The 72089-nt window shown below is 35.9% G+C and overlaps 2 protein-coding genes and 1 long non-coding RNA gene across 4 annotated transcripts in view; all 3 read right to left on the minus strand.

Moving 5' to 3' along the window:
• Window positions 1-6093: 6093 nt before the first annotated feature.
• On the minus strand, window positions 6094-30872 carry KLRK1 (killer cell lectin like receptor K1). 2 transcript variants are annotated; one of them, XM_070371088.1, is made up of 8 exons: window positions 29600-30872; window positions 19783-19826; window positions 16255-16362; window positions 12503-12595; window positions 12272-12307; window positions 11521-11672; window positions 11119-11222; window positions 6094-9591 (listed from the first exon to the last, which is right to left on the minus strand). In XM_070371088.1, exons 3-8 carry the CDS (start codon window positions 16358-16360, stop codon window positions 9474-9476), a joined length of 609 nt encoding a protein of 202 aa, XP_070227189.1. In that variant the 5' UTR covers window positions 16361-16362; window positions 19783-19826; window positions 29600-30872; the 3' UTR covers window positions 6094-9473. The 2 variants fall into 2 exon arrangements, with proteins under 2 accessions (XP_070227189.1, XP_005898704.2); XM_005898642.3 differs by lacking the exon at window positions 29600-30872 and adding an exon at window positions 19933-20039.
• Window positions 30873-52103: 21231 nt separating this feature from the next.
• LOC138987961 (uncharacterized) lies at window positions 52104-54385 on the minus strand. The gene is made up of 3 exons (XR_011464268.1): window positions 54175-54385; window positions 52846-52963; window positions 52104-52347 (listed from the first exon to the last, which is right to left on the minus strand). It is a non-coding gene; the product is annotated as an uncharacterized lncRNA (long non-coding RNA).
• Window positions 54386-64867: 10482 nt separating this feature from the next.
• The window catches only part of LOC102286014 (NKG2-A/NKG2-B type II integral membrane protein), a 19058-nt gene continuing 11836 nt past the window's right edge, over window positions 64868-72089 (minus strand). The window contains exons 7-12 of the mRNA XM_014479089.2: window positions 70073-70150; window positions 69467-69565; window positions 68893-68946; window positions 68205-68356; window positions 66398-66498; window positions 64868-66078 (exon numbers count right to left, since the gene is read on the minus strand). Of these exons, the coding sequence (XP_014334575.2) occupies window positions 65961-66078; window positions 66398-66498; window positions 68205-68356; window positions 68893-68946; window positions 69467-69565; window positions 70073-70150 (602 nt within the window). The 3' untranslated portion in view covers window positions 64868-65960. The remainder of the gene's footprint in view (window positions 66079-66397; window positions 66499-68204; window positions 68357-68892; window positions 68947-69466; window positions 69566-70072; window positions 70151-72089) is intronic.

Consider the following 72089-nt stretch of genomic DNA (forward strand, 5'->3'; position numbering starts at 1 on the left):
GAAATTCCTCTATTTCTGTGACTGCTGCTGCTAAGTTGCTTCAGTTGTGTCTGACTCTGTGCGACCCCATAGATGGCAGCCCATCAAGCTCCACCATCCCTGGGATTCTCCAGGCAAGAACACTGGAGTGGGTTGCCATTTCCTTCTCCAATGCATGAAAGTGAAAAGTGAAAGTGAAGTCGCTCAGTCATGTCTGACTCTTAGCGACCCCATGGACTGCAGCCTACCAGGCTCCTCCATCCATGGGATTTTCCAGGCAAGAGTACTGGAGTGGGTGCCATTGCCTTCTCCGATTTCTGGGACAGAGGTATGAAATAAATCAAGTTTTATTCAGGTCTTCCAGAACTTTCAAAATAAATTTTATCACTTTAGCCTCATGCTTTTGTTTAATTTTATATAAAACATAATTCTTTGCCTTATTATGGTCATCTATCAAAGAAATAAATAGTTAAGTAAGAAGACCCTGATGCTGGGAAAAATTGAAGGTAGGAGGAGAAAGGGACAACAGAGGATGAGATGGATGAGATGGACAACAGAGGTTGGATGGCATCACTGACTCAATGGACATGGGTTTAGGTGGACTCCGGGAGTTGGTGATGGACAGGGAGGCTTGGCATGCTGCGGTTCATGGGGTCTCAAAGAGTTGGACACGACTGAGTGACTGAACTGAACTGAAGAAAATAAAATTGTCTCATAAAATGAACCTCAAAGAAAAATTGCATTTTTGATAAGCTAGAAAATAATGGTTTAAAAGTGGTTATAGAGAACCAGGAGATGTTAAAAGTTTGTTAGCCACAAAAATTATCAATACAATGAATGAAAATGGGTAGTCTCAGTTGGAGTGGAATCAATAGTATTTATTTCATTCAAAAATAAGAATTTTTTTCCTGTCACTGGTCAGGCACTGAGTTTTAAGGACAGGAGATCCACATTTGTACAAATCAAAGAACTATGTCTACTTTCATAGAGCTTTCAAACTAAATGAGAAGACAGACATTAGTAAAATAATCACATTGGTAGATGCATAATATAAATAAAATAAGTTCTTAGAAAGGGGGAAAAGATAGTGAAAAAGGGAAAAAGTAGTTATCAGATTATAACAAAGAACTTGATCTAGACTGAGAATTTAGTGAAGAACTTCCTGATATGGAGAGCTGAGAAATTAATAATTTTATTAAAAGAAAAGAAAAGGGATCTGGGAGTTAAGAGTATTTCAGAGACAAAAAAGAAACAACCAAACAGCAGGTGGAATGAAGATCAGGGTACTGAATGCCAGAGATGGAAGGGGAAAACAATTTGATGTAATCCTGGAGGAGGAAAAAACAAAAAAAAAACAACAGAAAACACAAATCTTTGAAAACTGTGAGAAAGTCTTGATTTTTTCAGGGTATTTTCAATCTTTAAACTCACGCAAGATTTGAGAGCCTACTGTATAGCGCAAGGAACTCTATTCAATGCTCTGTGGTAACCTAAATGGGAAGGAAGTCCAAAAAAGAGGGGATATATATTTATGTTTAGCTGAATCACTTTGCTGTACAGAGGAAACCAACATTGTAAGCAACTATACTCCAATAAAAATTGATTTTTTAAAAAAGATAGAACAGAGAATCCAAATCCATACACAATCACAAACAAGGTTGCTAAAACCACCAGATGACATGCTGCCACAGACAAAAATTATTAGATACCTAAGGAGCACAATTCCTCTAAAAAATATAGCAAAATAAAATTTCTAGTTCATACAAATATAGTGGCACAAATTTAATAATAATTTTAAAATGGTTATTCTAGGAAAGCCTCAATGAAATGAAGGAGGATGAAAGTAAAAGTGAAGTCACTCAGTCGTGTCCGACTCTTTGCGACCCCATGGACACCAGGCTCCTCTGTCCATGGGATTTTCTAGGCAAGAGTACGGGAGTGGGTTGTCATTTCCTTCTCCAGAGAATCTTCCCGACCCAGGGATCGAACCCAGGTCTCCTGAATTGTAGACAGATGCTTTACTGTCTGAGACACCAGGGAAGCCTCAGTGAAATGAAGGAGGATATGGTAATATAAAACAGACACTCAAAACACACATTTCTGCTTCCAGATATAATGTAGACAAAAAAAACAGGAAAAGAAATACTCTTTAAAAATTTTTTTAAATACATTTTTAAGACATTAAAGGTCTACAGAAGGATTACTGTGCTTAAGTCACTCAGTTTGTCCCACTCTTTGCAACCCCATGGACTGTAGCCCACCAGGTTCTTTTGTCTATGGGGATTTTCCAGGAAAGAATACTAGAGTGGGTTGCCATGCCCTCCTCCAGGGGATCTTCCTAACACAGGGATGGAACCCAGATCTCCCACATTAAATTAGTTTAAATTCCAGAATAGGGAGCATTAGTTATCAATTTGCCATTGTTGCTACTGTTTTTGTGTGTGTGGTTCAGATCTTGGCCAAAGCAGATAGCCTACGACCGAAGAAAGAGAATCTGAAAAGCTTTCAGTGGTTACATAGACTAAAATGACAATATTAGAGATTTGAAGATCCTCAAATTGTCACCTTTCCCACAAGCCATTTGTTAAAGTCTGAGATAAAACTGAGAGAAGACTTTGAAACAAAGTCAAAAGATTCTGAGGGGAAAAAAAAAGAGAAACCTCCCAAAGTTTTCCTAGCAAAGACTAACGAGAAGAAAGAGTTATAAACAAACAAAAAACAGTATATAGAAGCCATGGATGGAGCAGTGAACCAAGATTGGAGATCAGCACCAAGGTCACACCTGTGGCAATGAGTCTGGGAATAGCTAAAAAACAAGTTAAAAAGCAATTTTGTCCTTTAGTAGAAGGAAGGCATAGCTTCAGAACAAAAACAAAAAAAAGAATTGGAGATTTTACTGTTTAAAAGTCGGGGGTGGGATGACAAAGCTGAAGAATAGTAGACTCTTAAACATTTATTTTATTTTCTATTTTTGGTTGTACTGAGTCTTCACTGATGCACACAGGCTTTCTCTAGTTTCAGAGAGTGGGGCCTATTGTCTAGTTGCAGAGCACCGACTTCTCACTGTGGTAGCTTCTCTTGTGGTGGAGCACAGACTTTAGGCACACAAGCTTCAGTAGTTGTGGCTTGCAGGCTCTAGCGCGTGGGCTCAATAGTTGTAGTGCACAGACTCAGCTGCTCCATGGCATGTGGAATCTTCTTGGACCAGGGATCAAACCCGTGTCCCCTGCATTGGCAGGTGGATTCCTATCCACTGTACCACCAGGGAAGTCCAAGAATAGTAGGATCTTACATACATGATTGGTAAGACCCTCAAGATATCTGCCAAAATTTGATGCTGTGTGTAGTTAGATGGTTAGTAATTAAAATGAAAATAAGTCAAGAGAAAAACTGACTTTCTCATAGATTACAGAGATAAAATAACTGTGAAAATGAAAGTGTTAGTCACTTAGTCATATCTGACTCTTTGGGACCCAGTGGACTGTAGCCCACCAGGTTCCTCTGTCCATGGGATTCTCCAGGCAAGAATACTGGAGTGGGTTGCCATTCTCTTCTTTAGGGCATCTTCCCAACACAGGGATTGAACCAGGTTTTGCAGGCAGATTCTTTACCACCTGAGCCACCAGGGAAGCCCACAACTAGAGTGTTACTCAAACTTAATCCCTCTAATTCTCTAATTAAAGTGACACATTCCCACACTATCCACTTTAAAGAAAATTAAAAGATGAATCACTTTATGGTGAAAGATAACGTCATCTGGACCAATGTGGTTCTTTTATACATGGTATTTGACATACAATAAAAAAATCACAAGACTTCCAAAAAGGCAGGAAAATATCAATAATCAAGAACAATCTATACACACACACACACACACACGTCAGATACACAAATAGTTCATAAGTGATGTTACCAGACTAGAACTTTAAATAATTCTATACTGTGATAGTAGCCAGTAGCCAAGTCACTTAGTCATGTACAGTCCATGGAATTCCCCAGGCCAGAATACTGGAGTGGTTAGCCATTCCCTTCTCCAGGGGATCTTCCCAGTCCAGGGATTAAACCCAGGTCCCCACATTGCAAGTGGATTCTTTACCAGCTGAGCCAGAAGGGAAGCCCGTACTATGATAAATGTGTTTAAAAATTATAAAAAAAAAAAAAAAAAAAACACAGACAAGAATAAATGTAATTAAGATGTGTTAAGAACATCACCAGAAATTTTTTTCGTCTCCAAAAACAACATAATGGACATTCTAAAGCTGTAACATCTGAAAGTAAAAACTCAGGGGATAAATTAAATATCAGTTTGAAATGGAAAATACAGTATTTTTGAACTCAAAGACTGGTCAATATAAAAATACACAAACTCAAGCACAGAGACAAAATGAAGTATAAAAATAAAAACAGGTCTATGGAAGAACAAAATATGTCACATACTCAACAAAACAAATTTATATAGAACTAGAGTCGTGAGGCAAGAGTAGAAAAAGAATGGAACCAGTAGCACTGCCCTTGCCCCCCATCGTCCCAACAAAACAAAACGTAGCACACTCAGGTCAGTATAAACAAAAGCAAAACCATACCAAGGCACACGTGCTAAGTTCTTCAGCCATGTCTGACTCTTTGTGACCATGGACTGCTCCCCACCAACCTGTCCATGGGATTCTCCAGGCAAGAATACTGGAGTGGTTGCAATGCCCTCCTCCAGGGGATTTTCTGGACCCAGGGATGGAACCTGTGTTTCTTGCGACTCCTTCATTGCAGGCCGATTGTTTACCCCTGACCACCAGGGAAGCCCATATTATAGTCAAAATGCTGACAACAAAGATGAAGAGAAAAATACCAATAATAGCCAAAGAAAGAGAACATCAGTAATCCAAGCAGATAACAGAAATAATGGAAGGCAGAATTTAATGCTATTTCACTTTGAAAATGACAAAAAAAAAAAAAAAAACTACCAAAAATAATATTCCATATCCAGTAAAAATATCTTCCAAAGATTAAGGTAAAATAAAAATATTTAAGTAAAATCAATTTTTGGCAATTCATCAATAGCAGCAGGTCTGATAATAATGGAGGTGATAAGAAATGAAGGCTGATGTATATATGAGCAGTGTTCAGATTTACTGATATATTAGTTGTGTTATGAAAGAGAAAGAGGGACTTCAAGGATGACTGCAGGGGTTTTTTGTTTGTTTCTTTTAGCTTTGCATTTTGACACACAAAAAAACTGAAAAAGTGTATGCACACACTTACATATATATCCTTTATCCACACTACTTCTATGTTAAAATATTATCATATTTGTTCTCTCTCTTCCCCTCTTAGATCATTCCCCACTCCCCCTCCTCAATATTTGTCTTTGTCCAAGAAATCTGGAAGATTATTTTTCAAAATTTTTTGATAAGTGGATTGAAGCTGCTTTCTTTTGGAAGGTATTAGTGTTGCTAGTAGGTAGACCATTATTCACCTTGAACACTTTAAATAAATTTTTGAATACAATACTCTTGGGCTTCGCTGTCAGGCAGGCTTTGGGCTATAAACTAAAAAAGAGGGCTGATTTGTGATTAGAAATGCTCAATGGAGATTTTTACTTTCTCTTTTCATCAGAGGTCAAGACTAGTGCAGGGAAGACAAAACTTGCCTCTATCCATCTTAGGTTTTCACGTGGGTCTCTTGAATCAAACACTGACTAACAAGAGAAAAAGTTTGCTAACACATGCAGTGCACATCACTTGGGGGAAACCTAAATGGAAGAGTAGTTCAAAGTGAGGACTTAGAAGTGCAGGTTATTATGTAGCATCACAAAGGACAATAAATTTGTAGAGAGATATTAGAACAAAGATAAACAATTTTAAGCTCCCCAGGACAGCAAACTGTGGGAAGGTAAATATCTGGGAGGAAAGTAATGAAATAAGATTTAAGATTTGTCTGGTGCTGTCAGTGGGCGAAAGGGTCTGTTTCCAGTCAAATGAGAGTTTATAGCCTGACTTGATACGGAAAAAAGGAGGAGAGAGACCTTGTTTTCTGTATTTGCTGTTTCTGTTTGTTTTTTGCTTTGTTTAGGTGATAAAAGGAAACCACCAACAGTTTTTTTTTCCCCTCTCACAGGTTTTATTGAGATATAATTGACACATAATATTGTATACATTTAAGGTGTACAATGTGATGCTTTACACACATATTATGACATGAATACTATAATAAGCTTAGTTAACACATGTATCACTCCATATCATCATCATTTTTTTTTGTTATGGTGTGAAAATATTTCAGATTTACTCTCTTAGCAACCAACTTGTATAGCAAATCCCCAGAACTTATTCATCTTATATATTTTTATTTTACTTTTTAAAATTAATTTTATTAAAGTATAGTTGCTTTACAATGTTGTGTTAGTTTCTACTGGAGAGTAAAATGAACCAGCCACAGATATACATAAATCCCCTTCCTTTTAGACTTCTTTCCCATTCAGGTCACCACAGTATATTAAGTAGAGTTCCCTGTGCTATACAGTATATCTGTTTTATACATATTCACCTTATAATTGGAAATTTGTACCTGTGACCAACATCTTCCCGTTTTCCCTCCCCCTAGGCCTTGGAAGCCATGATTCAACTCTTTGTTTCTATGAATATGGCTTTTTTAGATTCTACATAGAACTGAGATCATACAGAGTTTGTCTGTGTCTGGCTTATTCCAGGTCCATTGATGTTGTTGCAAATGACAAGATTTTCTTTCTCTTTGTACCTGAATAGTATTCCTTTGTTTATGTATCACACTTTGTTTGTGCACTCATTTGTTTGATGGTTGACAGACACTTGGGTCATATCCATGTCTTGGTTTTTTGAATAACCATGCTATGAAAATAGGGTGCAGATATATTTGAGGTAGTGATTTCAAGTTCCTTCTTAATTATTTTTAGCTCAAAATGGTTTTCATGTCAAAGAGGCATATTTTGGGGTGACATATTCTGATTTGCTTCACTAGCAAGGGTCCTTGTTACTGTTTCCTGAAATACAAGTTTTATTTCTTATTCAGTATATGAGAATGGGCTTCCCTGGTGATTCGTGGTAAAGAACCTGCCTGCCAATGCAGGAGATATAAGAAACGTGGGTTTGATCCTGGGTCTGAAAGATCCCCTGAGAAGGAAATGGCAACCCATTCCAGTATTCTTGCTTGAGAAATCCCGTGGACAGAGCATGGCAGGCTATTGTCCATGGGGTTGCAAAAGAGTTGGAAATGATTTATTGACTAAACAACAACAACAATATGAGATTGCAGCCTTTGAAGGTTCCAGGTTTAGAAAGAAAACTTGTATTTAATCCTTTAGTTAGGTGGCCCCTGAACTTTATGGCTTGTTCCACAACCATTAAAACAGAAACTAAGGTTCCCCAAGATTACTAAAAACCCTCAGAATGAAAGCTAGTTTCTGTGGTTGCTTTGCTCTTAGGGTTTTCATTTTCACTAAATTCTGAGTTTCCACAGTGTTTTTACCATTGTTCGTTTAGCAGTGCTTTCTCTAAACCGTATACACTATATCATAAAACTTCTTTGTTGTTAGTTTCAGTGAAACTTAATAATGTCCCTTCCTTAGTTCCAGAAACAGAAGCCAAGCCCAATTTAAATTTCTTAATTTCTCCAAAGCTAACATATGTGCTTTTTTGCATGCTTTTTATGACTTAAAAATTTAATAATAAAATCTTAAAGCAAACATGACTGATTGTTGGTGGTGGCTTAGTCACTAAGTTGTGTCCAACTCTTGCGACCCCATGGACTGTAGCTAGCCAGGCTCCTTTGCCCACGGGATTCTCCAGGCAAGAATACTGGAGTGGGTTGCCATTTCCTTAATTCTGGGTGGTGCCTATTATGCAAATTCAGGCAATGATTTAAAAACTTAAGTTGATCTAAGACATTCCTCAGCCCTTGATTGGCTATGTAGAAAATAAATAGTTTTCTCCATGGTATTTTGTACTAATTTCCACCTAAAATGCTGTTCAACCCACTTCTTAATGCCCTTCACAAAACAAAGAGTAATTACCCTGAGAATAGAGAATAAAATAAAAAGTTATTACCAGTTATTACTCTGCTTCTCTCTCCACCACATCTTATATTCCTCGTTTTCTCTATCATTCTGCTTCCAGCAAACCGGCTTTCCCTAGTCACAGACTCTTCTAACATCTACATGTTTGTATGTAGCATTTCATTTGCCAAGAATTCTGGTACCCTAAATGATTTGCCCAGACAACTTCTAGTCATTCTACAGATTTCAGCTCAGGCGTAGAGTTCTTTTTCCCTAGAAGCCTTGTAAGTCTCCTTCAAATTCAACTTTATTTTCTAAGTTTTGTAGCAATTAGTGCCATATTCTTTTTGCAAGGAATAATTCAACTTCTGCCAAACATGTCATATGCTTTATTAAATTTGTAGAGGAATTTTTAAGATTTGAGGGTGTATTTATTGATTTTTCAACTTTCACTTTGAAAATTTCAAATATAGAAAATTAAATGAAATCTCATATTCCCTCCACCAAGCTTTAATTTTTAAAACAAATTTTTTAAATATAAATTTATTTATTTTAATTGGAGATTAATTACTTTACAATATTGCATTGGTTTTGCCATACATCAACATGAATCTGCCACAGGTATACACGTGTTCCCCATCCTAAACCCCCCTCCCTCCTCCCTCCCGGTACCATCCCTCTGGGTCATCTCAGTGCACCAACCCCAAGCATCCAGTATCATGCATTGAACCTGGACTGGTGATTCATTTCATATATCATATTATACATGTTTCAATGCCATTCTCCCAAATCATGGAAAATTTAAAACATACACAAAACTGGAAGAAACAGTATAGTAAAACCCCATGGAGTCACCAATTAGCTTGAAAAATTATCAACACATGGTCAATCACATCTCATTTATATCATTCTTTTGTCCCCTTCCCATTTTTTTTAACCAGTAGATTCTTGTTGGTTATTTATTTTAAATATAGCAGTGTGTACATGTTAATCCCAAGGTCCCTACGTATCCTTACGCTCCCAGGTAACCATAAATTCATTTTCTAGGTCTGTAATTCTGTTTCTAGTCTGTAGATAAGTTCATTTATATCATTTATTTTTTAGATTACAAAAATAAGCTATTTCATACAATAATTTTCTTTCTCTGTCTTCATTCACTATGAAAATCTCTAGGCCCATCTATATTGCCACAAATGGTATTATTTTGTTCTTTTTTTAATGGCTGAGTATTACTCCATTGTATATGTATACCTTTTTGTCTTTATCTATTAGTTTTTATTCCCTGAAAAAAAATTTTTATATGCTATACATGGAAAAATTAAGTAACTATATGGAATTTTCTTCTTAAGTTTTCTTCAAGAATTGTGTATGTTCTTCTTGAACACAAGAAGAACTGTTCTTGTTGTGAGCGTTCTCTGAGAACACGGCTCTCGAGTCTTTGAATACTTCATATTTTATTAACTATAAGCTTTTACACAATTCTCTGCATGCAGATGTATGTGTTTGGAGTTAAGCAATTTTCTGTATAAGCTTTAAAACTTGAGCCATAGACTGCACAGGTTCCATTCTGCATTTCAACCATTGTTAGTCTAGATTAGAGAGAAGGATAGATTATATTCACAGCTTTATTAATGCAGAAATACAAACATGAAATAATATTTAAATATAGACACTGAAATAATATCATTTCAGGAGATTTTAGGACCATGTGTGTTCTTTCTTAATTCATAGATATGCAAAATACAGTCAACTAAGATAATAACAGTAAAAATTGCATTCTATTATAAATTATATCACTATCTTTTGTACATTGGAAATTAGTCAATTGGAAAAGTCTGAAATCTTTTCATCTATGTATGTGAGTCAAAATGAAAGCAAAAAAATTAAAACAAATACTTAGAAATGAATTCAGAATTCAATTTAGAAGTTGGCAGATGTCTCGTTGTGTGCAAAACTAACAATCTTCTTCAGATATATGCAATTTTACTTGGTAAAAATATAAAAATCAACTGTGAAATCCTCTAATATACATATACAAGTGTGTGTGCATGCATGCTAAGTCATATTAGTCCTCTCTGACTCTTTACAAGCCCATGAACTATAGCCCTCCAGGCTCCTCTGTCCATGAGATTCTCTAGGCAAGAATACTGGAGTGGGTTGCCATGCTGTCCTCCTGCGGATCGTCCCAACTCAGGAATGAGTCTCTTAAATCTCCTGAATTGGCAGGCAGTTTTTTTTTACCAGTAGTGCTACCTGAGAAGCCTGGTAGTCCATGTAGAGATTGCTGTATCTGTGTATCTATTTTGTCCCAGCTTGAATATTTTGTAGTTATATAATTAATGTAATAAATGGTTTGTTTTCTACTAGGAACCAGCAGGAAATTGAAAGTTGAAGAAAGAGTAATAATGCTACATTAGTGTGAAATTGAGAAAATGAAAAGTACAAGGTTTGATAGTATATGTATTTAAAAAGACAAAAGAACAAACTTTGTTAATATAGCAAAAACTAGCCATTGTAGGGAAAAAATCAAGAGGTTTTTTAGTAACTGCTCTTAGTTGGTCTCAATCTATGTACATTAAAGCCTCAATTTTTCTCACTTTTTTTCATATGCTTCTTCAATTTCTGAGTTTGTTTTCCCAACCTATTCTCATCACATTTCACAAAGGTATTGATTACACTGGATTACACTTTATTTATTTATAACTATATCTCTGAAGTGTGAAGCTTTTGAAGACTCTAAGCCCTACTAATCTCTAGTTATTTCTGCGTAGTTCCTGGAAACTGAGTCACACTCAACAAATATTAATAATATGCAGAAACAGAACTTGGGTATGCTAGTTGTTTTACTTTTAGCAAAAATGAAATTTTGCACTTGCAGCCTGAAAAATATTGAAATGAGATGATATAAGATCTTAGTATTTCCAGAGAGTAAAATCTTTTTTGTTAAAAGTAAAACCTTGGGTAACACAGAAATGAGGCCATCCCAGATCAATTCTAAGATGTACGAGGGGCTTCAAATTCCAAGTATATAATGAAGTCGGAAGATAGGTAGTCTTTGTTGCAATATTACACTAAATACAATATTACATTTCCTTCCAATTGGTAAGAAAACTTACAGGTTGGGCAAGAGAATGGAGCCATCTTCCCATTGCCAGGAACCATTTGTGGAAACTTGTACTAGTCCCATCCAATGATATGACTTCACCAATTTAAGGAAATCCTGTTTGAAACAGCAAATAAAATCAGAGATCAGAATTTCATAAATGCAAGGCCATAGTCATTTAACCATTTCCCCCCACACTTGGGGGAATGCATTCTCTCCACTAGCATAATTCTGACTTAAACACCACATACAAAATACCTGGAATTTCTGTGCTTTCTTATTTCTAATGCAAAAAGATTTGGGTTTGTTATATCTGAGTCTTAGTGCCTCTCTTATGTTTCACATTCACATTCCAGTGAGTCAGTTCATATGTTAAGACTAAATATAGAAAGGGGATTTAAAACAAATACTCAACCTGGTCATCTTTGCTGTATATCTTCAGGAGACTGGAATTTTGAGACATACAAGAAGCTTGGCTCTGGTGCCAGCTTTTGCTCTCATTAAAAAATTGGTAGCAGTTATTTCTATAACATATCCAGTTTTTAGGACATGGACCACAGTAATTTTCTAGAAAGGTAGAATACATTGTTAATTCTGCATGTCTGAACATTATGTGTGTGTGCATGCTCAGTTTCTTCAGTTGTTTCTGACTCTTTGTGACTCCATGGACTGTAGCCTGTCAGGCTCCTCTTTCCATGGGATTCTCTAGGCAAGAATACTAGAGTGAGTTGCCATGCCCTCCTCCAGGGATCTTCCCACCCCAGGGATCTAACCTGCTTCTCTCTTATGTCTCCTACATTGGCAGGTGGGTTCTTTACTACTAGCGCCACCTGGGTAAAGAAGCCGGTCTGAACATAAGAGCAGATTTTATCTGGACAGGTTAAATACCTTTTTTATTTCAACTCTAGAATTCAAGTTAGTTAACTCAATATGGTCCTGCCCAAGAATGTATCTCTACAGATTTATATAGGGAGGGATGCCGAAATGATGTGCTTTACTTTTTGCAAGTACCTCCTCATTATAAATAAATATATCTACAGTGAATTATAGAGAAGAATTAATCATTTTCGTATTCTCTTTCTTGTTCATGCCATTAGATGTGTGCCTATAACCATGTATAGATGCATGCAGTTTGTGCATCAAAATATCAGAAAATTTTCACTTACCTTTCAAAGAAATTGGAGCTTCCTGGTTGAATAATGCTATTAAAATAATCATAGTTATTGAAAGAGTTTATATTGTTAGTAACTGATAGTCTAAGCAAAAGTATAAGCTCAATAAAAAATATACTCAATATTACTAGTTTATATTTCTGTGCCTCTGAATACTAGTTAAATTAATGCACTACAATGGTTAGATAAATATTGCTGCTAATTACTTTCTCTATTATCACTTACAAGTTATGATCATGGCACTGCATATTATTAACATTCCAATGAAACGAATCCCCATGGCTATAGCAATGGATCTGGCAAGGACAAATGGAGATGCTGTCAAAGACAAAAAGAAAAGAGTGAGAAATATGAGAAAAGGTTCTGTTATCTTTCTGTTTAACTTAAATATTAGAAGTGTTTTTAATTGAGGGGGGAGGGTTGATATCAGTTCCCTGTGACTATTTTTCTCAGTAAAAGGTAAAACAAGTATTTTGTAAATTATTTAAAAATAAGGGTATAAAAATGTAATATCCATTCTTACTCCTTTCTTCAAGTTCCCTAGTCCCATTCTTCCATTAGAATAAATCTGTTATCATTTTAAAAATTTAAAAATTTTCACACAGATATAATAAGAAATATAGACAGTTTCCTTCAACTTTCTTTTAAAAACACATGTTTAAGGAAGTACACAAAATATTCCGGAAACATTAAAAAAATATCCTGGTGATTACTCCATATTATGTCTTACAAATTTGTCAATTTTTTAAAAATTAGCTTCTTTTTAAAAAAAATTTATTATTATTATTTTGTTTTACTTTACGATATTGTATTGGTTTTGCTTCTTGCATTGTGTTTCATCAGTATATGGGAAAAATCTAATTATTGGCAGATGTTTATTTTTTTCCAGTACATACTTAAATGATTTCTTAGTTTTTGCTTTTAGGTATAACAATATGAGTAATATTTCACATATATCTGTGCATGTTTTTTGAGTACCTGTCTAGGAGAAATTAATCAAAGGGAACATACTTTTTCAATTTTTGTAATGATTGAAAGTTTCAGTCCAAAGAAGCCACACCAATTTATGTAGCACCAAACATAAATTCAAAAGCCTGTTTCCTCACACTTTCCTTCACACCAAATATTTTTATTTCTCTACATTTTAAGTGCATATATATTTATATATCTGATACACAGTATTATTTTTAAAATCGAACTTTCTTTTTCCTGTTATGAATAAGATTAAACATTTTTTCATGAGGTTAAACAATGCTTTTTTTTTTTTTTAATTTCTCTGCGACGTCTATGTCTGGTCTGTTTCTTTTCAGGTTAAAATTATTAGTTCACTTCATGCCACATGCTTTGCAAATACATGTCCCAGATACCATTTTGTTTTAACTTTACATATGATACTTTTGGGATATCAAAATGGGTAATGGTTGACTTAATCAAACATTTCTTTATGGCTTATGCTTTTTTGATATGAATAAAAGTATCTTCATTATTCTGAGTTTGTAAAATATGTTATGCCCATGTTCATTTGTGATATCTTGTGGTTTCCTTTTATATTTGGTTTATTTGGTAGGGCTGTGCGTGTGCGTGTGTGTGTGTATCTGTTTACTAAGTTATGTAGGAGCTAAACTTATAAAAAATTTATTTTCCAAGTGGACTTTTTCTAACATTTGCTCAATAAATCAATGTGTTCTCTTTGATATGAAACCCTACCTTTAGCATATAATATATTCCAATTTGTACCTGCATTTATTTCTATACTTTTTAGTCTATGTTTCCATTTAAACAATATGTAAACTTTTCTAATATGTAAAATACTTGAGTATTTGTTAGTGCATACAATATAATATTATATTTCATTTTCCAGATGATTTTCCCTATCATTACATTTCATATGTGCCTTGTGCTTAGTCTCTCAGTCGTGTCAGACTCTGCAACCCCGTGAACTGTAGCACATCATGCTCCTCAGACTGTGGGGATTCTCCAGGCAAGAATACTGGATTGAGTTGACATGCTTTCCTCCAGGAAATCTTCCCAACCCAGGGAGCGAACCCAGGTCTTCCACGTTAACAGGCTGATTCTTTACTGTCTGAGCCACTAGGGAAGACCTATATGTGCCTTAAGACTTTTAATATCAGCTTTCCAAGAACCTGTCAGTTTAAAAATATGATACAATGCTTTTTCCTTAGAATTACACTAATTGTATAAATTCAGTTCAGTTCATTCGCTCAGTCGTGTCTGTTTGTGATCCCATGGACTACATGCAGCATGCCAGGCTTCCCTGTCCATCACCAACACCCGGAGCTTGCTCAAACTCAAGTCCATCCAGTCAGTGATGCCATCCAACCATCTCATCCTCTGTCATCCCTTTCTCCTTTAATATGGAGAGATAAGTTACATTTTTAAACTATCTTTTATCCTTGAATAGTTTCTATTTATATTACATGTCTTATTTTATGTTCATCGGAACAATTTTAAAAGAGTAAGTTTATTTCTAGGTTTTTCAATTTAAAAGTGTGCTGCCAGTCTTTTCTGATATTGTTCTATGCATATGGCATTTGTTTTTCATCACATTTTCCTTGTTTTTGTAGTTAGTAAGGCAATTGATTTTTGTCTTATTTTCAATCAAGTCCACTTACTTGCTTGCTTCCTTGCTTGCTAAGTTGCTTCAGTCGTGTCCGACTCTGTGCGACCCCATAGGGGGCAGCCCACCAGGCTCCCCCGTCCCTGGGATTCTCCAGGCAAGAACACTGGAGTGGGTTGCCATTTCCCTCTCCACCACTTACTAGATACCCTTATTGTTTGTAATATTTTAGGTGAAGGCTTAAAAAATATTTTAAATCACATATTTTTTCAAATAATATTAATTTTGCCTTTTAACTCCAATTTTATACCACTTACCTCTTCCTTTTCTTGTTAATTCATGTTAACACTGCAAAACAATCAATGTTACTCAACTAATAATAATGAAAATTCTTCTCTTTTTCTAACTACAATGAAAATGCTGCTGCCATTTAGCAATAAGCATAATGGTAGCTTTTGAAAAAATATATTAAAAGCAGTACTTATATTTTAGAGGTTTCTAAAATTAAGTTCTTTGTAATTAAGATTTCATATTGCTTTTCATCTGAAACCTTTTCAGCATTATGTATATGATCATACAATCTTTCCACTTTGATTATTACATAGTGCACAGTTTCATTCCTATAATTAATCATTGTAAAATGATGTTATTTGATAACATTTAATCAAAATTTATAGGTGAGAGTAACCTGTTGTTTTTCCTTTTGTGTAAGCTATCTCAGGCTTTATTTTTCACCATATTCCAGATTGGTTAAGAGGAGAGCATAATTTATTCACCATCCAGGAACATTTCTGTGAATAGCAGTCAAGTCATCTCCTCCATAATGTTTAAGGACATAACTGAACTGAAGGAAATTTGATATTTCCCTTCTGTTTTCCATTTCTATTTACTTCTCCTTAAGGCTAGTTTTTCATGGCTTCCTAGGTGACTCAGTGATAAAGAATCTGTCTGCCAATGCAGGAGACCCAGGTTTGATCCCTGGCTTAGGAAGATCCCCTGGACCCCTGGAGCAACCCACTCCAGTATTCTTCCCTGGAAAATTCCATGGACACAGGTTCCTGGCAGGCTGCAGTCCATGGGGTTGCAAAGAGTACCTGAACACACACACACAAGTCTAGTTGTTCAGCAATCCCTTAGAAATTACTGTCTTCATTATTATGATGATTTCATCATTTTTAGGGCATGAAAAGATTCTAAACACAACAGTTTCTGCTAAATTTTATTATATATTCCAGTAGCATATGAGCTACCAGGCAAGATCATATAGCATATGAAAGAGAATCTCATTTCTGCTTTCTTCATGAAGGTAAAATAAACTGAATGCTCATCATCAATTTAGTCACAGTTTCTAAGATTCACCTCAGTACACTGAGAGACAAATGGAACATATAGGACTTACGGTTTTCTCCACGTTGGCTTGTGGTTAATGTACATGTTCTCTTTTGCCATTGTCTAGAAGCACAAGACTTTACTCGTTCACTGGCATAAGTATGAGATTCACTCATCTCTGGAGAAAAACAGTTCAAGCCATTATGTCACCAGCTTTCTGCCACTCAGCTCATAAATGTTTAAAATTTAAGTTGTCAATTCCATTCATATCCTTTTTAAAGCATAACATAAAATTACTTTTATTTTGTATTACCTTATGATTTTTATACTTTGTGATATAAACAAATGCTGGGCTGAATGAAGCACAAGCTGGACTCAAGATTGCCAGGAGAAATATCAATAACCTTAAGATGACACCACTCTTAAAGCAGAAAGTGAAGAAGAACTAAAGAGCTTCTTGATGAAAGTGAAAGAGGAGAGTGAAAACGTTAGCTTAAAGCTCAACATTCAGAAAACAAAGAACATGGCATCTGGTCCCATCACTTTATGGCAAATAGTTGGAGAAGCAGTGAAAACAGTGGCAGACTTTAATTTTAGGGGCTTCAAAATCATTGCAGATGGTGACTGCAGCCATGAAATTAAAAGACATTTACTCCTTGGAAGAAAAGTTATGACCATTCTAGACAGCATATTAAAAAGCAGAGACATTATTTTGCCAACAAAGTTCTGTCTAGTCAAGGTTATGGTTTTTCCAGTAGTCATGTATGGATGTGAGAGTTGGACTATAAGGAGAGCTGAGGGCCAAAGAATTGATGCTTTTGAACTATGCTTTTGAACTATGATGTTTGAGAGGACTCTTGAGAGTCCCTTGGACTGCAAGGAGATCCAACCAGTCCACCCTAAAGGAAATCAGTCCTGAATATTCATTGGAAAGACTGATGCTGAAACTGAAACTCCAATGCTTTGGCCACCTGATGAGAATAGCTGACTCATTGGAAAAGACCCTGATGCTGGGAAAGATTGAAGTCAGGAAGAGAAGGGGACACCAGAGGATGAGATGGTTGGATGGCATCACCAACTCAATGGGCATGAGTTTGAGTAAACTCTGGAAGTTGGTGATGGACAGGGAGGTTTGGCATGCTGCAGTCCATGGAGTCACAAAGAGTCCGACCCAACTGAGCAGCTGAACTGAACTAAACTGATAAACAAAGTATATTTATACTATGGCAAAATATCTCTAGCAAGATCCTATGTACTATTAAAGTACTAGTGTTGTAATGAAATATAACATTAAAATAAAGACAGTGTATCATGAAAAAGACTGGTTTCTATGGAGTTAGATATTTGTTTAATTCACAGAGCCACATTTACTAAGTTAATAACTTCACAAATTGCAAGAAGAAAGAAAGAGAAAGAAAAGGGGAGGGGTTTGGATGAAGGAAAACAAGGAATATTAACACAGTCTGATGTGGATCATTTAAAAAGTGAAAGTAAATAATATACATCTAGTGTCAATAATGTAAATCAGGTAGTAAAGAGTATATACTAGTGTATCTAATATTCTTTATAGTAAAGGACTTACAAAGAATAAAATAGGGTCTAAAATTTTAGGATAAAGATAAGCAAAGACTCTTACCTCTGAACAAAGTAAGTGAAAAATAATTTTTTCTTTCTTTTTGAATAGTAATCATTACTGAATATATAAAAGCCTCTTTATAAATGAAATGCTAATATGAATTACCTTTTACACCTAAAATTAAATTAAAACATTATTTTCTCAAATGGTAAAGAATCTGCCTGCAATGAGGGAGACCTGGGTTTGATCCCTGAGTCAGGAAGACCCCCCTGGAGAAGAAAATGGCAACCTGCCTGGAGAACTCCGTGGACAGAGGATTCTGGTGGGCTACAGTCCATAGGATCACAAAGAGTCAGACACAAATGAATGACAAAGACTTTCACATAATATGTAACATAGCAAACTTTATTATTAAATGTGTGAATAAGGTAAGAGTATTTTATGGTTGAAGAAATTAAATCTTAGAGGTGGCCAAAGTCATACTGCTTACTTAATATAATGCTACCACTTATAAGTAATTTATAATACTTTTAGTTTAAGAAGCATTTTCAAATTTATGTCACTTCAGTTGAATCACAGAGATCCACTAAGGTAAATATGACATATTTTTTGTCTCTATTTACTAGAAAAGGAAACTTAAGTCCATAGAAGCTGTGGAGTGTCCCAGATCTCAAAGCTAGAGACTAGTAAAAGCTTGATTAAAATTCCATTCTAACTCCAAATTCTAAAGCTATTATTATTTTAGGCTGCCTTAGATTGTGAGATACATTACTTTGTTAGTTAATGAAGGGGGAAAAAGCTTTCAAGTTTTTGAAGCCTTGATTTAAAATATAAAATGAACATAAGTGATTCAAAGTAAATTGCTTTTCTGTGACTTGTATGTTAGTATCAAATTCTGGATATTTTAAAATTATACAGAAAGAGTGAACTCCATTTATATGGAAAGTACATACCTATGCCATGATAAGCCCACCTATCTCAGACCAATCTCACTGTATAATTATGACTGCTTATCTATATCAAAGATGAATTCAGAGCCTTCATTTTTTAGAAAGGGTTCCTGAATAAAATAAAAATGGGATTTTTTTTCTAGTTTTCTCTCCTTGTGGTAAGTTGATATATTTACATTAGAAAAGTGAGAAATACAGAAAAGGTTCATGCATGCAGATATTAAAAAAAGGGAAGAATGTAAGTGAGACTTCATATAAAATCAAGTAAATTAACCTTTAAATTTTCCCTTACTAGAAAATAAAAAGTAATCATTTCAAACTGTTAAAAAATGTAATAGTTGCTTTTAATTCACCTACACTAGGATACACTGTGTAGTAACTGCATTCTTTGCAAGGTAAATCTGGGTAGGATATATAAACTTTTATTGAATGATTTTTCCTAGTACGCTTTTTTTGAGCTTCTGTCCATATCATTGCCATCACTTACAGGTTATCACCATCATCATCATTAACAAAACTAATCTCACATTTGTTTATATATTAATATCTTAACATTGTCTAGCACAGCTCTCAGACAAAATGTGTTGAATAAATATGTATAATGCTTAGATTTTTTAAAAAGTTGTTTTATATTTGATCATGGTTGTTGGAAACAATGAAAATAATTTGTTTCATTTTTGCAAGTAATGTTGTATGTCACATAGGGTAAGTGACTCGCACAAGAGTAGAAAACTCATGTGTGAAATTTTAAATTGAAATTCAGTTCTCTAGTCCCATAAAGATTTATTCTTTTAGCTTTATTTGAAGACTTCATCTTATAGAAACATCATAACTTCTGATTCTTCAATAAGTGTATCCTACTTATCCATCATTAAATAAAGTGAAAAAGAATATACCCCAGAAGTAATAAGTATTCCTTGCCTTCAGTAAGTCAATTCAAACACTTAAGAAACAACTAGAGTTACCTTACAGCATAAATATTTTTAGAAACTTTCTTGAGGTTAAAACCTCAAGAGTTCTTATATCTTGAACAATAGCTGTTAGTAACACACAGAGAGACACAGACACACACCTGATCAGAGAAAGAAGATCCTGATTCTTGTGGATAAGAGCCTCCTGAAAAAAAAAAAGACATGTCCTGAGTTTCCCATTTAGAAATGACACTAGCGATTTCCAGTCAATTTTGATCCCTGAAGAAAGATATGATAGATGTTTTGCTCACCTCATCTTTCTGTTGAAAAAGCACCTCACAAACCACAGTACTTCCGCCTCTCATTGCACAGAATATTTCCCTTTTTGATGGAATAAATGTTAGGTTCTAACATCATCTTATGACTTAAAAAATGGTAAATTCAGTGATAACAAATGGCCAGAGTTTTAAGAAACAAATGATGGGATAACAGAATCACTTTCTGAATTTTTTCCAAAAGTGAATAATTTGTTATAAAATATGGTTGTAAGTAGTGGGTAGAAGAAAAAAAGGAGAAAAAATAAAACTTCTTAATCATTTCATTTGAGTGGACTTAATTGTGCTGTATCATATAAACTGAAACCACAGAGAGATAGCTTTCATATATATACTATTAATACATACATACATATATAGGTATATATCTAAACACGTACATGTATATATACATATGTGTGTACATGTTGTTAGTGTTGTTCAGTCCCTGACTTATGTCTGACTCTTTGCAACCCCATGAACTGCAGCACACCACTCTCTTCTGTCCTCCACTATCCGCCAAGTTTGCTTAAATTCATGTCAATTGAGTCGATGATGCTATCGAACCATCTCATTGTCTGCCACCCAATTCTTTCGCCTTCCATCTTTCCCAGCATCAGATTCTTTTCCAATGAGTCAGTTCTTCACATCAGGTGTCCAAAGTATTGGAGTTTTAGCTTCAGTATCAGTCCTTCCAATGGATATTCAGGACTTATTTATTTATTTTTTTTGAATGGACTGGTTAGATCTTGCTGTCCAAGGGGCTCTCAAGAGTCTTCTCCAACACCACAATTCAAAAGCATCAATTCTTCAGTGCTCAGCTTTCTTCATAGTCCAACTCTCACATCCATACACGACTACTGGAAAAGCTATAGCCTTGACTATATGGACATTTGTTGGCAAAGTAATGTCTCTGCTTTTTAATATGCTGTCTAGCTTGGTCATAGCTTTTCTTCTGGAGCAAGCGTCTTTTAATTTTATGGCTGCGGTCACCATCTGCAGTGATTTTGGAGCCCAAAAATGTAAAGTCTGTCACTGTTTTCATTGTTTCCCCATCTATCTGCCATGAAGTGATAGGACTGGATGCCATGATCTTACTTTTCTAAATGTTGAGTTTTAAGCCGGCTTTTTTTATTCTCCTCTTTCACATTCATTGAGAGGCTCTTCGGTTTTTCTTTGCTTTCTGCCATAAGGGTGGTGTCATCTGCATATCTAAGGTTATTGATATTTCTCCCAGCAATTTTGATTCCAGCTTGTGCTTCATCCAGTCTAGCATTTCTCATGATGCACTCTGCATATAAATTAAATAAGCAGGGTGACAATGTATAGTGTTGACATAATTCTTTCCCAATTTGGAACCAGTCTGTTGTCTCACTGAACATGTGCCTGTAAAAACAGAACTTCAACCAGTAAATCCACAGTCTATTCAATAAATAAGAAATAATTATCAGGAGATAATTTTTAGTTAACTGTAACTATTTGCTATGTACAAAATGAGTGAGATAAAATTAACATAGGTAAAAGTAAGCTCTGCAAAATTTGATAAAGCTATAGCTATTTTTATGAAATCAATATATGATTTTAAAATTTTCTGTATGGATAGCACAAATGTCAAATAGTTTTATAGGAGAGAGAAATTAACTTTCAAGGACTTTCATTATAAATTATACAAAGTTTTCTAAACTATAGGGGGAAAAGGAGTTGTTGCTATTTTTTTCACTACAACTAGAGTTACCTTGATTTCCAAATTAGATGAAAATGTGTTAACAGGAAAAGGAAAAGTTAATCTTATTTATGAACATTGTTACAAGATTGTAAAACAGTCCCAAGTCATATCAAACACTGTATAAAACTGCTTAGCATATAGATGATCAAATTTAGTTCATTTCAGGATTGTAATAATTCTCTTTCAGAAGAATGTTAAATAAAATGCTACAAACAATAAATTACAGAAATAAAAGAACATGATTGCATCAAGATGGAATGCATACTTATTATAATTCAACAACTTTTTGTGATAAACAATCTTTAGTATATATACCAGAATCTATATAAACATTCTTTTTTTTTTTTTTTCAAAATTTAAACTTTTATTTTGTATTGGAGTATGGCCAATTAACAATGGTGTGGTAAGTGAACAGCAAAGGGACTCAATCATACATATACATGCACCCATTTTCTCCCACACCACCCCTCCTATCCAGGCTGGCAAAAAACATTGAGTAGAGTTTCATGTAATATACAATAGGTCATTGTTGGTTATCCATTTTGAATATAGTAGTGTGTATAATGATCTCTCCAAACTCCGTAACTATCCCTTCCCCCTGGCAGCCCTGAATTTGATAAACATCATTCTTAACCTCAATGTATTAGTAGATTTTTAGAAAATCATTACGACAAAATGATGATAATACCACTTCTTTTCAATATCATTGAGGAGATTCTCCAGCACACTTAAGACCACCACAGAAAATTAAAAAGATAAGGACTTAAAAAATTTTTTGCTGATGATATAGTTATCAACATAGAATATAAAAATAATTTAATGACTAGTTAATAGAAATAATATTAGTATAACTGAATATAACATTAATTTGTAAATTCTCTCATACTAAAGGTCAATAATAAACAGAAACAATTAACAGCCACAATAGAAACATTGTTAGATACTTATGAGCAAATTTAACAGAAATAGATGAGATCTATATAGAACTTATTCTATAATTTTATATAAATATTTTCAAACACAGCTAAATTTTAATAGGACCAGTGGATCTAATAAATATGCCAATTAATCCTAAAATATTTTAGGGGCTAAATTCACTTCCAATTAATATCCTCTTTTATGCTATGTTCATTAAAGAAAAATCCAAGAGTAGACCTATCACTATTGAAGAAGAAAAAAAAAATAGTGTTCTTTTTCTACTAAATATCAAGACTTTTGCTAAAGCTATGTTCAACAAAGTTTTGTTACAACAAAATGACATGAGAACATAAATCAGGCCAACTGAAAGAGAAAAGATACAAACAAGAAGAAGTCATGTGTATCAGTGAAAAAATAGATTACGTAGCATTGTAGATAAAGTAGAAAATGAGGTACTATTAATTACTGCTGTGAATTTTTAAACCAGTATAAAAACCCAAATGTGGGTATATACATTCTGCCATATATACATCATATGGAGAATTATGAACTTAAATCATAACCTGGTGTGCATAAAAATAAGTAAGTACATGAAGATAGATATCAATTCATAAGACTGATTCAGTATACATAATATATATTATATTATTGTATTATAATAAATAAATATATATTTATTTTCATTTATTTGAAACACTGAGATAAAATATAAAATAAGATAAGATAATAAAACACTGTAAAATTATAAGGAAGTGAAAGGTTATCAAATTCAAAATTTTTAACAATATACTGAGAAAAGAAGGAAAGCAAGTTTGGTAGTATGTTTCAACTTGAACAATAAACAATTTTATTCAATATATATATATATATTTTTAGTGACAACTACTTGCTAGATGCTTTTCTAAACCTTGAGAATGTTAAATAATCTAGGCAAAATTTCTTGCCTTGTAACAGATATTGCGTTTTAGTGTAGTTGATAGAAAAATGGAAAAGAAAGTGTGAAATAATTTCAAGAATAAACAAAACAAGTGACTGTAAAACACGTAGAGGGAAACAAATAGTTATCTTCTGATAGTCTTTGACCAATATTCTTTTCAGCTAATCCACATTTTCCATTGCCAATGCTACAGAATAAAGCTAGACCTTGACATAAGAAATACAGGCAGACATTTTCTTAAAACCACATTTAAAAATAATATTTGGTCTATAAAAGGAAATGAATGTGGGTTTTTTTATGGGGAAATCTAAATCACACTTACTTGAAGGGTTATTTTTTATGTTAGCAGCTTTAGGTTTAACCGATGTGTCTTTTAAATAAAAGACCAAGAAAAAGATAAAAATAAAGTAGAAACAGAACATCTGAATAGTCTACTCATTTTATTTATTTCAAAGAAGAACTTAGAGTCCTGTGGAAAACTCACAAAAACATATTTACAAGAACAGTTTCTGGAAAGAGACAAAGTAAGCATGAAGAGTATTGTGTCATATGTAAAGCTCCCTCTGTAAACTGAGAGTGAGAAAAGGAGTCTTTTTTTCTTTAAGATAGAGGGCAAACAATTTTTCATTAATTTATTAATTAAGGTTTGATTAGCATATAACATTATATTAGTTTCAAATGCATGATTCAATATTCACATATATTGCAAAATAATTACCACAAAAGTCCAGTCAACATCTGTCTTTAAGGATTCTTAAAGAGATATGCTGTGAGTCAGGAATGTGAGCTAAAAAAATGAAAAGGCAGGGGAGACATTTAAAAACTTACTTGTGTAAAAAGATAGTATGTATAATGAAATTCCAATATCTTTGTCAATGCTCAGCATACATTAATGCTGCACCAGTCACCATGGATCATTTATTGATGATGTGCTGAACAGTAGTGATATTTCAGTGACATGTGAAATTGCAGAAGTACATGACATTGCTTTCAGAAGACATACTTTCTAATAAACGGTATTTTATTGGACCAACAAAATTAATTTATGCAGATGGAGTAATTTGACTACAAAAATACATGTATAGGTTTTATAGGGACATATTTATCTGACATTTTAAAACTACTGGAGATAGAAATTTACAATGCTTTGCAAACAACCTGTGTTCAAGTCATCTGAGAATAACCACTGCCACCTCAACAAGCTCTTCAAAATTAAATTTGTTAAGTGAGAATAACCAGGGCAGCTAATCAACAGGTCTTCTTGGCCAGTAAGGTGCAGTCTGGCTTACATGACTGAGCCTGTGTTAAGCTCTTCCTGTGTACAATAAGGGGCGGAGGTGGTGAGGCCACAGTGCAACTTTGTGGTGGGAAGCTGTCCTCGGGGCACGATACTCATCTCAAGCTGTGATACTAAAAGTGGATGTGGTCAGGGGTGTTTGCAGGACAGTTGCCTGGAAATGCAAGCATAAGCTGTATGACCATGACCAACAGAAACTTTTCTAGTCTTGACTTTTCCATAAATGTGTTTGAATTGATGAGAGAGGGCAAGAAGATTCTAAAATTCATAACAGAGTTGAATCTGGATACTCATGGGCATGTTGGCCCAGAAGTGAAATGCCCAGTGACAAAGTGAAAGATTGGCAAACAAACTTGAAGAAATGATTATTCAGAACTTAATACAAATTCAGAATACAGCTAGGTGTTACATACTTGGCAAGGCACATATAAGGTCAACCAGTATATTGTAGTAGAATGAACACAAGGCAGGGATTTCATAAATCTTGAATGTATACTTCAGCAGGAAGAGGAAGAGACTAGATCACCAACTTGGCAAATACTATTGATTGGCATGGTTTCCTGAGTTAGTAACAGATAAATAATTCCTTAGCCCCATCTTAGCTGAAGCCTTCTGTAATTTAAAAAATAAACAATTCTACTGAGGGATCATTTCTTCAACAAAGAAGTGTTTTCATTACATTAACTTAGCCCATGCTAGAAGATTTCATATTTGTTTTGTTTAATATCAATCTATTTGATGTAGTGAAACATAAGAGCTTTTCCCTGCTGTAGTATTAACTTATAATTTGTGAATAAATGGCCATGTAAATAGTAACTCTTTTCAAAATCACTCTGAAGTGAAAAATATGCATGACTTACAAGTTCAGTTCAGTTCAGTCGCTCAGTCGTGTCCGACTCTTCGCGACCCCATAAATCGCAGCATGCCAGGCCTCCCTGTCCATCACAAACTCCCAGAGTTCACTCAGATTCACGTCCATCGAGTCAGTGATGCCATCCAGCCATCTCATCCTCTGTCATCCCCTTCTCTTCCTGCCCCCAATCCCTCCCAGCATCAGAGTCTTTTCCAATGAGTCAACTCTTCGCATGAGGTGGCCAAAGTACTGGAGTTTCAGCTTCAGCATCATTCCCTCCAAAGAAATCCCAGGAAAGATCTCCTTCAGAATGGACTGGTTGGATCTCCTTGCAGTCCAAGGGACTCTCAAGAGTCTTCTCCAACACCACAGTTCAAAAGCATCAATTCTTCTGTGCTCAGCCTTCTTCACAGTCCAACTCTCACATCCATACATGACCACAGGAAAAAACCATAGCCTTGACTAGACAGATCTTAGTTGGCAAAGTAATGTCTCTGCTTTTGAATATGCTATCTAGGTTGGTCATAACTTTCCTTCCAAGGAGTAAGCATCTTCTAATTTCTGCATGGATGCAGTCACCATCTGCAGTGATTTTGGAGCCCAGAAAAATAAAGTCTGACACTGTTTCCACTGTTTCCGCATCTATTTCCCATGAAGTGATGGGACCGGATGCCATGATCTTCGTTTTCTGAATGTTGAGCTTTAAGCTAACTTTTTCACTCTCCACTTTCACTTTCATCAAGGGGCTTTTTAGTTCCTCTTCACTTTGTGCCATAAGGGTAGTGTCATCTGCATATCTGAGGTTATTGATATTTCTCCCGGCACTCTTGATTCCAGCTTGTGTTTCTTCCAGTCCAGCGTTTCTCATGATGTACTCTGCATATAAGTTAAATAAGCAGGGTGATAATATACAGCCTTGACGTACTCCGTTTCCTATTTGGAACCAGTCTGTTGTTCTGTTCCAAAAAAACATCTATTTCTGCTTTATTGACTATGCCAAAGCCTTTGACAGTGTGGATCACCATAAACTGTTGAAAATTCTGAAAGAGATGGGAATACCAGACCACCTGACCTGCCTCTTGAGAAATCTGTATGCAGGTCAGGAAGCAACAGTTAGAACTGGACATGGAACAACAGATTTACAAGTTAGATGTCTTCAAATTACTATTAGCATTCTAGTTATTTTCCTTATTTGTTTGCTTTTTTGTTTGGCATTTAATCTTAACTTTTATGCCACAATGGTAATATCCACATTCATGGAAAAAAAGAAATATGCCATTTACAACTTCTGCATTTTGAATCCAAATGCAGTTTCAATATCAAAGAATAGTAGGATTTTGTCAGTATCATGAAATGTGGATATTACTTACCCCAGGTACACAAAGAAATAGATCTAGGAATAAGGCAGCACTTTTTCCAAGGAAAATGGGTCATTAGTTGCAGATGTAGTAGAATCAAAGTCTCTCAAATCACTTTTTAAGTGCAACTAATAGCAGTCTGTCAAATTCTAATTTATTTATTGTCTCTTCATTTATTGTTAGTAGATTCATGTACATACACAGGAATAAAAATGCATTGTTTAAACTCTACAATTCTTACATTATCCTCTTGAAGAGTTTGAAAATATCTACTGAAACCTTGCAATGTTCCTTCTATGGTAGTAGCCAACCTTCTGGAGCCTCTTTATACTGGCTTATTTTTTCTCCATTATAATATACAGAATTAATAACATCAAAGCACAATAGAATATATATAGGCACACACACAAATAGAAAACTACTTGTACTTTCATGACAACTCTATCCTATTTTTTGTCTGAGCTAGTCTTTCTGTGTGTCAAGTATATTGTTTGGCAATAGATACATATATTTGTTCAGTTCAGTTCAGTCATCAGTCATGTCTGACTCTTTGCGACCCCATGAATCACAGCACACCAGGTCCCCCCGTCCATCACCAACTCCCGGACTTCACTCAGACTCAGTCCATTGAGTCAGTGATGCCATCCAGCCATCTCATCCTCTGTCATCCCCTTCTCTTCCTGCCCCCAATCCCTCCCAGCATCAGAGTCTTTTCCAATGAGTCAACTCTTCGCATGAGGTGGCCAAAGTACTGGAGTTTCAACTTTAGCATCATTCCTTCCAAAGAAATCCCAGGGTTGATCTCCTTCAGAATGCATTGGTTGGATCTCCTTGCAGTCCAAGGGACTCTCAAGAGTCTTCTCCAACACCACAGTTCAAAAGCATCAATTCTTCTGTGCTCAGCCTTCTTCACAGTCCAACTCTCACATCCATACATGACCACAGGAAAAACCATAGCCTTGACTAGACAAACCTTTGTTGGCAAAGTAATGTCTCTGCTTTTGAATATGCGATCTAGGTTGGTCATAACTTTTCTTCCAAGGAGTAAGCATCTTTTAATTTCATGGCTGCAGTCACCGTCTGCAGTGATTTTGGAGCCCCCAAAAATAAAGTCTGACACTGTTTCCACTGTTTCCCCATCTATTTCCCATGAAGTGATGGGACCAGATTCCATGATCTTTGTTTTCTGAATGTTGAGCTTGAAGCCAACTTTTTCACTCTCCACTTTCACTTTCATCAAGAGGCTTTTTAGTTCCTCTTCACTTTCTGCCATAAGCGTGTGTCATCTGCATATCTGAGGTTATTGATATTTCTCCCAGCAATCTTGATTTCAGCTTGTGCTTCTTCCAGTCCAGCATTTCTCATGATGTACTCTGCATATAAGTTAAATAAAAAGGGTGACAATATACAGCCTTGACGTACTCCTTTTCCTATTTGGAACCAGTCTGTTGTTCCATGTCCAGTTCTAACTGTTGCTTCCTGATCTGCATACAAATTTCTCTTGAAGAACTTTCCTATCTCTTGAAGAGTTTTCCACAGTTTATTGTGATCCACACAGTCAAAGGCTTTGGCATAGTCAATAAAGCAGAAATAGATGTTTTTCTGGAACTCTCTTGCTTTTTCCATGATCCAGTGGATGTTGGCAATTTGATCTCTGGTTCCTCTGCCTTTTCTAAAACCAGCTTGAACATCTGGAAGTTCACAGTTCACGTATTGCTGAACTCTGGCTTGGAGAATTTTGAGCATTACTTTACTAGCATGTGAGATGAGTGCAAATGTGCAGTAGTTTGAGCATTCTTTGGCATTGCCTTTCTTTGGGATTGGAATGACAACTGACCTTTTCCAGTTTATATATATATATATATATATATATATATATATAGAGAGAGAGAGAGAGAGAGAGAGAGAGAGAGAGTTAAAAAAAATACAAAGCACAGTCCCTATTATCTAATTGTTCACAGTCTGTTTATAGACATAAGCATATGGTTTTAAATTAACATGTAATTTACAATGGTAAACACAATTACTAGGTATTATAGAAGAGAGAATTATATCTGACAATTTCATCATGGATTACCAGTATAAATTGTGAGGAAATGGTGTTAGGGAGATGTCCTGGATTAGGTGATTTGGAAGGAGTATATTTAAAACAATATGTCTCATATTGGCTTCCCTTGTGGCTCAGCTGGTAAAGAATCCACCTGCAATGTAGGAGACCTGGGTTCAATGCCTGGGTTGAGAAGATGCCCTGGAGAAGAGAAAGGCTGCCCACTCCAGGATTCTGGTCTAGAGAATTCCATGGACTACCTATTCCATGCGGTCTCAAAGAGTCAGACATGGCTGAGCAACTCTTATACATACATGTTAGATATCAAGTTGAATGGGGCTAAGATGCACCAAGAATTGATGTTAGAAATGATGAAGACTTAGAAGAAAGAGGCATTAAAATGAATAAAGAGAGCTATGTGTAGTCCCGTATTGTTCGTTTAAGTGAGGTTATGAATATCTGGAGATGGATAGAACATGGAACAGTCTAGAATGACAAGAATTGAGTGTGAGTCTTTGTCTCACTTACTTTACTGAGTGACAATCTCCAGGTCCATCCATGTTGCAGCAAATGGTATTATTTCATTCTTTTTCTGGCAGAGGAATACTCCATTGCATAAATGGACCACATCTTCTCTGTCCATTTATCTGTTAATTGACATTTAGGTTGTTTCCATGTCCTGGTTGTTGTTTTATTATAAATAGTGTTGCAATTAGCATTGCAGTGTATGTATTGCTTTGAATTAAATTGGAAGATTGAGATCAACATATAACACTACAATATAAAAAATAAATAATTAATAAAACTACTGTTTAGTACAGGTGGCTCTACTCAGGAATGACCTATAGGAGAAATTTATCCTGCCCTCAGTCTTTCCCAGCATCAGGGTCTTTTCCAGTGAGTCAGCTTTTCACATCAGGTGGCTTCCAAATGATATTCAGCATCAATCCTGATTCAGCTTCAGCATCAGTCCTTCCAATAAATATTCAGGGTTGGTTTCCTTAAGGATTGACAGGTTTGATTTCCTTGCTGTCCAAGGGACTCTCAAGAGTCTTCTCCAGCTCCACAATTCAAAAGCATCAATTCTTCAGCACTCAGCCTTCTTTGTGGTCCAGCTCTCACATCTGTACATGACCATTGGAAAAACTGTAGTTTGACTATATGTATCTTTGTTGGCAAAGTGATGTCTTTACTTTTTAATATGCTATCTAAGTTCATCATAGCTTTTCTTCCAAGGGGTAAGAGTCTTAATTTCAGGGCTGCAGTCACCATCGCAGTGATTTTGGAGCCCAAGAAAATAAAGTCTGTCATTGTTTCCATTTTTTCACATCTATTTGCCATGAATTGATAGGAGTGTGTGCCACGATCTTAGTTTTTTGGCTTTTGAATTTTAAGCCAGCTTTTTCACTCTCCTCTTTCACTTTCATCAAGAGTCTCTTTAGTTCCTACTCACTTTCTGCCATAACGGTGGTGTATCTTCATATCTCAAGTTACCGAAATTTCTCCCAGCAATATTGATTCCATCTTGAGTTTCATCCAGCCTGGCATTTCACATGATATACTCTGCATACAAGTTAAATAAACAGGGTGACAATATACACCCTTGACATACTCCATTTGGGACCAGTCTGTTGTTCCATGTCCAGTTCTAACTGTTGCTTCTTGACCTGCATACAGGATTCTCAGGAGGAAGGACAGGAGCTCTGATATTTCCATCTCTTGAAGAATTTTCCACAGTTCGTTGTGATCAACACCGTCAAATGCTTTAGTGTAGTCAATGAAGCAGGAGTAGATTTTTTTTGTTGTTGGAATTCCCTTGCTTTTACTATGATCCAGCGGGCTTTGGCAATTTGTTCTTTGGTTCCTCTGCCTTTTCTAAATCCAGCTTGAACATCTGGAAGTTTTCGGTTTACATACTGTTGAAGTCTAGCTTGAAGGATTTTAAGCATTACCTGCTAGCATATGAAAAGACTGCAATTGTGCGGTAGTTTGAATATTCTTTGGCATTGTTCTTTTTTGAGAATAGAATGAAAACTGACATTTTCCAGTTCTGTTGGCCACTGCTGAGTTTTCCAAATTTGCTGGTGTATCGAGTGCAGCACTTTCACAGCATCATCTTTTAGGATTTGAAATAGCTGAACTGGAATTTCATCACCTCCACTAGCTTTGTTTGTAGTAATGCTTCCTAAGGCCCACTTGACTTCACATTCCAGGATGTCTGGCTCTAGATGAGTGATCACATCATTGTAATTATCTGGGTCATGAAGATCTTTTTTGTACAGTTCTTCTGTGTATTCTTGCGCCGTCTAAGGCATATTAAATGATTAAGTTCCTGTAGAGGAAAGTAAAAAATATCTCTTGTGAAAGATGAGAAAAAGATAAAGCATAATGCAAAGAAACAATATATTACACTTATAATTAATTATATATGCTTATCTACAAATAACATATATAAAGTTTACAGTAATTTTGAAATTAGGTTAAATATATATGGAATAGCTTTCCACTTAAATTCTAAGAATGTTTATAATTTAAAACATTTTATTAAATATAGCTATATATATGTAAAAGAATTATTTTAATAACTGCTGTCTTAACGAGACTTTTTAAAACGAAAAAATAAAGAGGAAATTTAATAAGATGAAAAATGATATCATGCAGCACAAGCTGATAGAACTGCTAAAGTTAACTGTCAGTACACTAACTGTACTGTCAGTTCTGTCTGTACATTAACTGTCAGGATATAAGGCAAGAACCATGTTAGAAAAGATGAAGCATGTTTCATAACAATGTATTGAGGATCATACCATTAGCAATTAAAAAAAATCTGCATGTACTTAATAGTACAACTTCAAGAAAGATTTGAGAAAGGTATGTAGGTTAAACTCAAACCAGGGCTCTGTAACAACCTACAAGGGTGGGAAAGGGGGGGAAATGGGGGGAGGTTCAAGAGGGAGGGGACATATGTATAGGTATGGCTAATTCATGTTGATATACAGCAGAAATCAAAACCAATTTTGTAAAGCAATCATCAATAAGTTAAATATAATTTCAAAAATATTAAAAAAAAATCATAAATGGAGATCTAAAAAATTCCCAGTCACTCCTTATCTGGCAAGCAGATATACCAGTAAGGCTATAGACAGATCTAAACTATGCAATTAACCAACACATATGTGCATGCTCACACTTACATACTCATATAGAATACTCACATTTTTAATTACACTTTAATCTCCCAAAAATTCACTAGATATTCATAACCCTGATTATAATATATAATCTATAATATAGATTATATTATAGCTATAATAGCCTTCAATCAAGTTTGGCAGAGGGAACTTAAAGTGTGAGTATTCAAATTTAATTTTTAATTAATTATAAAGAAATAAAAAATTAATAATCCCTCCTCATTCACACCAGCCACATATAATAGAGATAGAGATTGCTTCCAGATTCATAGAAATACTCTACAATTTAAACTAGAAGCAATAACCAAAAATGTGAAAATCTTTATCTGATTTTAAGTTCAGTTACACATTTCTAAATAACATATGAACCCAAGAAAAATCCACAGTGAAAGTTCTCAATTTTTATATGATTTAAAAGGAAAATATAATAGCAAAAGGCTGTCTTGTGAAATATTGATTGCCTTAAATGCACGCATCACAAACAAAAAATAAGAAAGAATAAATTTGGTGAGGTTTCCCAAGAAACCAAATATTTAAAAGGGATTAGGTAAAATTAAATTAAAGTAGTCCAAATAAAGAAGTAAAAGGAAAATAAGTGATACAAAATCATGACAAAGAAAGCAACTACATTAGAAAGGAGTAAAATGGCCAGAGTCATTTTCATTTCAAAGGCATTATAATTGATAAAAGATATTTGAAGAAAAAAATGAGAAGACATAAATCTTTCAGTTCAGTACAGTTCAGTTGCTCAGTCCTGTCTGACTCTTTGCGACCCCATGAATCACAGCACGCCAGGCCTCCCTGTCCATCACCAACTCCCGGAGTTCACTCAAACTAACGCCCATCAAGTTGGTGATGCCATCCAGCCATCTCATCCTCTGTTGTCCCCTTCTCCTCCTGCCCCCAATCCCTCCCAGCATCAGAGTCTTTTCCAATGAGTCAACTCTTCGCATGAGGTGGCCAAAGTACTGGAGTGTCAGCTTTAGCATCATTCCTTCCAAAGAACACCCAGGGCTGATCTCCTTTAGAATGGACTGGTTGGATCTCCTTGCAGTCCAAGAGACTCTCAAGAGTCTTCTCCAACATCACCGTTCAAAAGCATCAACATAAATCTTTTACATCTATACTAAATATGACACACCATTATGGTTTTTACAGATGTTAAATACATAATAAGGCCATGCTATGAATTTATTTGAGTATCTGTATTAAGTAAAAAATGCCTAAAAAATAAAATTATCAATGTACTACAACTAGAACTCCAGCTGAGTTGTTCCAAATCCTAAAAGATGATGCTGTGAAAGTGCTGCACTCAATATGCCAGCAAATCTGGAAAACTTAGCAGTGGCCATAGGACTGAAAAAGGTCAGTTTTCATTTCAATTCCCAAGGAAAGGCAATACCAAAAAATGCTCAAGCTACCACACAATTGCACTCATCTCACACGCTAGTAAAGTACTGCTCAAAATTCTCCAAGCCAGGCTTCAGAAACACATGAACCACGAACTTCCAGATGTTCAAGCTGGCTTTAGAAATGGCATAAGAACCAGAGATCAAATTGCCAACATCCAATGGATCATCGAGAAAGCAAAAGAGTTTCAGAAAAACATCAATTTCTGCTTTATTGACTATGCCAATGACTGTGTGGATCACAACAAACTGTGGAAAATTTTGAAAGAGATGGGAATACCAGACCACCGGACCTGCCCCCTGAGAAATCTGTATGCAGGTCCAGAAGCAACAGTTAGACCTGGACATGGAACAACAGACTGGTTCCAGTTAGGAAAAGGAGTACGTCAAATCTGTATATTGTCACCCTGCTTATTTAACTTATATGCAGAGTACATCATGAGAAACGCTGGGCTGGAAGAAGCACAAGCTGGAAACAAGATTGCTGGTGAAATATCAATAACCTCAGATATGCAGATGACACCATCCTTATGGCAGAAAGTGAAGAAGAACTAAAGAGCCTCTTGATGAAAGTGAAAGAGGAGAGTGAAAATCTTGGCTCAAAGCTCAACATTCAAAAAACTAAGATGGCATCTGGTCCCATCACTTCATGGCAAATAGATGGGGAAACAGTGGAAAGAGTGTCAGACTTTATTTATTTATTTATTTTTGGCTCCAAAATCACTGCAGATGGTGACTGCAGCCATGAAATTAAAAGATGCTTACTCCTTGGAAGGAAAGTTATCACCAACCTAGATAGCATATTCAAAAGCAGAGACGTTACTTTGTCAACAAAATACCATCTAGTCAAGGCTTTGGTTATTCCAGTAGTCATGTATGTATATGAGAGTTGGACTATAAAGAAGCTGAGCACCGAAGAATTGATGCTTTTGAACTGTGGTGTTGGAGAAAACTCTTGAGAGTCCCTTGGATTGCAAGGACATCCAACCAGTCCCTCCTAAAGGAAATCAGTCCTGGGTGTTCATTGGAAGGACTGATGTTGACGCTGAAACTCCAATACTTTGGCCACCTGATGTGAAGAGGTGACTCATTTGAAAAGACCGTGATGCTGGGAAAGATTGAGGGCAGGAGGAGAAGGGGATGACAGAGGATGAGATGGTTGGATGGCATCACTGACTCAATGAACATGGGTTTGGGTAGACTCTGGGGGTTGATGATGGACAGAGAGGCCTGACATGCTGTGGTTCATGGGGTTGCAAAGTGTTGGACACCACTGAGAGACTGAACTGAACTGAATTACTTTACAATATTGTAGTGGTTTTGTCCGTACACTGACATGAATCAGCTGTGGGTGTACATGTGTCCCCCATCCTGATCCCCCCTCCATCTCCCTCCCCATCCCATCCCTCAGGGTTGTCCTAGTGCACTGGCTTTGTGTGCCCTATTATATGCATTGAACTTGAACTGGTGATCGATCTATTTCACATATAGTAACATATATGTTTCAATGCTATTCTCCCAAATCATCCCAACCCCGCCCTCTCCCACAGAGTCCAAAAGTCCGTTCTTTATATCTGTCTCTTTTGCTGTCTCGCATATAGTGTCATCATTACCATCTTTCTAAATTCCATATGTATGCCTTAATATACTGTATTGGTATTTTTCTTTCTGACTTACAATTTTGTAGTGGTGCCAAACGTCGACATGAATCAACCATGGGCACACATGTGTTACCCTCTCCCACATCCCTCCCCATCCCATCCCCAGGGTCATCCCAGTGCACCAGCCATGAGCACCCTGTCCCATTCGTCAAACCTGGACCTGCAATCCACTTCACAGATGATAATATACACGTTTCAATGCTACCCTCTCAAACTATCCCACCCTGGCCTTCTCCCAGAGTCCAAAAGACTATTCTTTACATCTGTGTCTCTTTTGCTGTCTCACATATAGGGTCATTATCACTATGTTTATAAATTCCATATACATGCATTAGTATACTGCATTGGTGTTTTTATTTCTGACTTACTTCACTCTGTATGATAGGCTCCAGTTTCATCCATCTCATTAGAACTGATTCAAATGCATTCTTTTTAATGGCTGAGTAATATTCCTTTGTGGATATGTACCACAGCTTTCTTATCCATTTGTCTACTGATGGAAATCTAGGTTGCTTCCATGTCCTAGCTATTGTAAACAGTGCTGCAATGAACATTGGGGTACACATGTCTCTTTCAATTCTGGTTTCCTCAGTGTGTATGCCCAGCAGTGGGATTGCTGTGTCAAATGGCACTTGTATTTCCAGTTTTTAAGGCATCTCCATGCTGTTCTCCATAGTGGCTGTACTAGTTTGCATCCCCAACAACAGTGTAAGAGGGTTCCTTTTTCTCCACACTCTTTCCAGCATTTATTGTTTGTAGACTTTTGGATAGCCTCCATTCTGACCGGCATGAGATGGTACCTCATTGTGGTTTTGATTTGCATTTCTTTGATAATTTCCACATTCACTCTTGCCATCTCTTTTTTGACCACTTCCAATTTGCCTTGATTCATGGACCTGACATTCCAGGTTCCTATGCAATATTGCTTTTTACAGCATCGGACCTTGCTTTTATCACCAGTCACATCCACAGCTGGGTATTGTTTTTGCTTTGGCTCCATCCCTTCATTCTTTCTGGAGTTATTTCTCCACTGATCTCCAGTAGCATATTGGGCACCTACTGACCTGGGGAGTTCCTCTTTCAGTATCCTATCATTTTGCCTTTTCATACTGTTCATGAGGTTCTCAAGGCAAGAATACTGAAGTGGTTTGCCATTCCCTTCTCCAGTGGACCACATTCTGTCAGATCTCTCTACCGTGACCTGCCCATCTTGGGTTGCTCCACGGGCATGGCTTATTTTCATTGAGTTAGACAAGGCTGTGGTCCTAGTGTGATTAGATTGACTAGTTTTCTGTGAGTATGGTTTCAGTGTGTCTGCCCTCTGATGCCCTCTTGCAACACCCACCGTCTTGGGTTTCTCTTACCTTGGGCGTGGGGTATCTCTTCATGGCTACTCCAGCAAAGTGAAGCCCCTGCTCCTTACCTTGGACTAGGGGTATCTCCTCACCGCCTCCCTTCCTGACCTTAAACGTGGGATAGCTCCTCTAGGCCCTCCTGTGCCCACGCAGCCACAGCTCCTTGGATGTGGGGTTCGTCCTCCCGGCCGCCGCCCCTGACCTCGGACGTGGGGTAACTCCTCTTGGCCGCGGCCCTTCGGGCATGTGGTCTTCCCGGCTTCTGCCCCTGACCTCAGACGTGGGGTAGCTCTGTTCGCAGCCGCCTGTGCTTAGTGCATTGGTCGCAGCCGCTAGGAATCAGGAACTCAAATGGACTGGAATAGGTGAATTTAACTCAGATGACCATTATGTCTACTACTGCAGGCAGGAATCCCTCAGAAGAAATGGAGTAGCCATCATGGTCAACAAAAGAGTCCGTAATGCAGTACTTGGATGCAATCTCAAAAATGACAGAATGATCTCTGTTCATTTCCAAGGCAAACCATTCAATATCATGGTTATCTAAGTCTATGCCCCAACCAGTAACGCTGAAGAAGTTGAAGTTGAATGGTTCGATGAAGACCTACAAAACCTTTTAGAACTAACACCCAAAAAAGATGTCCTTTTCATTATAGGGGGCTGGAATGCAAAAGTAGGAAGTCAAGAAACACCTGGAGTAACAGGCAAATTTGGCCTTGGAATATGGAATGAAGCAGGGCAAAGACTAATAGAGTTTTGCCAAGAAAATGCACTGGTCATAGCAAACACCCTCTTCCAACAACACAAAAGAAGACTCTACACATGGACATCACCAGGTGGTCAACACCGAAATCAGATTGATTATATTCTTTGCAGCCAAAGATGGAGAAGCTGTATACAGTCAACAAAAACAAGACCAGGAGCTGACTGTGGCCTAGATCATGAACTCCTTATTGCCAAATTCAGTCTGAAATTGAAGAAAGTAGGGAAAACCACTAGACCATTCAGGTATGACCTAAATCAAATCCCTTATGATTATACAGTGGAAGTGAGAAATAGATTTAAGGACCTAGATCTGATAGATAGAGTGCCTGATGAACTATGGAATGAGGTTCATGACATTGTAAAGGAGACAGGGATCAAGACCATCCCCATGGAAAAGAAATGCAAAAAAGCAAAATGGCTGTCTGGGGAGGCCTTACAAATAGCTGTGAAAGGAAGAGAAGCGAAAAGCAAAGGAGAAAAGGAAAGATATAAGCATCTGAATGCAGAGTTCCAAAGAATAGCAAGAAGAGATAAGAAAGCCTTCCTTAGCGATCAATGCAAAGAAATAGAGGAAAACAACAGAATGGGAAAGACTAGAGATCTCTTCAAGAAAATTAGAGATACCAAGGGAACATTTCATGCAAAGATGGGCTCGAAAAAGGACAGAAATGGTATGGACCCAAAAGAAGCAGAAGATATTAAGACGAGGTGGCAAGAATACACAGATGAACTGTACAAAAAAGATCTTCATGACCCAGATAATCACGATGGTGTGATCACTGACCTAGAGCCAGACATCCTGGAATGTGAAGTCAAGTGGGCCTTAGAAAGCATGACTACGAACAAAGCTAGTGGAGTTGATGGAATTCCAGTTGAGCTATTTCAAATCCTGAAAGATGATGCTGTGAAAGTGCTGCACTCGATATGCCAGCAAATCTGGAAAACTCAGCAGTGGCCACAGGACTAGAAAAGGTCAGTTTGCGTTCCAATCCCAAAGAAAGGCAATGCCAAAGAATGCTCAAATTACCACACAATTGCACTCATCTCACACACTAGTAAAGTAATGCTCAAAATTCTCCAAGCCAGGCTTCAGCAATATGTGAACCGTGAACTTCCAGGTGTTCAAGCTGGTTTTAGAAAAGGCAGAGGAACCAGAGATCTAATGGCCAACATCCCCCGGATCATGGAAAAAGCAAGAGAGTTCCAGAAAAAGATCTATTTCTGCTTTATTGACTATGCCAAAACCTTTGACTGTGTGGATCACAATAAGCTGTGGAAAATTCTGAAAGAGATGGGAATACCAGACCAGCTGACCTGCCTCTTGAGAAATTTGTATGCAAGTCAGGAAGAAACAGTAAAAACTGTACATGGAACAACAGACTGGTTCCAAATAGGAAAAGGAGTACATCAAGGCTGTGTATTGTCACCCTGCTTATTTAACTTATATGCAGAGTATATCATGAGAAACGCTGGACTGGAAGAAACACAAGCTGGACTCAAGATTGCCAGGAGAAATATCAATAACCTCAGATATGCAGATGACACAACCTAATGGCAGAAAGTGAAGAGGAAGTAAAAAGCCTTTTGATGAAAGTGAAAGTGGAGAGTGAAAAAACTGACTTAAAGTTCAACATTCAGAAAACGAAGATCATGGTATCTGGACCAATCACTTCATGGGAAATAGATGGGGAAACAGTGTCAGACTTTATTTGGGGGGCCTCCAAAATCACTGCAGCCATGAAATTAAAAGACGCTTACTCCTTGGAAGAAAAGTTATAACCAACTTAGATAGCATATTCAAAAGCAGAGACATTACTTTGCCAACAAGGTTCATCTAGTCAAGGCTATGGTTTTTCCTGTGGTCATGTATGGATGTGAGAGTTGCACTGTGAAGAAGGCTGAGCACCGAAGAATTGATGCTTTTGAACTGTGGTGTTGGAGAAGACTCTTGAGAGTCCCTTGGACTGCAAGGGCATCCAACCAGTCCATTCTGAAGGAGATCAGCCCTGGGATTTCTTTGGAAGGAATGATGCTAAAGCCGAAACTCCAGTACTTTGGCCACCTCATGCGAAGAGTTGACTCATTGGAAAAGACTCTGATGCTGGGAGGGATTGGGGGCAGGAGGAGAAGGGGACGACAGAGGATGAGATGGCTGGATGGCATCACTGACTCAATGAATGTGAGTCTGGGTAAACTTTGGGAGTTTGTGATGGACAGGGAGGCCTGGCATGCTGCCATTCATGGAGTTGCAAAGAGTCGGACATGACTGAGCGACTGAACTGAACTGAACTGATAATGAGTGATGTGGAGCATCTTTTCATGTGTTTGTTAGCCATCTGTATGTCTTCTTTGGAGAAATGTCTGTTTAGTTCTTTGGCCCATTTTTTGATTGGGTTGTTTATTTTTCTGGAATTGAGCTTCAGGCGTTGCTTAGATTAATTCTTTGTCAGTTGCTTCATTTGCTATTATTTTCTCCCATTCTGAAGGCTGTCTTTTCATCTTGCTTATAGTTTTCTTTGTTGCACAAAGCTTTTAATTTAATTAGGTCCAATTTGTTTATTTTTGCTTTTATTTGCATTACTCTGGGAGATGGGTGATAGAGATTCCTGCTATGATTTATGTCAGAGAGTGTTTTGCCTATGTTTTCCTCTAGGAGTTTTATAGTTTCTGGTCTTACGTTTAGATCTTTAATCCACTTTGTGTTTATTTTTGTGTATGGTGCTAGAAAATGTTCTGTTTTCATTCTTTTACAGGCGGCTGACCAGTATTCCCATCACTACTTGTTAAAGAGTTTGTCTTTTCTCCATTGTATATTCTTGCCTCCTTTGTCAAAGGAGGTGTCCGTATGTGTGTGGATTTATCTCTGGGCTTTCTATTTTGTTTCCTTGATCTATATTTCTGTCTTTGTGCCAGTACCATACTGTCTTGATGACTGTAGCTTTGTAGTATAGTCTGAAGTCAGGCAGGTTGATTCCTCTAGTTCCATTCTTCTTTCTTGAGATTGCTTTGGCTATTCAAGGTTTTTTGTATTTCCATACAAATTGTGAAATTATTTGTTTTAGTTCTCTGAAAAATACTGTTGATAGTTTGATAGGGATTGCATTGAATCTATAAATTGCTTACAGTAGTATACTTATTTTCACTATATTGATTCTTCCAATTCATGAACTTTGTATATTTTTCCATCTATTTGTGTCATCTTTGACTCATTTAATCAGTGTTTTATAGTTTTCTATATATAGATCTTTTGTTTCTTTAGGTAGATTTATTCCTAAGTATTTTATTCTTTTCATTGCAATAGTGAATTGAATTGTTTCCTTAATTTCTTAATGTTAGTGTATAGGAATGCAAGGGATTTCTGTGTGTTAACTTTATATCCTGCAACTTTATTATATTCATTGATTAGGTCTAGTAACTTTCCTGTGGAGTCTTTAGGATTTTCTATTTAGAGGACCATGTCATCTGCAAACAGTGAGAGTTTTACTTCTTTTCCAATCTGGATTACTTTTGTTTTATTTCTTCTCTGATTGCTGTGGCTCAAACCTCCAAAACTATGTTGAATAGTAGTGGTGAGAGTGAACACCCTTATCTTGTTCCTTACTTTAGGGGAAATGCTTTCAAGTTTTTTACCATTGAGGATAATGTTTGCTGTGGGTTTATCATATATGGCTTTTATTATGTTGAGGTATGTTCCTTCTATGCCTGCTTTCTGGAGGGTTTTTATCATAAATTGATGTTGAATTTTGTCAAACGCTTTCTCTGCATCTATTGACATAATTGTATGGTTTTTATCTTTCAATTTGTTAATGTGGTGTATCACATTGATTGATTTGTGGATATTGAAGTATCCTTGCATTCTCTGGGATAAAGCCTACTTGGTCTTGATGTATGATCTTTTAAATATATTGTTGGATTTTGTTTGCTAGAATTTTGTTAAGGATTTTTGCATCTATGTTCATCAGTGATATTGGTCTGTAGTTTTCTTTCTTTGTGGCATCTTTGTCTGGTTTTGGTATTAGTGTGATGGTGGCCTCATAGAATGAGTTTGGAAATTTACCTTCCCCTCAATTTTCTGGAAGAGTTTGAGTAGGATAGGTGTTAACTCTTCTTTAAATATTTTGTAGAATTCAGCTGTGAAGCCGTCTGGTCCTGGGCTTTTGTTTGATGGAATGTTTCTGATTACAATTTTGATTTCCGTACTTGTGATGGGTTTGTTAAGATTTTCTGTTTGTTTCTGGTTCAGTTTTGGAAAGTTATACTTTTCTAAGAATTTTCCCATTTCTTCCAAGTTAACCACTTTATTGGCATATAGTTGCTGATAGCCGTCTCTTATGATCCTTTGTATTTCTGTATTGTCTGTTGTGATCTCTCCATTTTCATTTCTAATTTTGTCGATTTGATTCTTTTCCCTTTGTTTCTTGATGAGTCTGGCTAATGGTTTGTCTATTTTATTTATCTTCTCAAGGAACCAGCTGTTAGCTTTGTTGATTTTTGCTATGATCTCCTTTCTCTTTTTCATTTATTTATGCCTTAATTTTTATGATATCTTTCCTTCTACTAACCGTGAGGTTCTTCATTTCTTCCTTTTCTAGTTGCTTTGGGTGTAGAGTTAGGTTATTTATTTGATTTTCTCTTGTTTCTTGAGGTAAGCTTGTATTGCTATGAACCTTCCCCTTAGCACTGCTTTTACTGAATCCCATAGGTTTTTGGTTGTTATGTTTTCATTTTCACTCATTTGTATGCATATTTTAATTTCATTTTTTATTTCTTCTGTGATTTGTTGGTTATTCAGAAGCATGTTGTTTAGCCTCCAGATTTTTGTATTTTTAATAGTTTTTTTCCTGTAGTTGATGTCTAATCTTACTGCATTGTGATCAGAAAAGATGCTTGGAATGATTTCAATTTTTTTGAATTTACCAAGGCTAGATTTATGGCACAGGATATGATCTATCCTGGAGAAGCTTCCATGTGCACTTGAGAAAAAGGTGAAATTCATTGTTTTGGAGTGAAATGTCCTATAGATATCAATTAGGTCTAACTGGCCCATTGTATCATTTAAAGTTTGTGTTTCCTTGCTAATTTTCTATTTAGTTGATAGGTGTGAGTGGGATATTAAAGCCTCCCACTATTATTGTGCTACTGTTAATTTCCCCTTTCATACTTGTTAACATTTGCCACATATTGTGGTGCTCCTCTGTTGGGTGCATACATATTTACAATTGTTATATCTTCTTCTTGGATTACCCTTTGGATTACCCTTTGATCATTATGTACTGTCCTTGTCTCTTTTCACGACCTTTATTTCAAAGTCTATTTTATCTGATTTGAGTATTGCTACTCCTGCTTTCTTTTGATCTCTGTTTGTGTGAAATATCTTTTTCCAGTTCTTCACTTCCAGTCTGTGTGTGTCCCTTGTTTTGAGGTGGGTCTCTTGTAGACAGTATATAGGGGTCTTGTTTTTGTATCCATTGTTTTGGATCCATTGGATCCATTGTATCCATTCAGACAGTCTTTGTCTTTTGGTTGGGGCATTCAACCCATTTACATTTAAGGTAATTATTGACAAGTATGATCCCATTGCCATTTACTTTGTTGTTTTGGATAGAGTTTATAAACCTTTTCTGTATTTCCTGTCTAGAGAAGATCCTTTAGCATTTGTTGAAGAGCTGGTTTGGTGGTGCTGAAATCTCTCAGCTTTTGCTTGTCTGTAAAGCTTTTCATTTTTCCTTCATATTTGAATGGGACTCTTGCCGGGTACAGTAATCTGGGCTGTAGGTTTTTCTGTTTCATCATTTTAAGTATGTCCTGCCATTCCCTTCCAGCCTGAAGAGTTTCTATTGAAAGATCAGCTGTTATCCTTATGGGAATCCCCTTGTGTTTTATTTGTTGTTTTTCCCTTGCTGCTTTTAATATTTGTTCTTTGTGTTTGATCTTTGTTAATTCGACTAATATGTGTCTTGGGGTGTTTCACCTTGTGTTTATCCTGTTTCGGACTCTCTGGGTTTCTTGGACTTGGGTGGCTGTTTCCTTCCTCATTTTAGGGAATTTTCAACTATTATCTCCTCAAGTATTTTCTCATGGCCTTTCTTTTTGTCTTATTCTTCTGGGACTCCTATGATTCGGATGTTGGGGTGTTTGAAATTGTTCCAGAGGTCTCTGAAGTTGTCCTCATTTCTTTTAATTCTTTTTTTCTTTTTTCCTCTCTGCTTCATTTATTTCCACCATCCTATTCCACCTCACTTATCCTATCTTTTGCCTCAGTTATTCTACTGTTGGTTGCCTCCAGAGTGTTTTTGATCTCAGTTATTGCGTTATTCATTATTGATTGACTCTTTTTTTATTTCTTCTAGGTCCTTGTTAAATATTTCTTGCATCTTCTCAATCTTTGTCTGCAGACTATTTATCTGTAACTCCATTTTGTTTTCAAGATTTTGGATCATTTTTACCATCATTATTCTGAATTCTTTTTCAGGTAGACTCCCTATATCCTCCTCTTTGGTTTGGTGGGCATTTATCATGTTCCTTTACCTGATGAGTATTTCTCTGCCTTTTCATCTTGTTTAGATTGCTGTGCTTGGGGTTGGCCTTTCTGTATGCTGGAAGTTTGTGGTTTCTCTTTATTGTGGGGGTTCCTCCTTGTGGTTGGGCTTGGACAAGTGGCTTGTCAAGGTTTCATGATTAGGGAAGCTTAGCATGGTATATCTTGCTCTGGAACTTGTTGGCTCTTGGGTGGAGCTTGGTTTCAGTGTAGGTATGGAGGCTTTTGGATGAGCTCTTGTCGATTAATGTTCCCTGGAGTCGGGACTTTTCTGGTGTTCTCAAGTTTTGGATTTAAGCCTCCTGCCTCTGGTTTTCAGTCTTACAGTAGCCTCAAGACTTCTCCATCCATACTGGACCAATGATAAAACATCTAGCTTAATGGAGAAAAGATTCTCCACAGTAAGGGACATCCAGAGAGGTTCTCAGAATTACATTAAGAAGAGAAGAGGGAAGAGGGAAATAGAGGTGACCAGGAAGAAAAAAGGGGGAATCAAAAGGGGAGAGAGCAATATAGCCAGTAATCAGTTCCCTATGTGCTTTCCACAGCCTGGAACACTCACAGAGGTTCACAGAGTTATGTAGAGAAGAGAAGAGGGAGAAAGGAGATAGAGGTGACCAGGAGGAGAGTAGAGGGAGTCAAAAGGAGAGAGACAGGTCTAGCCAGTAATCAGTTCCCTAAGTGTTCTCCACAGCCTGGAATACCCAAAGAGATTCACAGAGTTGGGTAGAGAAGAGAAGGGGGAGGGAGGAGATAGAGATGACCTGGGGAAGAAAAAGGAGAGTCAAAAGGGGGAGAGGGCAATCAAGCCAGTAATCTCATTCCTAAGTAAAAATGGGTACTGAAGATTGGATTCTTAAAGGTACAAAATTAATAACAAATACAAAAAAGCAAAGATTGAAAATCTAGAGTAGAGGTTATACTCCCAAAAATACAATATTAAAAAAAATCACAAAAATTATAAAAAATGTATATGAAATTTGCTTTAAAAATAGGGTTTTTTTTTTTTTGCAAGGTAATAGTAGGTTATAAAAATGAAAATTAAGGGACTAATAAAGGACTTAAAATTTAAAAAATTAAATTAAAAAAATAATAGTAAAATATATCTAGAAATTTCTCTGGAGCTGTTGCAGGCAGTGTGGGTGTGTGCAGTCAGTTCTGTTTCAGATAGTTCCTTGTTCCAGCTTATACTTCTTCTCAAGGTCTATAGGCCCCTTCCAATGTAGCTGGTGCTAACTACAGTGTTTTGATCTGTTGCACCTGTCACTTCCAAAGCAGTTCCCTCTGTTTATTTTGGCTTCTTCTGTTTGCAAGTCTCTTCAGTGTCTACTTTCCACCTTGACACAAGGGGGAGGAGGTGGTCACTTATTTAGGCTCATTTGTTCAGTTGTGCTGTGGGGAGGGAGGAACACTGCAAACAAATATCACTGACGTGTGTGGGGAGTGCTCACAGTGTCTAGGCCACACTGGGTTTGCCCCTACTCACAGCGTGTCCCAGTCTACACTGCTCAGGCTCCAGGTTGTTCTTCAGGGGATCTGTCTAAAGCAGACCTTGGGTTGGGTACACTTCCCAGGTCTAAGCTGCTCAGGTTCAGGTTCTTGGGTACTCCATAAAGGCACAGACTCGGTTGGGCCTGCGTTTTTTGCCCTTCCCAGGTCCAAGCAGCTCAGGTAAACAGGTGCTTGGTGAGCACACTCTCCCCAGGTGGAGCGGTGCATCTTATCACCTTCGTGGTCCCAGCTGCTTGGTTTCCTGGGTGTGCAGCAGGAGCACCATCTCAGATGTGCCATGTGTCTCTTCTGGGGAGCTGATCTCTGGCAGTGACCCTCCTGGTGGATGTCAACCATCCAGAATCCCAGGTAGACTTGATTAGCAACTTGGGGCCTGTTCACAGTTTGGTGGAGGATGCTGTCTCTGGGGCCAAGATTGCCCCTCTCCCTCCAGCTCTGGCTGTCGCCTGCCTGTCTCTCTGCCTCCAGTGGAGGATGGGCTGGTCAGCAGCCTGCTAGCTGTCCTCTGGTATCCGCTCAGTCCTTTGCTCTGTGTGCGCACCTGGCAGTGCCTTAGGTTAGAGCTTTTTGCAGGAAAGTTTTCTCTTTCTCTCTCTCTCTCTTTTCCTTTTTTTGTCTCTGGTTATCCCACAGTTTGGGTTGCTATCTCATGTTAGCTCCCTCAGATTGTCCTCAGGGCATTCAGGCCCAGTCCTTACCCTAAGCAATGCAGCCTGCACCTCCATGTTCAGTCCCTGGCTTGCTGGTGGCAGATGCGAGTGTCTGGGCTACTTCTCTGCTGGGAGTTAGGCGTGTAATCTGTGGGTTTTATTTATTTATTTATTCCTCCTGGTTATGTTACCCTCTGAGATTCCAAAATTCCCCACAGACCTGCCAGTGAGAGGGTTTCCTGTTGTTTGGAAACTTCTCTTTCACGACTCCCTTCCCAGGATGGGTCTCCATCCCTAAGTCTTTTGTCTCTTTTTATCTTTTATATTTTGTCCTAACTTCTTTCAAAGACAATGAGCTGCCTTTCTGGGTGCCTGGTGTCCTCTGCCAGCTTTCAGAAGTTGTTTTGTGGAATTTGCTCAGTGTTCAAGTGATAGTTCAAGGAATTTGTGGGGAAGAAAGTGGTCTCCCCATCCTATTCCTCTGCCATCTTAGGACCGCCTCCTATTTCCATTTTTTAAAGGAATCTCCACACGCTTCTCCATAGTGGCTGTACTAGTTTGCATTCCCACCAATAGTGTAAGAGGGTTCACTTTTCTCTGCATCCTCTCCAGCATTTATTGTTTGAGGACTTTTTGATAGCAGCCATTCTGACTGGTGTTTAATGGTACCTCATTGTGGTTTTGATTTGCATTTCTCTGCTAATGAGTGATGTGGAGCATCTTTTCATGTGTTTGTTAGCCATCTGTATGTCTTCTTTGGAGAAATGTCTGTTTAGTTCTTTGGCCCATTTTTTGATTGGGTCTTTTATTTTTCTGGAATTGAGCTGCATGAGCTGCTTGTATATTTTTGAGATTAATTCTGTGTCAGTTGCTTCATTTTTTATAATTTTCTCCCATTCTCATCTGTCTTTTCACCTTGCTTATAGTTTTCTTCGTTGCACAAAGCTTTTAAGTTTAATTAGGTCCCATTTGTTTATTTTTGCTTTTATTTGCATTACTCTGGGAGGTGGGTGATAGAGATTACTGCTATGATTTATGTCAGAGAGTGTTTTGCCTATGTTTTCCTCTAGGAGTTTTCTAGCTTCTGGTTTTACATTTAGATCTTTAATTTCATTTTGAGTTTATTTTTGTTTATGGTGTTAGAAAGTGTTCTAGTTTCACTCTTTTACAGGTGGTTGACCAGTTTTCCCAGCACCACTTGTTAAAGAGTTTGTCTTCTCTCCATTGTATATTCTTGCCTGCTTTGTCAAAGATAAGTTTTTCATAGGTGTGTGGATTTATCTCTGGGCTTTCTATTTTGTTCCTTTGATCTATATTTCTGTCTTTATGCCAGTATCATACTGTCTTCATGACTGTAGCTTTGTAGTATAGTCTGAAGTCAGGCAGGTTGATTCCTCCAGTTCAATTCTTCTTTCTCAAAATTGCTTTGACTATTCGAGATTTTTTTTGTATTTCTATACATATTGTGAAATTATTTGTTCTGTGAAAAATACTGTTGGTAGCTTGATAGGGATTGCATTGAATCTATAGATTGCTTTTGGTAGTATACTTATTTTCACTATATTTAAAATATGTATTTTAAATATTCATTATATTCTTCCAATCCATGAACTTGGTATATTTTCCCATCTATTTGTGTCATCTTTGACTTATCTCACATAAAATGGACAACTTGGAAGAAATGGACGGATTCTTAGAAAAGTATAAGCTTCCAAAACTGAACCAGGAACAAATAGAAAATCTTAACAGAGCTATCACATGCACAGAAATTGAAACTGTGATAAAAAAAATCTTCCAACAAACAAAAGCCCAGGACAAGATGACTTCACAGGTGAATTCTGCAAAAATTTAGAGACGAGCTAACACCTATCCTACTCAAACTCTTCCAGAAAATTGCAGAGGAAGGTAAACTTCCAAACTCATTCTATGAGGCCACCATCACCTTAATACCAAACCCAGACAAAGATGCCACAGAAAAGAAAACTACAGACCAATATCACTGATGAACATAGATGCAAAAATCCTCAACAAAAGTTTAGCAAACAAAATCCAACAATATATTAAAAAGATCTTTTGTCATGACCAAGTGGGCTTTATCCCAGGGATGCAAGGATTCTCAATACTCACAATTCAATCAATGTGATACACCACATTAACACATTGAAAGATAAAAACCATACAATTATGTCAATAGATGCAGAGAAAGCGTTTGACAAAATTCAACATCAATTTATGATAAAAACCCTCCAGAAAGCAGGCATAGAAGGAACATACCTCAACATAATAAAAGCCATATATGGTAAACCCACAGCAAACATTATCCTCAATGGTGAAAACTTGAAAGCATTTCCCCTAAAGTCAGGAACAAGACAAGCATGTTCACTCTCACCACTACTACTCAACATAGTTTTGAAAGTTTTAGCCACAGCAATCAGAGAAGAAAAAGAAATAAAAGGAATCCAGATTGGAAAAGAAGAAGTAAAACTCTCACTGTTTGCAGATGGCATGATCCTCTCCATAGAAAACTGTAAAGACACCACCAGAAAATTACTAGAGCTAATCAATGAATATAGTAAAGTTGCAGGATATAAAATTAATACACAGAAATCCCTTGAATTCCTATACACTAACAATGAGAAAACATAAAGAGAAATTAAGGAAGCAATTTCATTCACCATAGTGATGAAAAAAATAAAATACTTAGATTAAGTCTACCTAACATAACAAAAGATCTATATATAGAAAACTATAAAACACTGATGAAAGAAATCAAGGATTCTTAGTTTTCTGAACAAGATGAGAGTTCAGTCTAATCTAACACTAAAAGTACAAAGTTGAAAGTTAATATTTGTCAAAGCATTAACCAGTGTCTGTACTTTTGATTTAAAATAAACTCAAACATTTATGTTTAGCAGTTTCATTGCTTTCTTATGTTAATAAGGAAACGTCTGATTCATGTAGTTTAATTGTTACCCATGTTGTCAAATTGAATATAGCAAGATTTTAAATATTTTTAGATTCTGTGACATTCTTTTTTCCAGATACTATGATCATATCACCAGATTTCACTACTATGTTTCTCAGAATTTCAGTTTTAGAAAGAAATTAAGGGAATGAAATTGAGAAAATAAATGACATGAAAGACAAAGATTTGTTTTCCAGGTCCCACGCCATTCTTTGACTAGATAAACCCCAAAGCAATCTGTTTCTGTATTGGTGGAATCCAGTGGACCAGACAAGGGATCAGAGACTCATTTCTCTCTGTTCCTCCCTGCTAAGTTCAACTGTAAACAAGGGAACTAATGAAAGACACAAGAAAGTAGAATGCTGAAGGGTAGGAAGAGAAAAGTGAAATGGTTTGAGACCCTGAGGTAACAGAAAAATTAGGGCAATTTATATCCCTTCCCCAACAGAAGAAAGTGATGGAGGCCTGCTGCTTCCCAATACCCAACACCCAGCCTAGCTGTAGGAGGTGGCGCAGATAAGCCATTCCTCCTGCATTTTGAGGGGAATCCTGTGAGCAGCACCCAGTGAGCCTTACGAGGTGATCCATCAGAACATCTGCTAACAAGGAGCAGTCAGAGGAAGTGCTTGTCCTTTCTCCACCAATAGGCACTAGAATTAGCTCATGATTCCATGACTTAAAGTATTGAACTCAGGAAGCCTCTTTATCGCTGAAGGTGTAAGACCATCTCCAGTCAGAGACATTGCATAGAATGGATTTTACATAATGAGTAGTAGAAATTAACAAACTCCAGGTAAATGCAAGAATAGGGATGATTTTAAAAATAGCATATGGGAGTGAGCGGAGATAGAAAGAAAAATGCATACTGTATGATTCTGTGTATATGAAGTGCAAAAACATGCAAAGAGATTCTGTAATATCAAAAGTCATGATGGTGGGTAAATAAGGAGGACATAGATGTGATGAGAAATTACAGAGGATGGGGCCACTGGGCTTCTCTGGTGACTCAGCTGGTAAAGAATCTGCCTACAGTGCAAAGTGACAGGGTTCTAACCCCAGGTCAGGGAGATCCCCTGGAGAAGGAAATGGCCACTCATTCCAGTATCCTCGCCTGGGAAATTCCATTGACAGAGGAGCCTGGTGGTCTACGGTCCATTGGATGGCAAAGGGTCCCACATGACTGATCGACTAGCACTTTCACTTTTCAGGGCAGCTGGGAGTTGAAAATTTCTAATCCATGGTCTGATGTGCAATTACATGGTTCTATTTTTTATCAATATGCAAAATTATGATATGTATACTTTCCTTCATATATGGTAAAATTAAATAGCACAGTTTATTTTAGAATTTAATAGCATTTATAGAGGCATGGTTTTCAAAAAAAGCAGAAACTGGAAATTATAAAGCATGCATTAATGAGAGAAAAATATAAATAAAATATCATTAAGTTGTATTCCATTGTTTAATGAAATAACAAGCCTTAAACATACTACAAATATGTACAAAAACACAAGTGAATTCTAACAAATATAATATTGACTGAATCAAGCCTTTAGCAAAGTGTTGGAAACATTTAATATCTTACCATTTCCTCTTCATTATCTATATAAAGCAGAATAGAGTTCCTAGAAGCACAGGCTATCAAACTCCTATTCCATGTTTTTTTTTTTTCCAAACGTAATATAATAGCAGTTGTTGGAATATATAACCAGTCTCTTGGACAATGACCAGAATGTCATTCTGAAGAAAGGTTATGAATTATTATCCAAAAAAATTAATCTTAAAGAAATTAAAATTCATTTACATATTTGCTAAGTATAAAATATATGTACATAACATAGTTATGCATTCTCACAGGCTGGTACATACTCATATACACACTCACAGAGAAAGGTCAACCTCTCATTCCCCAATGTCCCCATAGGAAGCAAACAGACAAAAAAAATATGTACTCTCTACATAATCTGATAATCAATGACACTCCTTTTGTAGAATGTAAAATTATTTAATTGTATTATCACAGGAAGAAGTTTAAGCCAATTGGCAGCAGTAGGTATGGTGATTGTAACTGAATATTTCTATGTATTGTTGTCTAAGAAGGAACACTCTTCTATGATCATTTATGAATGTTCATAATTTGATTTTATAATTTATGCTTTCATGTCAAAGACTATTATTATCTTTGTCTAATCTAAGACAGAGACAAAACTAAGTGTATTTAATATCAGAACTTTGAAAATTATTATGTAACTTTTCAGAGCTTTGTTATCATACAGGAATTGTTCTGCTCTGGTATTTTAGTACCTAGAAAACATTGAAATGATCTTTTAAAATATTAACACTGATCTAAATAAATCATAATAATTTGTTTCTTAGTTTAAATGTGGTGTTTTTTAGAATTAGAATTATCTGGAATAAAATTGTTTTTACCAAGAAAAATTAATAAAGTAATGAAAATTGGGAGGAGGGGGGAATATTAACAAAAGCCTAGAGAAATAGATTCTCCACCTCTTACAGTATTTGGTTTAACCAATCTTAAGAACTAATTTGTATTTCTCAATCAAGTCTTTCAGCTTCCTAAAGCCTGTGTTTGAGTTATGATATCAGAAAATACATGTATATATACATGCACACATATGTACAAATATATATATGCTGCTGCTGCTAAGTCGCTTCAGTCGTGTCCGACTCTGTGTGACCCCGTAGATGCCAGCCCACCAGGCTCCCCCATCTCTGGGATTCTCCAGGCAAGAACACTGGAGTGGGTTGCCATTTCCTTCTCCAATGCATGAAAGTGAAAAGTGAAAGTGAAGTCGCACAGTCGTGTCCGACTCTTCGCAACCCCATGGACTGCAGCCTACCAGGCTCCTCCATCCATGGGATTTTCCAGGCAAGAGTACTGGAGTGGGGTGCCATCGCCTTCTCCGACAAATATATATATATATATATATATATATATATATATATATATAAAATATTCCCTACAATCATTCTCTTATTTATACTTTGGATTCCACATTTAGGCTGAATGAACATATTAAAATAAAAGTTTTATTTCATCATATGATTTTTGAGAAGGCACTGATGATCATTAAAGTGAAAAGTTCAATCAATTTCAAAAATATACTTACGTGGAATAAAAGTTATCACTCTCACTAGAGTATACATCAAGACAAAACAGATGATTCCCAGCATCACGGCAACGAACTTCTCTCAAGATAATGGTAAATCTGCAGGGAGAGAAAAGGAAACACTGAGAAAGGAGCAATGGAGACAGTTGTTGTAGAAGAACAAAAGATCCCACATCTGTGAGAATTCATAGACATCAACTTGGACCCCAAATCCATATGAAACATTGTAATCCTCCTCTCAGAATATATACGTTTTCAGCAAATATAACACTTCACAAGTTGTATATCAAAGACTACAAATTACAACAGTGCTGGAATAGATAGGCTCCTCTGTCCATGGGATTTGCCAGGGATCCAACCTGCATTGGCAGGTGGATTCTTTATCACGAAGCCACCAGGAAGCTCATACTAGAGTACTGTATTTCAAAATCAAACTTTGATCTTCATAAATAAAAATATATGAGCTATTAAATGCTTCACACTTGCACTGGTAGCTCCTGTCATTCCATTGAGGATAGTGAGAAGCATTTTGAAATTTTAATTCCATGTAGGTTTTCTCCTGCTCAGTGACTAAAATGGAACTTTGTCTGCTCTTACCTCTCATTTGCTTGTTTCCTGGAGTCCTTAGCCAGATTTGGTTCTGGGTAGTTTTGCGTTTGATTGTTCATCTCTGCAGCTGTGTTATGTCAAGGATGGCGCTCTATGAAAACTGTACCTAGGTAGTTAATAAATGGTGTATAAAATCACAAGAAGCCTGGAGTAGGTGGTGTGTGAGATGAGTGACAGCACTCATTTTGCAGTTAAGCAAGGTGCATGTTTGGTTCTCATTTCCACAGGGTGTTAGTAAGTGTTTCAAGATAGACTAAGTTTTAACAATAATATTCTACGTTTGAAATAATGTTATTTATCATTGGAACAATGAAATTAATAAATTGGTGAAAAATAAAGTTCATAAAGAATAATATCCTTATCAATTTACCATCTATTTGCATAGAAACATTCAAAAGCTGTTACAGCAACTGTGTTGTAATTAAAGTGCCATACTGGAAAAAATAGATGCACCAATATAACAACTTTTATGATAATTTTAAAGCCCATTAATGGTTAAGGATTGAGCCTTCTAAAGAAGAGAGAATAATAGTATAGGCCAATGTAATATCTCCTGCACTAAACTTCTTTAATTAGTGATATCATTTATTAAAAGAAAATGAAGTGCTATCAAATACTTTTTTTATTTTATTATGACTGACTGCAAGTTCTTTGAAATCATTAGAAATTTAGACACATATTTTGCATGTTAAAAATGTTACATGAAACATATTAAACTATCCAAAACTTGACAAATAATAAAAGAAAACAATATTAAAAAGATTTTAAAATAAATACTTACTTTACAAAAGTAATTAGCAATTGATAATGGCTGAGATATGAAATCATAAAATGATAAATAAAAGTGTCAATCAATTATGGAGGAGCAATTCTTATACAAACTTCCAGAAAGATCCTATTGGTGTCAAATCAGTGAGGGTAGCTTTAGTTGTATCAACAATTAAATGTCAGATAATGCACATTAATAATTCTGTCACTGGAGCCTGTAGTTAGTGAGATCTAGAAATAATTCTGGCTTTGAAGTTTACAATTTGTGACTTTTAAAAATTATTGAGATTTCACTTAAAATTGCATTGATTTACAAGCTCATTTACAAATGTGTATATGAACTTGACTAATAGGCAAGAATTTGAATGTTTTAGAAATCCTCCATAATATTTCCTATTTTATTCTTATATAATTCTCAGAATTATTCAAATAAAGCTACCAATATATCCAATTTGGCTATATATCAATTGTCCATAAATTGAATCACATCTAGGCGTGTGTAATCTACCAAATGAGATGAGGAATTAGGATGGAGAGGGAGACACATACCTTCTGCAGGCCAGAATCCTGCCTCCTCTTGTGGGTGACCAAGTTACTACCCAAGTAGTAAACAGTATCTGTGGTCTTCACAGACTACCCTGTGAAGGCCCATGGTGAAGCAAGTGTAGAAAAGGTAGATTTCTCATCAACATGTCACAAAGTTTAAACAGGAAATTCTTACACTTGAGTATTTTGAAGACGGTTTATCTCATGACACACCTCCAGGATATAGGAGACTTTGGGTATGTAGTGTGTCATTTAGTTTGCCCTTTGGCAAATGCCTCTGAGAAGTTTTTTTTTTTTAATTTCTAAAAGATATTGGGGCAGAAAAGATGACAACAATACTGTTAACTTGTTTTTATCTCAATCACGCATACTACAACCTAAGGCCTTGTTAAGGGTAACTTCAATGTTTAAGTTTTACTTTTACATAAAATTGCTAAATTTTGACATTACATTTTTCATTTCCTTATACTCATGATTTCATTTCTGTTGTGGAAAAAAATCATAATTCTATTAGCAATATTTGTCACTAGGGCTTCCCAGGTGAAGCTAGTGGTAAAGAAACCTGCCAAGGCAGGAGACAAGAGATGCTGGTTTAGTCCCTGGGTCGAGAAGATCCCCTGGAGGAGAGCATGGCAATTCACTCCACTAGAATCCCTATGGAGAGAGGAACCCAGTGGGCTACAGTCCATAGTGTTGCAAAGAGTCAGACATGATTGAAGAGACATAGTACATACCAGTCACTAATTCGGAAGATTTACTACTTGGAATTACATATTTCTTTTCCTTGTATTATGTCTTTTATGCTATAATGAAAAAAAATCATAATCCATTAACAATAATTATTTAAGGATTGTAGTTTTTCAGTAGCCAAGTCATGTTCAATAATTCAACACTCTGTGAACTGTAGCATTCCATGCTTCACTGACCTTCACTATTAACCTTTGCTCACACTTATGCCCATTGAATCAGTGATGCCATCCAAGCATATTATGCTCTGTTTGTTTCCACAATTTGTCGTGATCCACACAGTAAAAGGCTTTGGAATAGTCAATAAAGCAGAAGTAGATGTTTTACGAAACTCTTTTGTTTTTTGATGATCCAGAGGATGTTGATCTTTGGTTTCTCTGTCTTTTCTAAATTCAGCTTGAACATCTGGAAGTTCACGGTTCATGTACTCTTGAAGCCCGGCGTGGAGAATTTTGAGCATTACTTTACTAGCATGTGAGATGAGTGCAATTGTGCAGTAGCTTGAAAACTCTTTGGCATGCCTTTATTTGAGATTGGAATGAAAACTGACATTTCTCAGTCCTATGGCCACTGCTGAGTTTTCCATTTTGCTGGCATATTGAGTGCTGCAATTTCACACCATCATCTTTTAGGATTTGCAATAGCTCAACTGGAATTCCATCACCTCCACTAGCTTTGTTCGTAATGATGCTTCCTAAGGCCCACTTGACTTCATACTCCAGGATGTCAGGATTTTGCTGAGTGACCATACCAGTTCAGTTCAGTTCAGTCCCTGGTCATGTCCACTCTTTGTGACCCCATGGACTGCAGCACACCAGGCTTCCCGGTCCATCATCAGCTTATGGAGCTTACTCAAACTCATGTCCATCCAACCATCTCATCCTCTGTCATCCCCTTCTCCTTCTGGCTTCAATCTTTCCCAGAATTAGGGTCTTTTCCAAAGAGTCAGTTCTCATCAGGTTGCAAAAGTATAGGCGTTTCAGGTTCAGCATCAGTCATTCTAATGAGTATTCAAGACTGATTTCCTTTAGGATTGACTGATCTGATCTCCTGGCAGCCAAAGGACTCTCAAGAGTCTTCTCCAACACCAGAGTTCCAATGCATCAATTCTTCGGCGCTCAGCTTTCCTTAAAGTCCAACTCTCATATCCATACATGACTACTGGAAAAACCATAGCTTTGACTAGATGGACCTTTGTTGGTAATGTCTCTGATTTTTAATATGCTGTCTAGGTTGGTCATAACTTTTCTTCCAAGGAGCAAGCATCTTTTAACTTCATGGCTGCAGTCACCATCTGCAGTGATTTTGGAGCCCCCAAAAGTAGAGTCTTTCACTGTTTTCATTGTTTCCTTATCTGTTTGCTATGAAGGGACTACCTGCCATGATCTTGGTTTTTTTTTTTTTTTTTTTCCCCTTCATTAGTTTTCTGAGTATAGAGTTTTAAGACAATGTTTTCACTCTCCTCTCTCACTTTCATTGAGAGGCTTTTTAGTTATTCTTTGCTTTCTGCCAAATGGTGTTCTCATCTGCATATCTGAGGTTATTGATACTTCTCCCAGCAATCTTGACTTCAGGTTGTGTTTCATCCAGCCCAGCATTTCATGTGATGTAATCTATACTCAAGTTAAATAAGCAGGATGACAATATACAGCCTTGACATACTCCATTCCTGATTTGAAAGCAGTCTCTTGTTCCATGTCTGGTTCTAACTGTTGCTTCTTGATCTGCATACAGCTTACTCAGGAGGTAGGTAAGGTGGTCTAGTATTCCAATAAGAATTTTCCACAGTTTGTTGTGATCCACACAGTCAAAGGCTTTGGCATAGTCAATGGAGCAGAAATAGATGTTTATCTAGAACACTTTTGCTTTTTCAATGATCCAGTGGACGTTGGCAATTTTACCTGATTCCTCTGCCTGTTCTAAATCTATCTTGAACATCTGGAAGTTCACAATTTATGTACTGTTGAAGCCTGGCTTGGAGAATTTTGAGCATTACTTTGCTAGCATGTGAGATGAGTGCAATTGTGCAGTAGTTTGAACATTCTTTGGCATTACCTCTCTTTGGGATTGGAATGAAAACTGACTTTTTCCAGTCCTGTGACTACTGCTGAGTTTCCAAATTTGCTGGCATTTTGAGTGCAGCACTTTCACAGCATCATCTTTTAGGATTTGAAAGAACTCAACTGGAATTCCATCACCTCCACTAGCTTTGTTTATAGTTATGATATCCATCCTGACTTCTCATTCCAGGAAAAGTGAGTGATCAACAACCATAATTATCTGGGGCATGAAGATCTTTTTTGTATAGTTCTTCTGTGTATTCTTGCCACCTTTTCTTAATATCTTCTGCTTCTGTTAGGTCCATACCATTACCATTTCTGTCCTTTATTGTGCCCATCTTTGCATGAAGTATTCCCTTAGTATCTCTAGTTCTCTTGAAGAGATCTCTAGTATTTCCCATTGCTTTCCTCTATTTCTTTTCATGGATCACTAAGGAAGGCTTTCTTATTTCTCCTTGATATTCTTTGGAACTCTGCTTTCAAGTGGGTATCTCTTTCTATTTCTCCTTTGCCTTTTCTTCTCTACTTTTTTAAGACCTCCTCAGAGAAACATTTTGCCTTTTTGTATTTCTTTTTCTTGGAGATGGTCATGATCACTGCCTCCTGTACAATGTCATGAACCCCCATCCATAGTACTTCAGGCAGTCAGTCTATCAGATTAATCCCTTGAATCTATTTGTCACTTCCACTGTATAACAGTAAGGGCTTTGATTTAGGTCTTACCAAAATGGTCTCGTGGTTTTCCCTATTTTCTTCAATTTAAGCCTGAATTTTGCAATAAGGGGTTCATGATCTGAGCCACATTCAGCTTTCTATCTTGTTTTGATGACTGTATAGAGCTTCTCCATCTTTGGCTACAAAGAATATAATCATTTTGATTTCAGTATTGACCATCTGATGATGTCCATGTTTAGATTCATCTCTTGTGTTGTTGGAAGAAAGTGCTTATTATGACCAATATGTTTTCTTGGCAAAACTGTTAGCTTTTGTCCTGCTTCATTTTGTGCTCTAATGTCAAATTCGCCTGTTACTCCAGGTATTTCTTGACTTCCTACTTTGGCATCCAGTCCCCTATGATGAAAAGGGCGTCGTTTTTGGGTGTTAGTTCTAGAAGGTCCTCATAGAACCGTTGAACTTCAGCTTCTTCAGCATCACTGGTTGGGATACAGACTTGGGTTACAGTGATATTCAATGGTTTGCCTTGGAAAGGAACAGAGATCATTCTGTCATTTTTGAGATTGCACCCTAGTACTCCATTTTGGACTCTTTTGTTCCCTATGAGGGCTACTCCATACCATTTGTCACTAATTCAGAAGACTTACTACCTTGTCTACATTAAAATAACTGTTAAAAAGAGATGAATGCCTAATCTTACTTTTCAATTTCACTCTAGTTCTTAAAAGAGCTACACCTAATTTTATTATTCTTAAATAAGTTATTCAGGTTTCCTCTGAAAAAATAAATGTCTTTGGGAAGGGTAAAACATCGAACAATATCAAGCTATATCACCATAGCAGAGATTGAAATACTGAATACTCGCTATATCATTCATTGATGATCTTTAAATCATAACTTGTTATTTGTATTTTTAACAGGAATATTTGTTGTAAATAACAAAAGCCCAAGTTTCTGTCAGGGGAATAATAAGCTTTTAAATTTTCACTTCTCAAGAAAATGGGGAATGCATAAGAAGTTGACCTTTTACCAAAACACGTATGAACATTCAAAAATGTAAAACATTAAATAAAAGATCAAATTTGCCTCAAATGCATTTTTTTCATCAATTATCACTGTATCAAGAAAAGGGTAAATGTTTATCTACCGTTCCTAAGGATATTCATTTTCAGCATAACTTCTAGACCACTGAATTCAAGCAAACACTATTTTTTAGCTTTCTAAAAGCTAGAAAAATCGAATGTAAACTCAGTTATTCCTTGTAATGAAGACTAATACTTGAGTCTTCTAAAACAATGACTAATAATGGCTACCTATATGGTTGCATCTATCAATCATATTTTATTTTCATAAACTAAATTGATAATTTTCTCTGTTACTCACATCCTAGAATTATAGCAGTTGAAGCATTCATTAGAGATCAATGTAAAATACACTAATGTTGGCTTTTACAATTTGAAGTACTTATGTCTACTGCTGTCATATACTTTGCTATTTTTAATTAAATAATGTTATACATGTCAGGTTCTTTTTTATATGTCAAAATATGGGTTTATTCTAAAGAATCTGCCTGAAATGCCAGAGACCCAGGTTTGATCCTTGGGTTAGGAAGATCCCCTAGAGAATGGAATGACTACCCACTCCAGTAATTTTGCCTGGAGAATTCCATGGACAGAGGAGCTTGGTAGGCTACAATTTATGGGGTTGCAAAGAGTCAGATACAACTGAGTGACTACACTTTCATTTTCGTTTTCTCTGGCCTTTAACTTTAATAAAATCTATTTTCAGACACATACAGCAAAGATAAAATTATTCAAAATACGATTAGTAGTTTTACTAATAGTAGTTTACTTTTTATGATATGTATATATCTATTTGTGACAATGTCTATTAATGGCCATAGCTAGTGAGATAGATAAATTGAAAGTCAATAAAAAGTGAAAAAGTCCTTTTAACATAATAACAAAATCAATTCATTTTCAAGGAGGTTTTTGAATGGAGGGAAATTACCAAATGACTCCAAAAAGGAAATATTTACATTCATCTAAAGAAGAAACTCTTAATCTAGGTAAAATTTTATAAGAAAAAATTTGAAAAAAAGAACTTGTGTGACTATATCCAAATCGATATTGAGAGGTAAAATATTAATGATAAAATTTCAAAATGTAAAAACATATTTGTATTACAATTCAAGGGAGTGAATACAGCATGAGCAGTAAATAAAAGTATACTTTAGAGAATAAATATGTCTTTTCATTGTTTGAGAATGAGTGAAAATACTAACTTGGACCCTATTGAGTAGAGAATACAAGCTGTAAAATGTAGGGCACTAATAAAACTAAGGCATATTAAATAAATAAGTTATTCTAGAAGAAAGTAAAAATATTTATTGTGAAAGATAAGAAAAAGATAATGTAGAATGCAAAGAAGCAATATATTATAATTAAAATTGATTAAATAGGATTACATACAAATAATACATATGAAGTTTACAATAATTTTATAATTAGGTTAAATATATATGGAATAGCTTGCCAGTTAAATTTTAAGAATGTTTTAATTTAAAATATTTTATTTAATGCAGCTATTATAGTGAAAGATAAGAAAAAGATAATGTAGAATGCAAAGAAACAATATACTATACTTAAAATTAATTATATATACTTACACACAAATATAAAGAGCAACATTGCATAGGAACCTGGAATGTTAGGTCCATGAATGAAGGCAAATTGGAAGTGGTCAAACAGGAGATGGCAAGAGTGAACATCGACATTTTAGGAATCAGCGAACTAAAATGGATTGGAATCGGTGAATTTAACTCAGATAACCATTATATCTACTACTGTGGCAAGAATCCTTTAGAAGAAATGGATTAGCCATCATAGTCAACAAAAGAGTCTGAAATGCAATACTTGGAATCAATCTCAAAAACGACAGAATGATCTCTGTTCGTTTCCAAGGCAAACCATTCAATATCATGGTAATCCAAGTCTATGCCCCAACCAGTAATGCTAAAGAAGCTGAACTTGAATGGTTCTGTGAAGACCTACAAGAACTTTTAGAACTACTACCCCAAAAAGATGTCCTTTTCATTATAGGGGACTGGAATGCAAAAGTAGGAAGTCAAGAAACACCTGCAGTAACACACAAATCTGGCCTTGGAGTACAGAATGAAACAGGGCAAAGGCTAATAGAGTTTCGACAAGAGAACACACTGGTCATAGCAAAAATCTCTTCCAACAACACAAGAGAAGACTCTACACATGGACAACACCAGATGGCCAACACTGAAATCAAATTGATTATATTCTTTGCAGCCAAAGATGGACAGGCTCTATACATTCAGCAAAAACAAGACCAGGAGCTAACTGTGGGTCAGATCATGAACTCCTTACTGCAAAATTCAGACTTAAATTGAAGAAAGCACAGAAAACCACTAGACCATTCAGGTATGACCTAAATCAAATCCTTTACAATTATACAGTGGGAGTGACAAATAAATTTAAGGGACTAGATCTGATAGACAGAGTGCCTGATTAAGTATGGATGGAAGTTTGTGACATTGTACAGAGGACAGGGATCAAGATCATTCCCAAGAGAAAGAAATGCAAAAGAGCAAAATGACTGTCTGAGGAGGCCTTATAAATAGCTGTGAAAAGAAAAGAAGTGAAAAGCAAAGGAGAAACGGAAAGATATACTCATTTGAATGCAGAGTTCCAAAGAATAGCAAGGAGAGATAAGAAAGCCTTCCTCAGTGATCAGTGCAAAGAAATAGAGGAAAACAATAGAATAGGAAGAAAATTAGAGATACCAAGGGAACATTTTATGCAAAGATGGGCTCAATAAAGGACAGAAATGGTAGGGACCTAACAGAATCAGAAGATATTAAGAAGAGGTGGCAAAAATACACAGAAGAAATGTACAAAAAAGATCTTTATGACCCAGATAATCACAATGGTGTGATCAATCACCTAGAGCCAGACATCTTGGAATGTGAAGTCAAATTATCCTTGGGAAGCATTATTACAAACAAAGCTAGTGGAGGTGAGCTCCAGTTGAGCTCTTTCAAATCCTAAAAAGATGGTGTGAAAGTACTGCACTCAATATGCCAGCAAATTTGGAAAACTCAGCAGTGGCCACAGGACTGGAAAAGGTCAGTTTTCATTCCAATCCCAAAGAAAGGGAATGCTAAGGAATGTTCAAATTACTGCACAGTTGCACTCATCTCACATGCTAGCAAAGTAATGCTCAAAATTCTCCAAGCCAGGCTTCAAAAATACGTGAACCGTCAACTTCCAGATGTTCAAGCTGGTTTTAGAAATGGCAGAGGAACCAGAGACAAATTACCAACATCCACTGGATCATCGAAAAAGCAAGAGAGTTCCAGAAAAACATCTATTTCTGCTTTATTGACTATGCCAAAGCCTTTGACTCTGTGGATCACAACAAAATGTGGAAAATTCTTAAAGAGATGGGAATACCAGACTACCTGACCTACCTTTTGAGAAATCTGTATGCAGGTCAGGAAACAACAGTTAGAACAGGACATGGAACAACAGATTGGTTCCAATTAGGAAAAGGAGTATGTCAAGGCTTTATATTGTCACCATGCTTATATAACTTATAAGCAGGGTAAATCATGAGAAACACTGGGCTGGATGAAGCACAAGCTGGAATCAAGATTGCTGGGCCAAATATCAGTAAGCTCGGATATGTAGATGACACCACCCTTATTGCAGAAAGTGAAGAAAAACTAAAGAGCCTCTTGACAAAAGTGAAAGAGGAGAGTGAGAAAGTTGGCTTAAAACTCAACAATCAGAAAACTAAGATCGTGGCATCCGGTCCCATCACTTCATGGCAAATAGATGGGGAAACAGCAACAAACTTCATTTTTGGGGCTCCAGAATCACTGCGGATGGTGACTGCAGCCATGAAATTAAAAGACGCTTACTCCTTGGGAGGAAAGTTATGACCAACCTAAACTTGTCAAGCTGGTTTTAGAAAAGGCAGAGTACATCATGAAAAATGCTGGGCTGGAAGAAGCACAGGCTGGAATCAAGATTGCCGGGAGAAATATCAATAATCTCAGATATGCAGATGACACCACCCTTGTGGCAGAAAGTGAAGAAGAACTAAAGATCCTCTTGCTGAAAGTGAAAGAGGAGTGTGAAAAAGTTGGCTTAAAGCTCAACATTCAGAAAACTAAGATCATGGCATCTGGTCCCATCACTTCATGGCAAACAGATGAAGAAATAGTGGAAACAGTGGCTGTCTTTATTTTTCTGGGCTCCAAAATCACTGCAGATGGTGACTGCAGCCATGAAATTAAAAGATGCTTACTCCTTGGAAGGAAAGTTATGACCAACCTAGACAGCATATTAAAAAGCAGACACATTACTTTGCCAACAAAGGTCTGTCTTGTCAAGGCTATGGTTTTTCCAGTGGTCATGTATGGATGTGAGAGTGGGATGGTGAAGAAAGCTGAGTGCTGAAGAATTGATGCTTTTGAACAACGGTGTTCGAGAAGACTCTTGAGAGTCCCTTGGACTGCAAGGAGATCCAACCAGTCAATCCATCCTAAAGTAGATCAGTCCTGAGTGTTCTTTGGAAGGACTGATGTTGAAGCTGAAACTCCAATACTTTGACCACCTAATACGAAAAGCTGACTCATTGGAAAAAACCGTGATGCTGGGAAAGATTGAGGGCAGGAGGAGAAGGGGACAAGAGAGGATGAGATGATTCGATGGCATCACCAACTCATGGACATGGGTTTGGGTGGTCTCCAGGAGTTGGTGATGGACAGAGAGGCTTGGCGTGCTGTGGTTCACGGGGTTGCAAAGAGTCGGACCCATTGAACAACTGAACTGAACTAAATTCTAAAAATGTTTATAATTTAAAGAAAGAAAGTGAAGTTGCTCATTCATGTCCGACTCTTTGCGACCCCATAGACTGTAGCCTACAGGCTTCTCCATCCGTGGATTTTCCAGGCAAGAGTACCGAAGTGGGTTGCCATTTCCTTCTCCAGGGGATCTTCCCAACCCAGGGACTGAACCCGGGTCTCCTGCATTGCAGACAGATGCTTTACCCTCTGAGCCACTAGGGAAGCCCCTTTATAATTTAAAACATTTTGTTTAATACAGCTATATATATAAAAGAGTTATTTTAATAACTGCTGTCTTAGTGAGACTTTTTTAGATGAAGAAATAAAGAGGAAATTTAAAAAGATGAAAAATGATATCATGCAACACAAGATGATAAAGCTGAGAAAGTTAACATACTGTCACAATACAAAGCAATAACTATGTTAGAAAAGATGAAGCATGTTTCATAACTATATACTGAGCATCCAAACCATTAGCAATTGCAAAAAAAAAAAAAATGCATGTACTTAATACTAAATGTTCAACAAAGATTTTAGAAAAGTATGTAGGTTAAAGAATCATAATTGGAGATTTAAACAATTACCTCTCATTGCTTATCTGGCAAGCAGATATACCAGTAAGGTTATAAATATTTCTAAACTAAACAATTAACCAACATATAGGTGAACACACACACTTATATACTCATATAGAATACTCATATTTTTAATTGCACTTAAATTTTCCAAAAATTCACTATAATAATAACATTTAAAAATATACTAGGTCTTTCACAAGGTTTCCAGGTCAGATGAAAGAAAGGAATGCTTCCCAATAGAGCCTTGATAACACAATTTGTCAGCTTACATGATGTTAAGGAACTCTGTCCTGTCTCTTTGTGAAAATGGATGAAGAAAATATTTTAATCTAAATATGATATGTGCAGTGATTTTTAAGAGAAAGAAAATACAGAATGATCATTGTGGTTTCATTTCAGGGATACTTGACTGGTTAATAGTTGAAGGAAATAGGAATATTAGAAAGAAAAACATAAACATTAAATTTTAATTAATTTGTTTATTTTAATTGGAGGTTAATTACTTTACAATATTGTGGTAGTTTTTGCCATACAGAAACCTTATTTTAAAAAATATTTCTCACTCTATGGAAGAAAAAATAAAAATGTAACACTACTGATTGTTTACAAACTCTATGAGAAAAATATGAATAATATGGAAGTGCTTTCATAGTAAAAATGTATGATGAAAAAAATCCTTAAACCTCATACTTGAAGATGAAGTATTTGAATATATTCCCATAATATAGGAATGATTCATATAGGACCTTTACTGTACCTTGTATTCAACATTGAAAGTAAAAGCCTGCAGTGTAAAAATAAGTCATGAAAAAAAATGCAATTGCACCTGGAGAAAAGAAATAAAATGTGACTATTTATAGTTCTAATAGCTCTTTTTATTTTAAAAATCTAGAGGAATATATATTTGAAACAATAAAATTAATATATAATATCAGGGAAGTCATTGGACATAAGATACACCTGTAAACCTCTGAGTTTTATTTTGTTTATTTCTGTTGCAGAGCAAAAATTACTAAAAATTTAAAAAATAAAGATTACATTTACAAAAGCATGGCTATGAAATATCCGTATTTCTTTAAGATTTCAATATTGAAAAATGTAAAACATGCTAAGTGGATTTCCTTGGCAGTTCAGTGATTGGGACTGTGCTCCCCAGTGTGAGGGGTGCAGGTTGGATTCCTGGTTGGGAAGCTAAGATTCCACATGCCACCTGGCATGGCCAAAAATAAATAAATAAATAGAAAAAAATTAAGAGAAAACCTATATTATTGGAAGGATAAAGCATAGTGCTGATTGGAAGAGTCAATATTGCAAAGATGACTCTCTGCAATTTATTTTAAAGATTAAATGCAGTCCCAAGCAGTTTTTTAAAGCAGCTTTATTGAGATGTAACTTACACAGCCTAAAATTCATCCATTTAAAGTGTACAATCAGTGATTTTAGATATATTTTTAATTTGCAATGATCACCACTATCAAAATCTAGAAAGTATTCATCACTGTTTAGTTAGCATTAATTTCCTTTCCCCACCTCCCCACAACTCTTGGTCATCACTAATATGCTTCTGGTCTCTCTTTTCTTATTTTTGATATTTCATGTAAATAATGTACCAAGCAATCCTTTAGAAAGTTTGATTGCTGTAAATATATAGTTGAGAAAAAAAAGCCAGACGTCAAAGGAATGATATCTGTACTTTCTGGTGTGCGTATTAAATTTCAAGAGTTTTGTTAAAAAAACTTGCATTATTAGAAAAAAGAATATAATGCATTTTGAAGTTTATGCAATCATACTATTATTTCCATTTCATAAGAGATGAAGTTACCCAACAGCAGCCAAACTTACTTTTTAATTCTCAAGCTTGTGCTTGCAAGTATAAAAATTTGGGAATTCACAGTCATCTGACTTTATGTCCCCCGAGGATAGCACTGCACAGTTTCCTTTCTCAGGTAAGACGTCTGATACCCTGTAATGGAAAGCACTGCATAATTCTGTTATGATATATGAGGACAGCTCATGAAGTTATAACATTTCTGTATAACAGTAATAAAAAAGATATTTTGAAAGTGGGTAATGGTGTTTTTAACATAATTTCAGGCAGAGTTTGTTATTAGGAAAATGGAATACTGAGATTTCTATTTTTAATATTTCTATCAACATTTTATTAACTTTCAACATCTTCCTTCATCATTGTGTAATTCAACCAAAACAAATGTTTTAATAATCTTAAAATATTTATTTTTAATATGTTCCTCCTCTATATAGTATGGTTTTTAAAAACTTACTGTAGTTTGCAAGTTGAGCCATTTTGCCACATCCACGGATGACCACGGCCTTCACGAAAGACTGGAATCCATGATATAATTGATAGGGACTTCAGAAATTTCTACACAAAAGTATTTTCATTTAATCACTATGGAAGATTTTATTTATTCTTAAAATGCAAATAATGTGCTCTTTCATAGGATCATGAGTTTTCTGAACAAGATGAGAGTATTAGAATCTAATCTAACACTAAAAGTATAAAGGCGAAAGTTTTAATATTTGTCAAAGCATTAACAAATGTCAGTACTTTTGATTAAAAATAAACATTTATGTTTATTAGTTTCATTGCTTTTCTTATGTTATTAAAGAAAAGTCTGATTCATGCAGTTTAATTGCTACCCATGTTGTCAAATTAAACATAGTAAGGTTTTAAATGTTTTCAGATTCTGTGACATTCATTTTTCCAGATACTGTGATTATATCACTGGATTTCACTACTATATTTCTCAGAGTTTCAGTTTTAGAAGAAAATTAAGGGATTGAAATTGAGAAAAAAAGTGACACAAAAGACAAACTTTGGTTTTCTGGGACCCACACCATTCTTTGCCTAGATGAACCCCAAGTCAATCTTTTTCTGTATTGCTGGAATCCAGCAGATAAGACAGAGTGTCAGAGACTAATTTCTCTCTGCTTCTCCCCATTAAGTACAACTGTAAACGTGGGAACTAATGAAAGACACAATAATGGAGGACTCTGAAAGGTGGCAAGAGAAGGGTGATGTGGTTGGAGACAACATCAGCTTGACTCTCATGTAATCTCTCATCACTTTCCAGGATGAGAGAACAAGGGAACAACAATTAGGGGCATCTTATATCTTTCCTAAAAGAAGAAAATGACCTAGACCTGCTAAATGACTTACCCAGCCTAGCTGTAGGGGGCACAGATAAGCCATTCCATTCTTCCAGTGTGTTGAGGGGAATCCTGTCGACAATGCCACATGAGCCTTACAAAGTGTCCGTCAGGACACCTGCTAACAAGAAGCAGTTAGAGGAAGTTTTTCTCCTGCCTCCACAAAGAGAACTAGAGTTGGGAGGCAGGGGTGGAGGTGGGGCCAGCAAAGAGGATCCCATGACTGAAAGTTCTGAACCTAGGAACCCTCTTTTCCTTAAGGGCATAAGACTCCATCTCCACTCAGTGACATTGGATAGAATGGATTTAAATGTTATATTTACATAATGAACTATGGAAATTAACAAATTCCACATAAATACAAGAATATGGATGAATTACAAAACTAGTACATGGAGGGTGCAGAGACTGAACGAAGAATGCATATAGTGTGATTCTACGTACATGAAAAGCAAAACATGCAAAGAGATTCTATAACATCAAAGTCATGACAGTGGGTAAATAAGGAGGACACAGAATGATGAGAAATTACAAAGAATAGGCTGCTGGAAAGTGAAAACTTCTAATCCATGATCTGATGTGTAATTACATGGTTCTATTTACTTTGTGATCTTTATGAAAATTTATGATATGTATACTATCCTTGATATATGGTAAAATTAAATAGCACAGTTTATCTTAGAATATAATAGCACTTGGAGAAGCATGGTTTTCAGTGAAAAAGCAAATGGAAATAATTAAGCATGCATTAATAGGATAAAAATATAAATAAAATATAAAGTTGTATTCCATTATTTAGTAAAATAACAGGCCTTAAACAAACTACAAATACATACAAAAATACAAGTGAATTCTAACAAATATAACACTGACTGAATCAAGCCTTTAACAAAATGTTGGAAACATTTGATATCTTACCAGTTCCTCTTCATTATCTAAATAAAGCAGAGTAGAGTTCCTAGAAGCACAGGCTGTCAAACTCCCATTCCATGTTTTTTCTTCAAAGATGATATAATAGCAGTTGTTGGAATATGTAAACCAGTCTTTTGGAAAACGACCACAATGGTCTTCTGAGGAAAGATTGTGAATTACTAGCCAAAAAAAAAATTGAATTTTATAAAATAAAAGAAACTACATATATGCATAGATATAAATATATTTATGTATATACATGCTTATACAACATATATATATATATATGCACCCTCAAGCCTGGTACATATTAAACAAACCAACACATACATTCACAGAAAGAGTCAGTCTCTCATAAGCCAATTTATGTCTCCATATAAAGCAAAGACACAGAAATACCCACTCTTTACACGTCCTGAGGATCAAGAAATGAAACCTCTGTTTTAGAATAGCAAACTTATTTGCCTTTATTATACTATAGCAGAAGGAAATTAGAACCAATTGTCAACAAAGCATATGGTGATCATACTGTGGCACAGACAGAAGCATTCTCCTATAATCATTACTTATAAATATTTGTTGCTCCATTTTACAATTTATGTTCTATGCTATAATCTATTCTTATTTTCATTAGCCTAAGATAGAGACAAAATACCAATTGTATATATGCCAGAACTTTAAAATTATTATGTACCTTTCTGGAGCCTTGTTATCCGAGAGGAGTTATTCTGTTCCTGTATTAGAGCAGCTACAAAATTAATCATTACAAAAGTTAATATTGCTCTAAATAAATCATAATGATTTTAGTTTATGAGTCTAAAATTTGGTTAATTGCTTAAGATTAAATAATCTAAACTAAAACTGACTCTACCAAGAAAAATAAATTAAGCAATGAAGATTTGATGGAAAAGAAAAAATTAAAAAACAAAAAGGAACAGATGCCACCACCTCTTATAGTATTTGGTTTAACCAATCTCAAGAACTGATTTGTGTTTCTCAATATAGTCTTTCATCTTCCTAAAGTCTGTGTTTGAGTTATGAAATCAGAAAAACATATATATACATGTAAACCTATATACAAATATATACATATATATATATATATAATGTTCTCTAGAATCATTGTGTTATTTATACTTTGGACAATCTGAGAATAGCTATTCCACATTTAGGCTGAATGCACAGTTTTATTTCATCATATGATTTTTGAGAGGCACTGATGATCATTAAAGTGAAAAGTTCAATCACAATTTCAAAAATATACTTACATGGAATAAAAGTTATCACTCTCACTAGAGTATACGTCAAGACAAAACAGATGATTCCCAGGATCACAGCAACAATCTCCTCTTGAGGTGATGGTAAGCCTGCAGGGAGAGAAAAGGAAACACTGAGAAAGGAGCAATGGAGACAGTTGTTTTAGAAGAACAAAAGATCCCACATCCGTGAGAATTCATAGACATCAACTTGGACCCCAAATCCATATGAAACATTGTAATCCTCCTCTCAGAATATATACATTTTCAGCAAATATAACACTTCACAAGTTGTATATCAAAGACTATAAATTACAACAGTCCTGGAATAGATAGGCTTCTCTGTCCATGGGATTTGCCAGGGATCCAACCCACGTCTCCTGCATTGGCAGGTGGATTCTTTATCACGAAGCCACCAGGAAGCTCACACTAGAGTACTGTATTTCAAATTCAAGCTCTGATCCTCATAAATAAAAAGTATGTGAGCTATTAAATTCTCACACTTGCACTGGTAGCTCCTGTCATTCCATTGAGGATAGTGAGAAGCATTTTGAAATTTTAATTCCATGTAGGTTTTCTCCTGTTCAATGACTGAAATGGAACTTTGCGTGCTCTTACCTCTAACTTGCTGTTTCCTGGAGTCCTTAGCCAGATTTGGTTCTGGGTAGTTTTGCGTTTGATTGTTCATCTCCGCAGCTGTGTAATGTCAAGGATGGCGCTCTATGAAAACTGTACCTAGGTAGTTAATAAATGGTGTATAAAATCACAAGAAGCCTGAAGTGGGTGGTGTGTGAGACGAGTGACAGCACTCATTTTGCAGTTAAGCAAGGTGCATGTTTGGTTCTCCTTTCCACAGGGTATTAGTAAGTGTTTCAAGATAGACTAAGTTTTAAAAATGTTTGAAATAATGTTATTTATCATTGGAACAATGAAATTAATAAATTGGTGAAAAATAAAGTTCATAAAGAATAATGTCCTTATCAATTTACAATTAATTTGCAAAGAAACATTTTAAAACTGTTACAGTAACTATGTTGAAATTAAAATGCCATACTGGAAAAAACAGATGCACCAATATGCCAATTTTTGTGATAATTTTAGAACCCATTAATGGTTAAGGATTGAACCTTCTAAAGAAGAGAGAATAATAGTATTTGCATATGAAATATTTCCTGCACTAAACTACTTTAATTAGTGGTATCATTTATTAAAAGAAAATGAAGTGCTATCAAATAGTTTTATTTTATTTTATTTTGATTGACTGCAAGTTCTTTGAAATCATTAGAAGTTTAGAGAAATATTTCACATGTTAAAAATGTTACATGACATATTAAACTATCCAAAGCTTAGTAAACAATAAAAATAAAATAATATTAAAAGATTTTAAAATAATTACTTTACAAAAGTAATTAGCAATTGATAATGGCTGAGATATGAAATCATAAAGTGATAAATAAAAGTGTCAATCAATTATGGAAGAGCGATACTGACACAGACATCCAGAAAAATCTTATAGGTGTCAAATCAACGAGGATAGCTTTGGCTGTATCAGCAATTAAATGTCAGATAATGCACATTAATAATTCTGTCACTGGAGTCAGTAGTTAGTGAGAACTAGAATTATTTCTGGCTTTGAAGTGTACAAGGTGTGACCTTTAAAAATTATTTAGTATGTAGAAACTAGTTTGCAAATCCAAAATTTTAATAAAATATGTATTACATAGATCATATAAAAGTCATGTTAAATTTTATATTTTATTTTATTATTTTAATATAATTGCCATAATACCATTCATATCAGTCAGGAAAATGTAACATAATTTCTTAGACAGGATCTCTGTATCTGTGTCATTTTTCTTTCTTATTCAATGTTTTGTTCAAGGTTTTAAAAAGCATTTGGTTGTTTATAATTGGATTTAAATTAGGATTTTATTGAAGCTGTATCAGTCTTATTTTTATTAAAACTCAACTGCTTTTATTCTATCTAGATCTGTGAAGAATTACACTGGCCCTTCACAATTTCATGAATCCCCTTTAAGAAGGATGACTTGGGAGAATGGCATTAAAACATGTATAATATCATATAAAAAAAAGAATTCAGGACAAAAAAATAAATTTGAGTAGTTCATAAAAAAAATAAAAAATAACTTTCATAAAACTGAAAAAAATAAAATAAAAGCATTAATTCAACAAGTTAAAAAAAAGAATCTATTCTTAAAAGCTGAGTGAAATGTTTAATGACGTATATAAATGTATCTCTACTGATGACAAAATACAGCAGTAACTGTTCCTTGTCATAGTGATTATGAGATTTCACTTTAAATTGCATTGATTTAGAAACTCATTTACACATGTGTATATGCACTTGAATAATAAACAGGCAAGAATTTGAATATTTTACAAAATCCTCCATAATATTTCATATTTTATGCTTACATAATTCTCAGAATTATTCAAATAAATCTACCAGTATATCCTTGATTTGGCTTCATATCAATTGTCCCTAAATTGAACCATATCTAGGCATGGGTAACCTCCTACCAAATGAGATGAGGAATTACAAAGGAGAGAGACACGTACCTTCTGTATGCCAGAGTCCTGACTCCTCTTGTGGGTGACCAAGTTACTGTAGCAA

Source organism: Bos mutus, chromosome 5 (genome assembly GCF_027580195.1).
Source record: "Bos mutus isolate GX-2022 chromosome 5, NWIPB_WYAK_1.1, whole genome shotgun sequence".
Taxonomy (NCBI): Eukaryota; Metazoa; Chordata; class Mammalia; order Artiodactyla; family Bovidae; genus Bos; species Bos mutus.

What these genes read in the sequence shown, in the direction of transcription:
- KLRK1 (XM_070371088.1), bottom strand. Translation starts at nt 16,360, where the DNA reads ATGAGTGAATCTCATACTTATGCCAGTGAACGAGTAAAGTCTTGTGCT. An exon ending in AAGCCAACGTGGAGAAAACC is followed by an intron (nt 12,596 to 16,254) that starts GTAAGTCCTATA and finishes TGTCTTTGACAG; the next exon opens with CATCTCCATTTGTCCTTGCC. An exon ending in TATACAGCAAAGATGACCAG is followed by an intron (nt 11,223 to 11,520) that starts GTTGAGTATTTG and finishes TGTTTCAAACAG; the next exon opens with GATTTCCTTAAATTGGTGAA.